The 63,233-nt window shown below is 24.2% G+C and overlaps 6 protein-coding genes across 25 annotated transcripts; 3 read left to right on the top strand and 3 right to left on the bottom strand.

Annotated features, from left to right (window-relative positions):
• The first annotated feature begins 2,571 nt into the window (after positions 1 to 2,571).
• Positions 2,572 to 6,399, top strand: LOC122714023 (band 4.1-like protein 5). Of its 2 annotated transcripts, XM_043934988.1 has the most exons (7): positions 2,572 to 3,036; positions 3,296 to 3,443; positions 3,581 to 3,757; positions 3,854 to 4,555; positions 4,684 to 5,114; positions 5,545 to 5,967; positions 6,170 to 6,399. In XM_043934988.1, the coding sequence occupies exons 1-7, from the start codon at positions 2,872 to 2,874 to the stop codon at positions 6,296 to 6,298; spliced, it is 2,175 nt and encodes a 724-aa protein (XP_043790923.1). In that variant the 5' UTR covers positions 2,572 to 2,871; the 3' UTR covers positions 6,299 to 6,399. The 2 variants fall into 2 exon arrangements, with proteins under 2 accessions (XP_043790923.1, XP_043790924.1); XM_043934989.1 differs by lacking the exon at positions 5,545 to 5,967.
• Positions 6,400 to 9,028: 2,629 nt separating this feature from the next.
• On the bottom strand, positions 9,029 to 46,273 carry LOC122714024 (kinase D-interacting substrate of 220 kDa). Of its 16 annotated transcripts, none has more exons than XM_043934992.1 (23): positions 46,116 to 46,273; positions 45,705 to 45,774; positions 20,492 to 22,414; positions 17,728 to 17,859; positions 17,272 to 17,370; positions 17,069 to 17,167; positions 16,670 to 16,867; positions 16,411 to 16,509; positions 15,952 to 16,248; positions 15,424 to 15,799; positions 15,122 to 15,286; positions 14,804 to 15,011; positions 14,307 to 14,729; positions 13,990 to 14,212; positions 13,732 to 13,911; positions 13,193 to 13,652; positions 12,950 to 13,115; positions 12,398 to 12,875; positions 12,124 to 12,297; positions 11,902 to 12,049; positions 11,672 to 11,793; positions 11,305 to 11,419; positions 9,029 to 9,977 (listed from the first exon to the last, which is right to left on the bottom strand). In XM_043934992.1, exons 3-23 carry the CDS (start codon positions 22,364 to 22,366, stop codon positions 9,214 to 9,216), a joined length of 6,801 nt encoding a protein of 2,266 aa, XP_043790927.1. In that variant the 5' UTR covers positions 22,367 to 22,414; positions 45,705 to 45,774; positions 46,116 to 46,273; the 3' UTR covers positions 9,029 to 9,213. The 16 variants fall into 16 exon arrangements, with proteins under 16 accessions (XP_043790927.1, XP_043790936.1, XP_043790925.1 ...); XM_043935001.1 differs by lacking the exons at positions 20,492 to 22,414; positions 45,705 to 45,774; positions 46,116 to 46,273 and adding exons at positions 28,830 to 30,578; positions 30,822 to 31,094; positions 34,677 to 35,062; XM_043934990.1 differs by lacking the exons at positions 45,705 to 45,774; positions 46,116 to 46,273 and adding exons at positions 23,778 to 24,118; positions 28,830 to 28,927 and having other exon boundaries at positions 20,492 to 23,709.
• A 790-nt stretch (positions 46,274 to 47,063) lies between these two features.
• LOC122714030 (tRNA (guanine-N(7)-)-methyltransferase) lies at positions 47,064 to 48,951 on the top strand. 2 transcript variants are annotated; one of them, XM_043935015.1, is made up of 7 exons: positions 47,064 to 47,113; positions 47,703 to 47,834; positions 47,928 to 48,067; positions 48,142 to 48,326; positions 48,402 to 48,515; positions 48,598 to 48,699; positions 48,761 to 48,951. In XM_043935015.1, exons 2-7 carry the CDS (start codon positions 47,749 to 47,751, stop codon positions 48,890 to 48,892), a joined length of 759 nt encoding a protein of 252 aa, XP_043790950.1. In that variant the 5' UTR covers positions 47,064 to 47,113; positions 47,703 to 47,748; the 3' UTR covers positions 48,893 to 48,951. The 2 variants fall into 2 exon arrangements, with proteins under 2 accessions (XP_043790950.1, XP_043790948.1); XM_043935013.1 differs by lacking the exon at positions 47,064 to 47,113 and having other exon boundaries at positions 47,641 to 47,834.
• LOC122714026 (cilia- and flagella-associated protein 65-like) lies at positions 48,938 to 54,837 on the bottom strand. 2 transcript variants are annotated; one of them, XM_043935008.1, is made up of 19 exons: positions 54,739 to 54,837; positions 54,256 to 54,475; positions 53,694 to 53,956; positions 53,322 to 53,604; positions 53,060 to 53,248; positions 52,714 to 52,918; positions 52,386 to 52,631; positions 52,072 to 52,303; positions 51,633 to 51,989; positions 51,471 to 51,559; positions 51,120 to 51,390; positions 50,816 to 51,031; positions 50,516 to 50,704; positions 50,210 to 50,463; positions 49,888 to 50,140; positions 49,590 to 49,816; positions 49,319 to 49,487; positions 49,107 to 49,245; positions 48,938 to 49,031 (listed from the first exon to the last, which is right to left on the bottom strand). In XM_043935008.1, exons 1-19 carry the CDS (start codon positions 54,820 to 54,822, stop codon positions 48,952 to 48,954), a joined length of 3,966 nt encoding a protein of 1,321 aa, XP_043790943.1. In that variant the 5' UTR covers positions 54,823 to 54,837; the 3' UTR covers positions 48,938 to 48,951. The 2 variants fall into 2 exon arrangements, with proteins under 2 accessions (XP_043790943.1, XP_043790944.1); XM_043935009.1 differs by having other exon boundaries at positions 53,204 to 53,248.
• A 313-nt stretch (positions 54,838 to 55,150) lies between these two features.
• LOC122714029 lies at positions 55,151 to 57,023 on the top strand. Its single transcript, XM_043935012.1, has 4 exons — positions 55,151 to 55,284; positions 55,357 to 55,586; positions 55,769 to 56,018; positions 56,099 to 57,023. The coding sequence occupies exons 1-4, from the start codon at positions 55,182 to 55,184 to the stop codon at positions 56,554 to 56,556; spliced, it is 1,041 nt and encodes a 346-aa protein (XP_043790947.1). The 5' UTR covers positions 55,151 to 55,181; the 3' UTR covers positions 56,557 to 57,023.
• A 38-nt stretch (positions 57,024 to 57,061) lies between these two features.
• LOC122714028 (acylamino-acid-releasing enzyme-like) lies at positions 57,062 to 61,245 on the bottom strand. 2 transcript variants are annotated; one of them, XM_043935010.1, is made up of 15 exons: positions 61,155 to 61,245; positions 60,649 to 60,709; positions 60,353 to 60,570; positions 60,109 to 60,272; positions 59,864 to 60,012; positions 59,514 to 59,778; positions 59,259 to 59,407; positions 58,991 to 59,159; positions 58,654 to 58,905; positions 58,456 to 58,593; positions 58,171 to 58,391; positions 57,982 to 58,061; positions 57,869 to 57,901; positions 57,533 to 57,754; positions 57,062 to 57,240 (listed from the first exon to the last, which is right to left on the bottom strand). In XM_043935010.1, the coding sequence occupies exons 2-15, from the start codon at positions 60,661 to 60,663 to the stop codon at positions 57,120 to 57,122; spliced, it is 2,196 nt and encodes a 731-aa protein (XP_043790945.1). In that variant the 5' UTR covers positions 60,664 to 60,709; positions 61,155 to 61,245; the 3' UTR covers positions 57,062 to 57,119. The 2 variants fall into 2 exon arrangements, with proteins under 2 accessions (XP_043790945.1, XP_043790946.1); XM_043935011.1 differs by lacking the exons at positions 57,869 to 57,901; positions 61,155 to 61,245 and having other exon boundaries at positions 60,649 to 60,807.
• Positions 61,246 to 63,233: the final 1,988 nt, after the last annotated feature.

Genomic DNA, 63,233 nt, shown 5'->3' with positions numbered 1-63,233 from the left:
TAAATAAATTCATAAAAAGTGAAAAAATAGAGAAAAATAGAGAAAAATAGGAGGATTCAAAAAATTTTAATGACAACAAATATTGGTTCTATTAATACATTGCGCACGGTTACAAATTTCCTTAAAGTGGTATTATGTTAATCAAGAGGAATTTAATTGAAAAAAAAAATTATATATTCCAAATTATATTTTTCTTCTTCTTTTTATCTAGCATTTGTTTAAGAAAATACTACTTTGAATTTTATAAAATAATTCTTATGAAATTTATGAATTTAAACTATTAATTTAGAATAATTTATGTTATTTATTTATTATTTATTATTAAAATCTGGATTATAGAAATTATAGATTATATAAAATATATCTGAAACATAAAAAAGATAATTAGTGTAGTTCTTAACTTGGCATCAATTCCCAAAACTAATTTTTCTAATATAATTCAATAATACAATTCAATAATACAATAATTCAATAATACAATTTTTTTAATTTAATATTTGTTATACAATCTTCAAATATATTTTTAATTAATTAATACAATATAAAAACTGATATCAATTATCAGGTCTCAATGTGCAGGTGATTATATCTGTAACAAAAAATAAAATTTATATATTTAAAATTTTATTAATTATATTTAAAATTACAAATTTAAAATTTATATGACATTATAAAATAATGAATTTATATATAAATCAATAAATAAATAAAAATATAAATTAAGAAATAAATGGAAATAAAAATGTAAATTAATAAAATAGTATAAATAATATAATGATAAATTAATCATCAATAAATAAATGAAACATAAGTATAATATAAATTAATAAATAAGTATACGAATAATTAAAGAAATAAATAAATTAAGAAATAAATGTTTAAAAAAATAAATATATAAATAAACAATAAATAAATATTAATTAAAAAATAAATTAAATAATAAGTATAATAGTATATATATATATGTATACTATATCTATAATATATTTATAGTAATATTAAATGTTAATGTAAAATAAATTTTGTTAAATAACAATAAATATTAAAAAAAATTTATTCTTTACATTATAAATAAAAATTTAATCAAAATGTTATAACATCTTCTTCCCGCTTAAGTTCATCGACAAATGATCGCTCTCGCGCGACCTGTTTTATATTTATAGAAGAAGGATTACGAAGTTCGGCGAAAGTATACGTACTTTGCCGATTGTTATAAATCGATCTATCGAAGTATTAATTTTCGATCTATATAATGTTAAAATATTTTAAGCCATTTTATGTACAAAATAATCTCAAAAAGATATATAATGATCAATATCAATTTTTATAATTAATTTATGAATTTAATAATTTATTATGATATTATAATATGTAATATATATAATATATAATAATCAATATATTTTTATGAACTAAAATTTACAGTATTATTTTTCGATTTAAAGTATTATATTTGTATAATATTGTTATAATATTATAATATTTTATATGGCATTTTATAAAAAAAATCATTATTAAAATTTATGTTTTAGAAATTTTTTAAAATTTAGTTTTAAGTTTTAATCTATTTATTACATATCATTTTTTGAAATTGATTGACCAAAATATTTAAATGATTTCTCATTTTTGCTTTTTATATGAAATGAAAATTGAATTTAATGCACATTTAAGAAGTATGAAATATTAAATTAAAAATAGAATATACAATTAAAATTGGAATAATGAAAATTGAATAAAAAGTAACATTTACATTTTAAAAATAAATTAGACATTCATATAAAATAATATTAACTTACTTAATATTGATGTAGCAACAATTTCTCATTTTTTCATAATAATAATAAAGTATATGACACTCGCAAATAAGACGCGCGAAACTACGAATATATGTATTTAAAGCACTTTTAAACAATAATACATAATATACATATTCAAAAATAAAGGAAATTAATATTGGCGAATAAAATATATATTTTAAATATGATATTTGTTCACAATTTTAAATTACACACGAATAAAATATAATCTTAACATGTCTAAAAACTTCAACAGTCAAACCAGAACTAATTTATAAAAGATGGCTAATAATAATTATATTTTAAACGAATATTTTAAAATATGAAAAATTTTAATATTATAATTTTTAATATTGTATTAATATATTTGATTAATTTTATAACTCGATGTATTATAACAATTTCTAATTTCTAATATTATAATTTTACACATTTATTAGTTTTATAAAAAATTTTAGCACTGATAATTTATCGTTAATTATTTTAAGAACACTTTTCTGTGGTAGAAGATATAATTATTAATTCAATTTATAAATTTTCACCTTAATTAATAATTTTCTAAATATAACAATATATTTTTATCTTTTTATAATTTTTTGTATTTTATATATGATTTATGATTTTTTTCGATATTTGTATATTTCAAAATATTCAACACAAAATTCTCTAAGATAGTAGATCTATTTTATATCTTGTCTATGGTTTGAGTATTCTCAAAATTGAGACTAGCGCCATCTGATTAGCGATAAAAAATATATCCGTAGCTTTACTGTAACCGAGAGATGTGTATCTTCTCCGGATTCTTTGAATTTCGCGATTACGCGCGAATTATTATGTCTAGTCAATAAATATAAATGTAACTTAAAATTTTTTTTGTAATATTATTTTTAATATGTGCATTTAACTATCATTTTTTTTCTGATCGTTTTGATATATCATACTTGTGTTTCGTGTACAAGTGGGCGTATTAACCGACGCAACGTATTATGAAAAAGCATATATCTATGTAAAACAAGGAATGTAGCATTTTGGGTCAATATATTGTTATTGCTTACCAGCAAATTTATTCTGACTTATGTCAAATAAAATGTTAAGATTTCTATCGCGACGCAGGGCTCGTAGTGTTAGTGGACAGACTACGTCCTCCCAAATTAAAAATCAGCGATTGCTAAGTAATAAAAATGTTGTTCAATGTAGAGTTGTTTTACTTGATGGCACAGATTTACCTATAGAATTATCAGTAAGTAAAATAATTTATTAAAAAATAATAAATTTTTATCGTTTATAATTCTAAAAAATAAATTTTTGGAAAATGTCATCATAATAGAATTAATATTATTAAATATTAATTTCTTGTCGTTAGAATATATATAGTTAATATAAATAAAAAAAAGGAAAATAATATTTTTCTAACTTTTTTTTATATATAGATATATATTTTTTATATATAGATTTTTTTTATAAATTTTGATATTTTTATAAACATTTTTGTGTTACAGAAAAAAGCATTGGCTAGTGATTTATATGAACAAGTATTTTACAGTTTAGATTTAATAGAAAAAGATTATTTTGGATTACAATATACAGATAGTAATAACGTTCAACATTGGCTAGATCCTACAAAACCAATAAAAAAACAAGTAAAAAGTATGTTTTTTGCATATTTTTGCAATACTTATATAGTTTTTCTTTTTTATTTATTGACAAATATATCATTTTTAAAATTTTTTATTAAAACCTTTTATATTTGTTTTTTTAATATTAATAAGCAATATTTTATATAGTTGGACCACCATATACTTTACGGCTTAAAGTAAAGTTTTATTCATCAGAACCTAATACTTTACGAGAAGAACTAACAAGATATCAGTTCTTCTTACAACTTAAACAAGATGTCTTGGAAGGAAAACTTCATTGTCCTCATCAAGTTGCTGTACAGTTGGCTGCTTTAGCTCTTCAATGTATGTATTAAAAAAAAAAAATAGAAAAGAAAAAAATGAGTAAATTAAAAAAAAATTTATATTTTAATATTTTTTAAAATTGGTATATATTTTTAGCTGAACTTGGTGATTATGATCCTACCATACATAGTGCAGCTACAGTATCAGAATTTAGATTTGTACCAGGTCAAACAGAGCAAATGGAACTTGAAATATTAGAAGAATATACTAAATGTTCTGGTCTTAGTCCAGCACAGGCTGAATCAGCTTATCTCAGTAAAGCAAAATGGTTAGATATGTATGGTGTAGATATGCATACTGTTCTTGGTAAAGATGCATGTGAATATTCTTTGGGTTTAACGCCGACCGGAATTCTAGTTTTTGAAGGAACACAAAAAATAGGATTATTTTTTTGGCCAAAAATTGGTCGATTAGATTTTAAAAAAAAGAAATTAACATTAGTTGTAGTAGAAGAAGATGATGAAGGAAGAGGAGAACAAGAACATACATTTGTGTTTAGGCTTGTTAATGAAAAGGCTTGTAAACATTTATGGAAATGTGCTGTAGAACATCATGCTTTCTTTCGATTACGTGCACCTGTTAAAGGTGCTAGTGGACGTCAAAACTTCTTTCGTATGGGTTCGCGTTTTCGTTATAGTGGTAAGACAGAATTTCAAACTACTCAACTGAATCGAGCACGTAGAACAGTACAGTTTGAAAGACGACCAAGTCAAAGATACGCACGCCGTCAAAGTCATGTTTTAAGAGAACGTCAGCGTCAACAAGTGGAGCAACCACAATCAGCTCCAGTGATTACTAGTATGCATAAAGATATTTTAATTCTGTTAACGAATATTCAAATAAAAATTCAATAATTAAAAATTCAGAATAATTATATAAATAGAAATTTTTTCCAAATAAATTTTTCTTTTTTGTTTTTTTTTTAGACGAAGAAGAATCTTTGCAGCGTCAATCAAGTCAATGTAGTACAAAGTCTTCAGATTCTAGCGTACATCCTACACCTTCGCCTTTAGTAGATTCTTTATTGAAATCTCTGGCCAAAGACCAACAACCTTTAGAACCTAGAAATCAAACAATTGCTAATACAGAAAAAGAATCAGAACCAGTGAAAACGAGTTTAATTATCGAAAATATAAGTAATCAAACATCATTAGTACCAAATAATCAAGTTGGTGGTACCTCTTCACTGCCTCCACGTACACCTATTCCTCCAGAATCATTAAAATGCAATATATTAAAAGCAAAGTCTTTAGAACAAGGGAAAAATTCAAATTTAGTTTCAATTACGTCCATGGATACACCTACAGTTATTAATAAAAACAACCAGCATTCTGATGCAGCAACAATCGTATCGGTGGTAAGAAAATTAAACTTTTATAATATCATTAATGTATAAAATATATAAGTAATAAATTTCAAATATATTTATTATAGTAGAAAGTTGAAAGTCCTTTTCAATTTTTAGAATGCTATTCATTAATTAAATTATTTTGCATTATAAACATTTTTTAAACAAATAAATTATTGAAATTAAAAGATTGTATTTGCGATTTAAATTAGGATTATGTAGCAATAAAATGTAAATGTCATTGACAAATATCTAAAATAGATAAAATCTGAAAAATTCGTACATACGAAATATTTTTACTTATATTTTTATTGTCATGTTGCGTTTTTTAGATATATTTTGTATTATTACATAAATAATTTTTTTATTACTTTTGTTTGTTTTATTGCTTTTAAGCTTAGATATGATTGTTTGCTTTTTCGCGTTATTTCTTATATAGGGAGGAGATAAACTGACACTTTCAGTAAGCGGAACTACAATGATAAATCCATCTGCTGACGACAATGTGACTGTAACACACTTTTCTCTAGATAGCTGGGGACAAATTGAACAAAAAACAACACAACTGAATCCTAAAATTTCAAATCAATCTCAAAATCCATTCAATCCATTTACTAGCGATAATAACAACGAAATTACTAATATCTCTGAAAACACAGAAGAAGATATAAAAACAGAAGAAGAAAAAAAAACAAATACAAACCCGTTTATTGATTCAAATCCATTTTTGGGTTTGCTTAATCCTTTTAAAGAAATACAACCTATGGTTGAAAAGAAAGCTGAAGCGGAAATAGAAAAAAATGGAGCGAGAGTCGTGAAAACTGAAGAGATACAAACTACTACTACGACTCTTACTCATAAGGTGTGGCTCAATCTTAAATGCTTGATAATTAGTAATTGTAACAGTTTTTAGTTTGTTTCATTTAAAAATGCTTTAGCTTAAGCAAATTGTATGCAAATATGTGCTTGTTTTTTTTAAATGTTTTTATATTTTTATATTTTTAATTAAAATTTTATGCATAAAAAATTTAAAGTAGATAAATGATATTTTTTTTGTGTTTCAGGATGATAATTTGGCAGTTTCTGATATAAGTCCTTGGTTAGTAGCCGATCCACAAACAACGACAACAGATCAAACTCCAATTAAACATACTGTAATCACGAGGAAGACTGTAATTACAACGCAACTTTAAAATATTAATTCATCAATGAAAAATACAAAAAAAATAATATTTTATAGAATAATATTTTTAAAACAGAAGAACAAATATTTATCAAATTTTGTCTTCCTCAAGATATATATATATACTGATATACTTTTTGTGCCTATTGGAATATAATATTGCCTAAATAGACAATATAAAATAATTTGAAATAACATATCAATGGGACCAGTTCGTATTTGTATTTTTTGCAAATTATAAATAATTTACATTCATGTAAGTATTTTATTTGATTTTAATTCTTAATTTAAAAAAATATATGAATAAATCATATGAATTCTTTGAGAAATCAAAACAAAAATATAAATTGTATAAATGTAATTTCTAATTAGAAAATTAAATTATTGCTTTCTTGATATCTTTTTTTTATAATAAGATATATTTTCAAATTATAAAAAATTTTTATAAATATATAAAATATATCATTTGGTTATTATGTTAATACTCTTTAATATCATAAAAATCCTTAAAATTATGCATAGTTTTTTTTTTTTTTTACTAAGTACAATATGTTAAAAATTTGATAAAAAATTTTATTCTGTATTTTATCTATGTCACTAATTTTATTTTAATATAATATCAATTTATGCCATGCAAATTATTTGTGTGTTCTATATTTATTATTTTATAATTTTTATAAAGAATTAACTGATTTTGCATCATTACATAAATAAGAACACACATTATACATATATTAAAAAATAAATAATATATGGTGCTCTTACTATTATTAAATTGATTTATTTTTCAATTTTTACGTTTTTCAAGTTTCTTATCGCTAATTATATATTATGTATAATTAGAAAAACCTTATATATTGCTTCGAATTTGCAAATAAATTCCTGGTGCCTAGATAGATGATAGTTTAATTAAAAGTATTTATATAATATTTAAATAATACTTTATACTTGCCATAGTGCCTTTGATGACAATGAAAAACAAATATCACTATTGAAATTTATGCTCATTCCTATCGATTTATATTTTATTTATCGTAAAACATTTTATTGAAAATAACTTTATCCACAAAGATATTTACATTATAGATATAATCATTTCATAAAAGATAATTTTTTTTATCGATTTTTATTTATAAAAAATTAGGCGGGACCAATGATATATTGCACCTTTCATAGAAAAAATTTACAATTTATATTAATATGTTTATACTTACGATATCTAATTTTTTATCATATTATGTAAACATACCGCCAAAATGTTTTCTTTTTTATAGTTTTTATTATTGTTTATGTAGTTTTTAATATTTGTAATTAACATATCAGTATTTTATAAAAAAATATGTTTTTTAAGTATGTAATACAATGAACTAAAAATATTTTATTTTGAGAAAATACTGTGAGAATTTTTTTCAGACAAAAAAAACAATCTATGACTAGATTGATAAAAAATATTGTTTCATATTTAGAAATCTGATTAAATTATTGTATTACAAAATTTGTTCTATGTAATGCATTTAAAAGACACGAAATATGTTTCTCATAAATTATAAAAATAGAACTCATTTCGACGACTTACAAAAGGCTGTTAAAGTACTTATTGTATTCCATATATGAGCATTTATGATAGAATAAGGCGCTGTTCGATGTTTTATGTATTTAAATATACTATATTTAATAGTAATAAGCAGAGTACACATAATATTATTATTTGAAAATCTAATATATATGTTACTTATGTTTTACAATGCTATTATCAACTGATACCCTAATGTATTCCGTCCTAAAGTATTATTATTTATATATATATATATATATATATATATATACATACATACATTGTTATATACATATGTATAATTTTTCGCTTTGTAATAAAAAAGATATTATTAAAAAATTATATTGTAGATTTGTCAAAGATATATTTAATTCATGTTTTATATATTTTATGAACTAGGCATTTAATTATTAAAAATACTGTAAAAATGATAGTGCTGTCTTCATAAGTTTATAAGCTTTAAAATAAAAATTTATAGCATAACTAAATACTACTACAAAATTATAAAAAAAAATTCAATAAAAATTTATATATTTAAATAATAAAAATTAACATATAAATTATTCTTCAATAATATAATTCCATTTCTCAAATTCAACAATAATAAATATTTTCTAATTTCAAAATTTCTATAACTTTATATTAAACGCGCGCAACAATAAGAGCAGTACAAAAGAGAAAATTTGCTACTAACACAGATTATTATAAAATATCTTGTAGAATTTATAATATCAATCATTACATAAATCAAGAATATGTATTTACTCATAATATTGTCATATATTTGACAATTAATATTTAAAATTAGTATCGGGCGATATCAGACAAATAGGATAATAAATATGATATTTTTTTATATTTACAATATGTTATATTTATATATGTAAAATACTAAATGTTTATTTATCTGTATTTAATTTCATTTTTATGAATTGATTTGAATTAATTTTTCAAAATATATTTATAATAAAATAAAAAACATTTTCTGGTTTATCAGTTTCTTTTTAATAAATTAATAGGCTGGGGTTAAATGCATTAAAATTATTATGAAGGAATGTTACGATGCGATGATTAAACATATCTTTTATAAAACTTAAATAAATATGTTGCATAAAAGGCATTGTTTATCAGCATTGTCATTGTTCTTTCTAATGCATAACTTGATAATGCATGAACATCTTTAAATACTTCATCTAAAAAATTCAACATCTTTTATTTGTTATATACAAAGTGAAATTCTGAATTGCTTGACTACCTTTCAAAATATATATCACAAACGATTTAAGTACGACTTGACTGAACGTTTTTTTTTTCTATTATATATTAATGTATGTCATCGAGACTTATTAACAATTATATAGCAGAAGATATCAAACAGGTGTTTCTGGATTGCCCCATTCTTCGACATTTTGACGTGATAAAAATTGCATATGCGAAGACTCACGTATCATTAAACTAACTGTATCAGAATAATCAACAATATCAATAGATCGTTCTCCATCACGAGGTAAACTTTTATTAGAAGAAATAGAACTACTGTTTTCCTCACTACAGTCATGTCTAAATACACTATCGGATTGTGAATGAGTTGGAGTAGATAATTCGGAAACTAACGGCGTAGATTCATCTTCGCTTTCTCCTGGAGCAGGTGAAACAGGTAATGTTCCCATAAGACGATCTTTCAATTTGCTTAATTTTTCCAAGCTGGAATTTGGAACAGGGACTGATAAAACTATTTCATCATTTAATGTTGACGTTGAGCGTCGTTTCTTGATAGGTGTAGAGATAGTCGATTTCATGGGCATATTATTAACTACATAATTTTCGTCTGTTGATTTAGATCTGAAAGCAGGTCTGGGAGAAGGTGGAGGTGATACGAAAAGCGATGCAGGTCTACTACTAGTGGAATTGCCTCCACTTTTTTTTAAATCTTTACGTCCAAATGAACAAGCTGATCTAGTACTAAGTTGAGATGTAATACTACGTTGTGAATTTGTACGTTGAAGATGAACTGTTGATTCAAATGAACTGTCATCTGACGTTTCGGGCTCATCATTGACTGGCACCCAATGCAGAAGTGGATTAGATTGAAGGATCACATAATCTGTATCTTGAGGAGCCGTTGAGATGGATCCTAAAACAAATCTTTCTGTTATCCAATTTTTCATTTATATCATTCGAGATGAATTAAATATAAACGTTAATTTATTAAAAGTGATTAATAAAATGTTAAATACTGTAAAAGGATACCTAAATAAAACACGATTAAATATTAAATTCATGTTTTTAATAAAATGATTTAATTTGTAATACTGTTGTAGTAATAAAAATATAAAATGAAAGCATATATATCCAATAAGCTTATAGATCTAGTTTAAGAAAGATAATATCACTTAAATTTTCAATAAAATTTTATTGTCATTCGCATTCATAATTATTCAACAATTAGTTAGGATAATTGTACATACAGTACAAAAGAATACACAAAGAAAAATATCAGCAATTTACTTTAGTATATAAAATGTTTTCATATAGAAACTTATCTTTCTAAATATACAAGATCTATTAGCATAAACATCCCGAAAAGAGAAATATATTCATTTGACAATGATGGTAACAATTAATTATCACAGCCTGTTTTACAAATGTTTGTTAAAAAAATACAGTATTTTTAGTATTATGAATCTACAATTAAGAATACAATAACCAATTGAGTATTAGCATCAAATTATTTAAGATAAGAATACGAAGATATTCTATAATTTTAGGAATACAAAAAACACAGTTTTTTTCTTCGCTATATCATTAATATTTTAAATTACTACATGAAAATGTGTATGATATTTTTCTATATCTATGATAACGCACACATTCAAACCATTATAACAGTATTAAGTATTACAATGAAAATTTTTTTTTTTTTCTCTTTATAAGAAACATTCATTTTATATTTTTTGTCAATAGTAACGATCCAGTCTTTCATAACGTGTTGGCACATTTTCAAGAGTATGACACATGTGGAGGTTCATTAGGATGAAGGTAGTAATATTCCCTTAATCTCTACCACATATATTGTACTTAAAAAATATATATATATATATATATATATAAATAAATTAAATTTTTATTGACTGCCTGTTATATGTAGATACACCTATCTATTAATAATACTGGTACGATTTTTCCGATATACGAATTTGTGTAATAAGAAACATTTAAACAATTATATTGTCTGGAGAATTGTAAATGATGGATTTTATAGAATCATTTTTGAATGCGACGTGGTCATATTGATGCTAAAAACGCATGATACACGCATGATTAAATTATACAACTATATTCGATCTAAATTCATTAAAAATTTGTACTATATTCTAGTACGGTGTCACGCTTTTGGTCTGGCTGCGGTGGTTCTTGAACTATAACCAGAGGCAGTGAAAGTGGTAGGGAAGAGGGCTCACCTGAGAGTGAGTCTGATGGTACTACTGCAGAAGATGGTACATCTAATACATCTTCGCACGCTTCTTCATTTAAAGTTTGCAGAGCTCCACAAATCATCTGTTCCTCTAAAGTTACCTAAAAATAAGTTATTTATTTATTTTCTGTTGTATTTAATAGTTTTATAAATTTTTAAATTATTTATTTTTTTTATTATCAATTATTCATATCTTTTTCCAGAAAAAAGTAATACAAAATATTAAATTGCGCTTACCTGATACTAAAACCGAGCACGATTGTAATGAGAATTATACTTAATTAATTAATTAATTGTTAGAATATTTTTATTACATTTTTATTATTTTATTGTCACGTTTTAGGAAAGCTTACTTGTTTTTCCATAATTGATTGCTTAGTTTGATCTCGTCTAGGAGGACCATCGGTTCTTGAAGTTCCCTTATCTTTTTCAACATGAGTTGGCACGCGTATCGAAGTACTTTGCAAAGTATGATCTATATTTAAACAATAATGTGAAACAATGGTGTTTAAATATGTTTATATAATATATTTAATTTTATAATCTAATAATCTACTATAATTTGCTTAAATTATTTTTGTACCTTTTCGTGGAATTTGTTCTGTTCCTACAGTGAATCGAACACTTCGCGGACCTTCTTCATGTGTGCTAAATGATGAAATTTCTAATTCTCTAAGAGATACAATTACCATACGAAATAATTCCCAATCTCCGAAAGCCATTTTAAGAACCTGTAAATAAAAAATTATTATTAATCTATTCTATCTATTACTTATATTTTTTATTTCACAAAAATAAAATTTACCTTTTTCAATTCTTGTAATTCACAATGTAATAAAACTCTACCATTAATGTTATTTTCTTTAATAACTTGTTTGTACTGCGGTGCTTGATTAGGATTTATATTCTCGATCCTATCAATAAGATCGCAAATTCCGTTTACTGTTAAAGAGGAAAGTCTTATCTCCAAAATCTCGGACTAAAAAATAAAAAAAGAAATTATATATTGCATATATTATATAGCAATATTATTATATATTGTAATAATAATAATGTGAGCTAATAATCGCATTTTATACCGGTAAGCTTGAAGTTGCAGAAAGTGGTTTAATTACTGGTTCCATAGAAGATATTTGCACCCATGGTGATATCTGCCAGTCGAATGATGGTTGCATACATGGTTGTATCCATGATGATGTTGATGGCACTGGTCCTATTTGTCCTTGTATACTTGGTGTTTTAATAGATTTCATTGTGCGACTTGCTAAACCATTTCTATTTGCATTCCACAGTTCATGACTATTACTATGTAAAGTCCAAGGACTATATTGTTTATATGGACCATGTCCTGTTTCTTCTTCCATACTTTGTTGTTCCTCTTTTATTTTTTTCTTAATATAAGGATCGAGATTTATTGTGAATGGTAAGAATATTTTCATATCACTAACAAGTAAACTGGAACGATGAAATGTCAAAAAAATGTCCAATTTACGTTCATCCCTATCCATTTCTAATAAAGGTTGAACTTCTTTAAGTACCGGAATTTGGGGTCGTATTCTAATGATTTAAATAGAAATGTTTTATATAAATCACTAGATAAAAATAATTATTTTGAAAAGAAAAAAACATACTTATCATAAAGATTTTTTAACGACATGGAATCATCTAAACTATCTTCATACATATCATAATGAAGAATCAACCAAGACGTTCTAAATGGCCATTGTTCAGTAATATTGATCCAACTAGCTAAATGATACCAGTTGAAATCAATTTGGAATGCTTTTAATAATCTCCCTAAGAACAGACATAATATAGTAAAAATAAACAGAACATACAGGAATGAATATCTCTGATATTAATTATCTTCTTACCAGTGACATAAACAACGTTCATTAATCTTCTCATACTGCGGGGATTAACGTCGCTAAAATAATCGTCAGTGAGAAGCATTTTATTAAGATCCTGAGCTCCGCCTAATCGATTTAAATTGCTACCAATACTACTAGCGACTGATTCGCTTAATCGCAATTTTCTACTTCCTTTTCTACTTTGTGGTTTCAATTTTTCATTGCTATTCATTATAGCAGATTCTGTGCTAAGTCTTCTATTAGAAACAGAATGATGCATCGTACTAGTTGCAGTATAATTAACGCTTTCTTCGGCTTCGGTCCATGTAGTTTTTCTACTATGTTGGGCAGTTTGTTGAGCAACTTTTACTTTTCGCAAACCACTATTTTGCAAATAAAATGGAAGATGAACCATATTACGTAAATAATCATGCCCTCCAATATTAGATTCTGTGAATAATCTTCTACTATTGATTTCTACTGCCTGAATGAAAAAAATAAAAATTTTATTATTTAAAAATCTTTTATATACCACATTTCATAAAAAAATAATATTACAATACCTTAGCAATAATATGTGGATCAATTGCTAATATAACAACAAATGGATAACCATTATCACTGAATAATGCTTGTATAGCATCTAAAACTAATAACACTTTATCTTGTTCACAACTATCCAAACCATCCACAATTATTACTAATCTGCTTTGTTGGGCCATAAAACTATCTAGACATTTAACCTGTTTTATTTTTTATAAAAATTTTATTAAGTATAAAAAATAATATGATAAAAAATATTACTCTATAATATGTTATACCATATCTGTCATTAAATTGACTTCGCTTCTTAGTGTTTGTATAAAACCTTCACTTTTTAAAGTCTCTAATTTAGAAATGCTGCGTTGTAGATGCCGTCTTTGAGAGAAAACTAATGCTTGTAATGTTCGACTCCATGTATATAAGTTTGCTATTATACTAATAGCTAATATTAAGGCAACAGTTATCATAATTATATGTGCCGTAACTCTTTCTATTGTTGGTCTATTGTATTAAAAATTAGAAAAAAATAAATAAATAATAATAATTTTAATTAATTTGCTTTTTTTAAAAAAATCACATTTTATTTTATACTCACTCACTGCTAGAAATATCGATGAGGTAGACCGTAAGTACAGAGATACCAACAAGTAAACTGCAAAAGCAGAATTCAAATATAACTATGTATGGCAAACAACAAAGATGTCTCCATTTCCACGTTGTTCTTGACTTATCTGGTTTTGGTCTGAATGCTCTGTACAGTCGCGTAGATAAAGAACCAAAATCATTTTCGATGGAGTCATAAAGAGATCCTACCATTTGTACTACTGCATTCTCTCCGGCAGCAGTCGTACCGACTCGAGTCTGATCAGTGAAATAGAATTTTATTGGTTGAACAGTAACACCATCGTGAACTTGACCACCAGGAGGATGGCAAAAAATTACTTGTAACAGTAATTTCAATGAATTTAATTTTGTAGTTAGAGCTACTGTAAAACTGTATGGCCAATACCAATCATATCTACGATTGAAATATTTAAAAATTAAACTTTGAAAAACTATATAAAATATAGGTTTTTAAATTTATAATCTTACCTTTTATTAGCATACCAAACAAGTATCAAAAAAATATACGTAATAAAAATAAGATTTATACCGCAGGCAAGACCAACAACCCATGATTGAAGAGTAAGACCTATGGTAATACCCACTAATAAAGATACGTGAGTTACTACAATAAAGAGTAAGAAAGAAAATTGAAATACAGGATCTATCCATTGACGCGCAAAATTTTTCATTTCCTCTGAAAAATTATTATCAATATATGAATTTTATAATTTTATAAAATGTAATTTTATATTTTAAAATGTAAAATAATCGCTCGCAATGTCTTATGAATCATAGCAAATTTACCTCTCAACTTATTTAACAGAAATGATTTCCCCGAACCCCATTTTGCATAAAGACCAACTGTTATAGGCGTCGATAATGATGGTTCGCTAAGGATATCCGCTAATGCACTACTGTACAAATCGTAACCAAGCATATTTTCATTATCCTCATTAGTATTAAGACGTCCTAAAATAAACATATCGCTATTAATATTTTACTTTATAAAAAAAATAAATATTTCAACATTAATATACTTATTCTATTACATAATTTACTATATTTACACCACAATATAACTTAATAATTAATTAATTGCAACTTACGTGCACCAAATATTTGTCCAAGAATTGTCTTTGGATGATTAATGTCGATATTGTAAGGAGTCTCTCCTTGCCTATTTGGACGGTAAAGTAGTTGACTATTTTTCGGATTTCTCAATAATATTTCGACAATGGCTTTCGATCTTGCTCGCATAGCTATGTGTAATACTGTATCACCCTTTTTATCCGTGGCTGATACTTTAGCTTTTTTATCTAATAATAATTGTACAATCTCAGCATTTCGTGATCTAACTGCGCGTAATAACGGAGTATCACCGTCTTTTGTCGCAATTTCTAAATCTGGATTAGCATTTAATAACAACTTCAATATTTGTATATTTCCTTTCTCTACTGCTATATAAGTTGCTGTTTTTTTATCCTAAAATATTTATGAAATTTAAATAGTTATTCTGATATGTCGATGATCGGTTATTAAAAATAAACATTTAAATAACTTTACACACATTTAAATAATTTCTATTCATATAAAAATTGGACAGATTAATTATTTTTAAATAAATATGTCTTTACCTTGCCGGCGATATCAACATCAGCATATTTTTTTAAAAGAGATTCAACCACCCCTCTATGACCGCCTTTTACAGCATGAATTAAGTTTGTATCACCAGCCCTATCTTGAATATTTACATAAGCACCAGCATTTAAAAGTGCATTTGCTATTTCGTGATGCCCTTCTCGACATGCTATTGCCAAGGCCGTACAACCATCTTTATCTAGCGCATTCACATTTGGCTTATGTTCCAAGAGAAGTAATACTACATCCACATGATTTCCAAGAGTGGCCACAAGAAGAGCTGTCCACGAATACTATGTACAAAATTTTATTAATTATCTAATTCAAACTAAATTTAAAATTCATTGTTCATGATTATTTTATTAAAATTAAAACTTTACAATTAAAAATAATTGATCAATTTAATTTTTATTCATCACTTAATTCATACACGAATATTAAAATTGAAGACATACCATGCCAGCAGTATCTACATTAGCACCAGATTTTAAAAGTGTATCTACAATTTCTACGTGTCCTTTACGTGACGCCCATACCAACGCCGTAGTACCATACTAAAAATTGACAAGTAGCATTTATGTAAGTGTTACTTCGATAAGAAATACATAAATAAAATATTATAATCCATAAAATATCGATTTTCTTCTATTTTTAATTATTTATTTTTATAAAGTACATCGTATATGAACTTGAAAAAAAGTAAAAATAAATTACCTTGTCACCAACATTGACTTTAGCACCATGAGCAATGAGATCCTTAACAATATCAGGGTAACCCCTCCCTGCGGCCCATAACAACGAAGATATATGAAAATTTCCGTGTGCATTGACGTCAGCCCCTCGTGTTAGCAACATTGTCACCGTCGACGATTTACCCTTGTAGGTCGCCCACATAAGTGCTGTCCATCCTCCCTAAAAATAAAATATTTTCCATATTTACTGTTTGCACGATTTTCTTTCTATTATTATTATTATTATCAATAATTTTATTCATTTAACTAAGTGAATCTTTATCTAATTTTAAACCATGAAATTATTCAAAATATAATAAAAAAAATATAATTAAATTTTTTTATCATAAAAGAAAAGAAAAAAAGATTAAAAAATCTCTACCATGTCTCTGTGTTCCAAATCAGCACCATGCTCGAGTAACTCAAGACACACATCCGTGTGTCCTTCTTTGGCAGCACAAAGTAATGCCGTCCAATTATCCTAAAAAAAAAAATTAAATTGATTTATAAATTTAGATTTATAAAAATAATTGAATGAAAAAAATGTTCAAGAATTTCATAGATGATATAATACACGATACTAACCCCGTCCTCCATATTGACATCCGCTCCATGATTGATAAGCTCTCGCACAAAATGTATTTTCCCCTTAGTTGCTGCAAGGATGAGGGCTGTGCTACCATTCTATTATAAGAACAATAATGAACTATCTAGAGTCTGATCATTGGAAATTCAATTCAATAATTATGTAATCTATAATCAATATAAATCTATTAAGATTATGGATTATAAATTTACAGATGTAAAAATTCTACTACGCCTGATAGAGATTAGAAAAAGAGAATAAAGATATTAAGAAAATGGTTCAGTTTATTTATATAAAAAATAAAAAATTTTTTTATACATCATCTTAATGCAAAGATATAGAAATAGATACAGATTCAGAAATGAAACAAGTAATTTATCATATGGAATAAAAAAGAGAAATTGAAGAAAAATAATTTAATCCGAATTGAAATGATTATTTTAATAATATTTTACCTCGTCTCGGTCATCGATCTGCACTCTTTTATTCTCGAGGAAATTTTGAAGACCAGCGAGATTATCATCTGTGATATAGCTGGCAAGAGATCGGTAGCAGAGCGATACCATCGAGTCAGTCCGATGTAAGGTCTGTGAAAAATAGTATTAGCTTATTAAAAATGGATTTACAACAGATGAGTAAAAATTGAAGAATTGTTCATGTTTGTATTCTCTAATTGGAAGCTGATGCAAAACGAATTAATTACTGTGTGAGTAGAGGCATAATTTGCAAAAATTATATCTTAATCGAAAAATAAATCAGATCAAATGAGGAATAAATCACATTAAATTTTATTTATATTGGATATTTTTTTAATTAAATGATTAAATTATTGTTCTTATTCTAAATATATTAAAAATTTAAGATATATTTAGAGTTTTATAATAATTTGCTTTTAAAACTAAAATAAAATAAAATAAAATATGTATATACAAGCAATTTGTTGTTGCCATAAAATTAAAAGTTAAATTAATAAGTCGTACAATATTTTTAACATTGAAAACAAACAAAAATCTGTAAAAAAAACAAACAAACAAATAAACAAAAATAATAAAAAGAGATGAATAAATTTATAATATTAATTATTAAAATTTATAATAATCAAAGATTTATTAAAAATAATATTTTAGTATTTTTAAATATTTCAATACTTTTTAATTTATATTATTATATCGATTTTTTATAATAAAAAAAAACGTGTTAGAAAAACAATTGAAAAATTATCAAATATTTAAGATGATTTTTATTTAGAACAAAAATTATAAAAAATTTCATTGCTCGATTAATGGAACTACATGAATAGTGACTGCAAATAATTTTCACGGTTTCTGGGTGAGGCAAAGTATACGTAAAGCTTATACATATTTCAAGGGAACACAATGGAATATGGGTCAACGATAAAAACTGAATCAGAAATAGCAGAAACGTTAATTGAAAGAAAAATATAAAAAAAGAGAATAAGATACAAAAGGTAATTTGGATATTGTTATAATATTTTTATGCAACGATTTTTTATAAAACCTTTCAACCGTAAAATTTTTATTCTTTTTTCGAAGATTAAAATAAGATTTTAAAGATAATTGATTGAATAATATACAAGATTTTAAGATATAAGTATCAATTCATTGAAATATTTATTCAATGATTAATATTTCAAAAAATGAAATATGCAAATTGTTCTTTTTTTTTTTATGCATACAATAAACACTTTCTATCTATCTATTCTATTATAAATCAAACTTGAAGCTTTGTAATAAGGCTTTTAATAAGGCTGTTAATATTTGCTATTGAAAAGAATTAATACTTCAAGCTTTAAGGTAAATTTGATATACCAATATATAATCTTTCGTTAAAATTTAAGAAGCAACGTGTATAAAATAGCTTTACATATTAAATAAGTCAGAATATAACTAAATATTAGATTTAATGTTAATGTACTTTGATAAAATGTACACACACATAAATTTTCATTCACATTCACAATCTTAATCAATCCATGCGAATCAAATCTCAATCGTTGAAATACACACTGGATCCACCTGATAAAATATATTGAAGTATTTTTTACATTGAATGCACGATGTAAAAAATAATTTATTTATGGATAAATACAATATCGTTGCAAATAGAAACTGATAAGATGAGAGACCAGCGAAATTCTATTAGACAAGTTATCTCGTAATGCCATCCAATCAAATATTTTTATTAATCAACATTGCAAAAAATGAATGAATAATATTTTTATCTACAATGTAAATTTTACACGAAAGAATTTACTTAATCGTTTAAAAAAATATGATCATAATTAATTTATAACTATAATAGATATAATTTACTTATTATCTAAAAGTTTATTATTAAATTTTACACCTTGTTTTATCTAAATTGGCTAATAAATTAAAAGAATGAAGATAAATAATGAAACGTTATCATCGTATAAATGGTGAAACTGAATTTCGTAAGTAAAAATAATATCTCGTATAATTGAATGGAGATTTTACGATTTCACTGTCTTTAATCTCGCATTTATAATTTTAAAGAAATTCTGATTAAAATGATAATACGTCAATGGAAATCAATTTTTGAATATAATCAATTAACAAAGAAAAAATAAAACGATCGAATGCAAAAAATTAAATAAGAAATAAGATGTCTGATACGATTAAACGTGACATGTTTGTTGAATCTTCTATATTTAAATATTTATAAGAAATATCTAAACGTCAGTTATTTAAAAAATGGAAGATAAGAATCCCGAACGAAAACATGATCATCGTAATCTCTATTTTAGACAAACATTGATCAAATCTATCCTTTAATCCATCTTTTAAAGCATCCGTGTCATATTTACGTTTCCCTTAAAATCGTTGGAAATCTTTTTTTTTTTTTTTTTTTTTGCAATGGATTCCTTCTAAATGAACGATCGAGCTGTACGTTGATTTTCGTGCAAATGAGACAGCATTTTTTAAATGTAAAACACGTTAATATTTCAGGTTTCCAGATATAGATTGTATCTTTTATTTATTATGATTATTATTATTATTTAAGAAGTTTGATATCTCATATCAAAATTCAATTTTAATCAAAAAACAATCGACATCGGAAACCTCGAAACAAACACGAAAAAAGCCTGCGATCACTCGATAAATAATCTCGTCGTTAATCAAAGCTGCTTCTTCCCATCTCAAAGGAACAAACACTCGTCAAATACCGCTAACTAACCATCTGCGAGTGTCTTCGAATCCCAAAGTTGAACTTCCGGCCGGATTCGGTGCCATCGGTGGCCGTCGCGGTGAACGTAAACGTGGGTACATGAAAATGCGGAAACACGTGGTGATGATGGTGATGATGATGATGATGATGCGAATAATGATGGCTAACATCCTCCTTCGAGGCCGACCAGCTACTAGTCACTGCTTGTACAGGTATATGAATCTTTAGAAACGGTAATTTCAACCTGATACCGCTTTTTCCGGATACGTGGTCGTCAATATTCGTAGAGACGTTCGATACTTCTTTCTCATCCGAGATAGGCAACAAACAGTTTGGAATACCTTGAGACGCGCTGACCAAACTTGGAGCCAAACTCGAGCAGATAGCTGCACTGGCGATACTTGATCGTCTGATGGGATTAACGCTCGTCCCCGACAACACGTCCTGATAATTGGGCGATTTAGGTACACTTTTTGAATTTAGATCGATATTCATTATAGGCAAAGTCGATCTTCTTTGAGCTACGTTTGACTGATTCGCTTCCTCTGAATTTTTAACGCTTAACATTCTTTGATTATTGGTTGTAGATTCTTTCGTATTGGACGAATGTTGGTCCTCTTCTTGATGGTTTTTTCCAGAAATCTCGTCTAGACTGGATGAACGTGTGGACATGATTTTGTAATATCGTCTGAGTAGAAGTGGAGAGACTCGAGGGATGGATGGATAGGCGAGTTCTTCGATCTTCGAAGATTTGGATGCATCTTTGGAATTTAGATCAACGTTGAACGTAAACGATGATTCTGTGTTTCTCGTTTCCGATTTATTCGTGACGATATCTTTCGTCTCGAGCGAATTTTCTCCAGTTTCCAGACTCGACGAGTGTGGTGGAAACGTGGGCATGAATTTGTAACATCGTCTGACTAAAAGCGGAGAGACTTCGGAAGAAACAATTGGATGGTCAAGTGCGGAGGTTTCTTGGATCTCTGGTGTAGTTATTATCGATTGTTTTCTCTCGCTCGATCGAGAAAACGCTTTCTTAGAATATTGTAACATCTTCTCGTTTGTGCTCTGAGTTCTCTTGCGTTCAACGGGGGAATTCATGCTCGATAATCTCGTTTCATACGTGGAAAGAGATCCATGACGTTTAATGGTGGACCCGCTATTGGAAATTTCAACGAAAGGAAGGAAGCTGGTGGTCGAGATTGAACCGTGATCCAATTTGTTGATCGAATTTGCATTCTCGTAGGAGCATCCTTCGATGGAATACTTGATCGTCGAATAAATTGGGCCAAAGTTTCCCTTTTGTTCAAAACTGGTCGAAGGTGGAGAGATCTCGTTGCTGGAACCAAAGATTCCACGATTCTCGTTCGAAACTTCCGTGGAGGTGATCGAAGATCGTGTTTCGCTTTCCAAACTGTCACTTTGCATCTTCTCCAATTGTTTCCTGCTTCTCCCAGAATCGTCAGAAAAATTTTCATCCACCAGCTCATCCATTTTCCTCCTCTTCTGATCATCGTTTCGATTCTCTGAACTACCGGATTCGATCGATGTTCTGAATTGACAGTCGCTTATTCTCTGCAGGTGCCTCTCACGTTCGTTCCAATCGTCCTCGACGTTCTTGTTCAAGATTTTATCGGGTAATGATTGATCATTGATCGAAAACGAAGATTCTTCCTGATCGAATGAAAAATTTTTTATTTCAGATTCTTGTCCACCGATCGTTACGTTGGAATCCGTTTCTATCGTGATGGAAATTTTTCTGTCCATCTCTCTGACTGTTTGATCCTCCGCTTCTTTGTTCTCTTCATCGTCCTCCTCCTCCTCGATACTGATTCGAAAATGATGCGTCGTGATCTTAACACGATCATCTTTGGTCTTCCGCATGGCATTCTTTTCTCGATGTGCTCCAACGAAAATCCGAGATAAAGATTACTATGCAAAAATACGTGGAAAATGTACGCTTGAAATATTCTTTAAAAAAGGAAATGTAGAAATGGAATATCAATATTTTCAATGGAATATGGCCATCTGTTCAAATATTAGAATCTCGTGTCTTTGACCTGTAATTCTTTTATCGAATAACTTTGATAAAAAAAAATTTGTGATTACTTTTTGAAAAATTATGGCACATAGTGTCAGGATGAAATTGAATTTACAATGTGTTTGATGATAAATATATACGAAATTAAAATGATCGATATATCACGTTCCAAGAATTTTTTTTATTTCGTGTTTATTCATTAATAAAACTCTGTAAAAATTTATGTTATTTGTTTAAAGACAATATTTAAAAATAACAATTTTAACAATTCGTATTGTGAAAGATGAGTCACGAGTTCTAATAACATCTTACTTTATCGATTAATTTATCTAACTAAGGAAGTATCGTAAGATCTTAGATCAATAGAGAGAGATCGTAAAATAAGTCTTTATTTCAAGGAATAGATTTTACCATTGAGAAATTATCAAAAGTTATAATGTTAATACAAACGATAAGAATCATTCAAATTTTTTATAAGAAGAATATTTAAAAAGAGAAAATCCATAGGTGAAAATACTTTAATTGATCAAAGGAAATCATAAAATCCAAAATATAATAAAATATCATCCATCCTATTCATTTTAAACACCTATACTTGGAAATATATGATAAGATATTCTCCATCTCATAAAATTTAAACCACATTCAATATCATAAAATACAAACTGTTCAGAATTCAGAAAATATGATTAGCTATTCTTCAACTTTAAATCACATTCATTCATAAAATTCAAAATATAATAAAATATTTGCCATCCCATCAATCTTAAACCACATTCAATTCCATAATCAAAAAGATAAAAATATTCTCCATCATATGAATTGTAAAATATATCCATATTATGAACTTTAAATCACCATTATTCAGTACCATAAATTTTACAAAATCCAAGTTTTATATAATATTCTCCAACAGCCTTAAACAAAAAGAAAGCATAATATAATCTATCTGTTTTACATCTTGTGAACTTTAAAGCCACAATCAATACTTTACAAAGGATAGATTCTCAATCAAACCTCTACATAATCAACGCCACAGATATTCTATTGTACATCTATTCTAGATGTTCTTTCTATAAAATATCATCTATCTCTTTCTTATTACATCAAACCAACGAATCCTACTAGAGCCGAAATTACGACAAAACATCTTCCATTGACTACTATAAATACTGTGTACTGTGGACTAAAATATAAACCCTTAAAATCCAAAATTATATTTCCTTCATCGACATTATTCAATATATTCAATACCGTAAAAGACGGACCCTCGACAACGTGGTGAGCCTTAGCATCTTTTCCAAATTTCTGGTCGTCATCTCTTTCCCCCTTTTTTTCCAATCCTCCTTTTGTTCCTTCGTCACCTCCTCGGAACGAGCGCACCTCTACTTATGGCTTCTTGAAAACGCACGAGATCCACTGGGAAACGCGTGCGATCCGCGACACCAACAGATCGGTTAAGAGCATCGTCTGGCATATCGTGCGACATTTATATATCCGACGTAGGATCTTTAAAGTCGTGTACACAAGTCGTGTGGAATCGCGTGTATTAACAACGTGCTCTCTCGTCTCCAGTCGTCATTCACGTCGGTACACTATTGTTTGCGGAAAACCATTTGATTAACCCTGCTACGTATAACTAAACGTAGTGCGGATGCAATTTTAATTAGTTAATTATTAAATCGTCTATGAGTTTGTATAAATTTTTATTTTGCATTAATGTGAAACGCGCCCCATTCTTTTCGATGGAAAGAATGAAAATTTTTGAATGGCCGACATTATGAATTTTTACAGTTTTTGAAATATTTCTTTTGATTATTATTGAAGATTATTTATTTTGTATATAATGTGCAATTATTGTCAAATATTTTGCAGAAAATGTTGTAATGAACAAAGTAAGTGATAATAATTCGATCTGAATAATAATGTCGTGATGAGCTTTTTGTTTTGGAATGATAATAAAATTATTAATAATTGTGTAAATTTCATGGAATTATTTATGGAATAATATTAAATGATTAAATAGTAAATATATTTCTTTGCATTGGTAAAATTATCATTATTATTATATACATAAATTCTAGAAATCAAAATAATTATATTATTTATCTTAAATTACTATAATAATTTAATAAATAAGCTTCAATTGATTTTTTTACATATCAACTTTCATGCTTTGTTTCGTCTTTTAGAATCGATTCTCCAAAGATATCACAAATATAATTAACATTCATATGATATCTTTAGTGTTAATCTTTTTAATTACTTATGAGTATGAATTTTTTTTATGCAGAAACAAATCTTTATGAACCTGATTAAAGAAATGGAACTTGAATAAAAATTTGTTTTGTTTCATTTTTAAAACATAATATAGTTTCGAATATTTTGTACATTTTTACAAACTTTTTATTACTTTTTTTTTTTTGTTTCTAAAAATATTCAATTCTCAATAATCCATATCATTTAATACAAAAATAAATTCGAAGAATTTCGAAACGAGGAAATTCGCGAGAGTATTATTCATTGATTCACGCGTTACAAGGACAAAAATATCGTAAAGGGGGGAGATTGAAAATCGAACGACACAAAAGGCAGACGGTCGTCGGATTCGATAGAGGAACGATCGTTATATAGGTGCCGAGAACACGGAGAATCGTATTGTGTGACGTAATCGAATAAATTGATTTAGTCGTTTAAGACTGACTATCGTAAATTTCATTTGATTACGCTATAATACTAGCTGATAGAGGAAATCTTCCTAATCGAGGGATTTTTCTTATTCTTGGTATCGATATTTCGTGTAATTTGATTTTTAATCGAATAAAAAATTTTATCTTCTTTTATCCTAGAAAAGAAAAATGCAAAAAAATAAATTTTTATTTTAGAATTTTATTTTTTAGTTAGAAAAAAATTTTTATGAGTAAAAATTAAAATGAATTTTTAAAAGTGAACATTTTCGATATTTCTTATCTTTAATTTTGTTTGAATTGATTATTTATATTCGATAAAAAATTGTATATATAATAATTTATATAATATATTATATTATATATTATATTTATATTAATAATATGAAAAGAAAAAAATAAGAAATTTTCATTATTTTATAAAGAATTTTTTGATGAATTCATATAGAAATAATTCTAATATCCTTCAATTTCAAGACTTAATTATTTACAGCTGTATTTAGAACACGAAAATATAAGTTTTATAAACGGTTCTTCATTTTCTTATCTCTATTTTTCTATCATAAAAGCTTCATTAACATTTGTTGTTAATTGACACCAGAAAGAAGTTGATTGCAATTTTTTTTCTTATGCAGGTTTTTTTTTATTTCTTCTCTCAAATTTAATCTTTTAAAAAGATCGGTTAATTTTGAAGTGCATAATGACATTTCACGAAATACTACTAATTGTCTGATATAATAGATGCGTCACACTTACGACACAATGTGTTCGTATTACAAAGGAACATAAAGTATCCAGAGAATAAACGATCTATCCATAGAAATAAATTATTTTCCTTTTTATTATCTTCGCACACTGTAATTCAAACATTTCAGTGTTATTCATAATTGTTTTGTCTTTTATATTTAGAGTGTTATCATGTTTAAGTACTTTAGAAATTGTGCTATATAATCAAGAAATAATTTATTCGATTTTCGTGATATTTAGTCTGAAATTCATATGTTTCATATAATAATATTGTAATTATTTGGTGATAAAATTTTTTCTCCAAATAAAAGAAAAAAAAAATCCGGAAAAATTGCGAAGAATTTATAGAGAAAATAAGATATATTCTTTTAATTATTTTATGATATATATAAATTTTTATTTTATTTTTCTATTTCATAAAAATAATGCATTAAAATATTCTAATTTATGTTATATAATAACAGATTAGAATTCTTCAAGAAAAAGAATGAACGAATTTATTATTTTTTTTGAATCGAAGAATGGAACAAAAGTAAAAATATAATTTGCAATAAATTTAAAAAAAATACGAGCCATTTGTTATTTTTTAATGCGCAAACATTGTGCGCATTGAAATAAAGATACTCCATTGTTAAGAATGCAATATTGGATGGTAAATTTGTCAAACAGAGATTTCTTTCATTCGTTTGCATTCCACGATAAGTGCAGTCTAATCATGCAATTGTTGTGCATAGTCTTTTGATGTTCTTTAATCGTGACAGCAATGTAACAATTTAAGAAAAAATTTTATCGATTAATCTTTAAATCATTAACAATAACAGTTCTTTTTTTAATCGAAATTCAAATTTTCTATCCAATAATTTTCAAAAATTTTGAAGTTCTGTCATTTTCTTTCATCATTTTTTCTTTTTATATTAAATTTATTTGTATTATATATTATCATTATATATAATATAATATATATAATATCATAAATTCAAATTTTTAGAATTTTTAGAACATTGTAATTACCAATAAAAATAAAAAAGTTCTTGGAAGTTCTTTTCATATTTATAATGATTTAAAAAATACGATATACGATAATCAATTTCAAAAATGCAATTATGTCGACTAAAATAAAATCACGAATGCAAACGTTAACAACTAAGGAGAATAACCTTCATAGAAACTTTCAGTTAGAAAAATACTTTTACTCTATAGAACTAGGCGAAGAGACTGCGCGTCCTTGCACTACTCACAGCACTTGGGCCAATTAAAGCACTCAACAAACTAATCAATTGTACAATATGTCGTTTGTTAGATCTTATAAAAAGAAATATGTAACTGCGCTTGGAAAACGAGACATTTTAATTCCTACGTTCTATGATGCGATTTTATCTATTTAATTTTTACAATTTTTAGAAATCTTGCTTTCTCTTCTGAATAACTTTTGATAACTTTCACAGATAATTATATTTTTCACATTTTAATTTTTCTAGATATCTCGATCAAAAGATTATCCTTTAAAAAAATTATATTATTTATGGAAATTTACAGCGTTAGTATGATAGCAGGTATATTTGATTTTTGCATTTAGCAGATAAAGATCTAGAATCAATTATTTATTCACGTTATCTCCATGAATTGACTATTGTAAATTGATCAGGAAGGCGGCAAAAAGTCGCGGAGAAGAGCAAATATTGGAACGTCACAACTGGTGAGTAATAAAGATCAGTATCTGGTTTCATTTATTGAAATAATGGAACATACAGTTGCGACCATTAAAAAATGTAAAAATATATCATATCATATGTCATATTTTTACATATATATATGTACATATATTTTATGTATTTATGTCATTACACATTCAATTATAAAATTTTGATCCGTGAAAATAATTGGAAAAGATCATATTATAATAATGAATAAAAGAGAAGGAAGTCGAAAAAAATTGAAAAAAGAATTTAAAAAAAAGAAAAAAAAAATAAAAAATCTTAAAACACTAATTCAATCAATTTAACTTCATGTACGTGCAATTAATCGTTTTAAATTTCACAAACGAATAAATCGTGTTAATTGAATCCAAACGCGATTCAAGGTATACGGGAAACGTTTAAAGACACTGTTGCATCTATCATTCTTCATTCGAGACACGTCGAAAAATGTTGGCACGTTGTCCAGGCAAACTGACAAAACGACACTAAATCGTTTTCGTTTAATTCAATTCAAAATCTTGCCCCCGGTTTCCTCATATTTATGAAGTAAATATAATATTCAACTTATAGCTTGGATATATATATACATATATATAAATACAAACGAATCGTAAAGAATATAAAATATTACATCATCTTAGAATTGGCTCACCTATGGAAAATCTTCGAAATCCTCTAGCTTAGAATTCGTTGAAATTTATTTATTCGAAATAAAAACTCGATTTAATTTTAGATCGTCATTTTCAATCCACAATTTCAGAAATTTAATTTTCACATTTAAGAAAATACTGCGATATCATTAAAATAATTTATATGGAAAAAGAATAAAACATAAAAATTTAATTTTTATTGAAGGAGAAAAAATTATTATATATCACTATAGTACATACTTGGCTATAAATCAAGAATGAACTCCATGAATTCCAAAATATTAAGATTCCAATTATTGAAAAAATATTATAAAACTTTCTGAATAATATTTTTCAGTATCAAATTTTTTAAAAATGTATTCTTATAACATTTAATTAACATTCAATACATTCATTATAAATAATTTTTTTTAAATAAAAAAAAAAGAAGAAATATTATAAATATTATAATCGTCTTCTTTTGTCAAGTAAATAATTATTCACCGATTGATTAAACATATTTTATCGGTATTATTTTTTCTGTACCTGTTTGCTTCTGTTCCAGATCGATTGTATCACCTGTTGATAAGAAGAAAATGATCCATAACTTCGTGCCAATCCCTGTGGAACCAAGGATGAGAAAGACGTGGCATTTTCTCGATTAGAATTCAATAAATTGCTCCTCTCATTCGCGTATTCCATAGAAAGCAGGTCAATGTCAGGAAATATTCTCATATTCTAGTAATGATAATTATAATTGACACCAGAAGTCGATAAAGTCATCGTTAAAACACTAGATCTTCTTTCATCAATCTCTTTTTACTCAATGCAGCCTCTTTTCATTTCACTTCAAATTTTATGCAATTCTTTTATATATGTATATATATATATAAATTCATTGTCTTTTATGATCGAGCAATTCAATAGATTTCACAATATTTTTGTAGAAGCTTAAAATATTTTTCAACAATATTTATTATTAATTCATTTGTATCAAAACATTTCTCTTTTCCAAGTTTTTCATTCAAATCGATAAAAGTTAATAATCTTTCACGTGACGTTTAAATCACGTGCAATCTTTCACGTTTACGAAACAATTCGCACGATTTATAAATTACACAATCATAATTTATTTCTCGTTAGTACAATTTATCACGTCATCCAGCGAAGTAATGATTCTCGAAACTGTATATCTATATTATATATTGTTTCGAAATAGAAATTAAATTTCATTCAATGTAAAATTATATTTATATTATAACTTTAAAAATTATATTTAATTTTAACAAACCATATTAACAATAAATAAATCATTAATAAAAATAAAGATATTTTATTCCTTATCACTTCTTGGAAAATCCAAATGAAAATGTTACAAATTTCAATGATGAGAATTTTCATCACATTTGTACACAAATAATCATCACTTTTATTTGTCAATAATAAAATTTCAAAAATGTTTTTGTTAAAAATTTTGTTCAATTATATTCAGATTATTTAGTTTAGATAGAAAGAAGTTTCAATCTTTACTACGTTTTATTTAAGAATGACACAATTTCGGACAGTTTGACACGATATTATCAAGACAACTCTGAGAAATGTATCTAGAAACAACATCCAAGAAAACTTCTAAATGAGTAAACGTTGCTTACCCTCACCATTTCGTTCTTCATATCTATGGAAAAACGTTCGAGAACAAAATAGAATAAAAAATGAAGATATAAAACGAATCGAATCCTCGAGGGGAGATGTTTTCTTATTGCAATTACTTGAAAATAATTTAGTATTTCCTATTAATTTATAGATATTGGATTGCGCAATTATCTTGGAAAAGATAAAATTTCAATGTTTCTTTACGTTTCTAACGATTCGTATATGTTCTCCTCTTTTTTTTTTTTTTTTTGCCTTATTGCATTATATTTTTATTTTCTATATTTCATATAAAATGATTGATATTACTTCTTGGATAAATTGAATTCTAAATATCGAGAATTACAGATTAAAATAAAATTATTTTCTTTCGCTTATTGTTGATATAAGTTTCTTTCTTCCCATGAAAAATCTTTCGTCTTTCAATAAAAATCAATATTGAATCTTCGTGAAGATTGGATGTTAAACATAGAAAACAATATTTTCATTAATATTCATTCATTGCTGATACAAATTTTCTTTTTCCTATAAAAAATTTCCTTGTATTTTCTATGAAAATCGATGTTGTTTCATGGAAATAGAGTATCGATTACAATTCTCCTTGAAAACAATACAAAATTTCTCCTCTTAGATAAATTATACGTTCTGGAAAATATAGTATTACTTTACTCTCATCGCTCTGCGACAAGTTAATTAATCATAATTTTAAAATAACCGGAATAATCAATACACGATATCCAAGCACACACTCCAATTCCATACGATATGCAAGTCAACAAGCTTTAAACGCAACATTTTTGTCATGCATCGTTGGCGTATCGCACATTCGTGTATCATATTCGTGTTACATTTGACTTATATAGATTTTCTCTGAGAAATCAAGCGTACATGAACCGTTGGATCGTTGCCTCGTGTTTCCTCTTTACACGAACTTAATGAAATTACCGATGTTCCTCGTTGAAAAATCAAAGTTAAACACAAGTAACATACTCTTTCGACACGCGAATTACTTGCGATCAATCACTCGTTCTTCAAATTATTACTCTTTATAATCAATTACAATTTCTTTCGATCGATCACTGGCCATTCAATTTCGTTCTCCATTAAGAATAACAATATTTCATACCTTGTCCACACTGTCCGGTACTTATCGTTCTGTTGCTGCACATATAAACACGTAATATAAAGAATTATTGATCTTATCTTATCAATCAACGTGTTGTACAATCGAATGTTATTTCGTAACATGAAGCAAATCGTGAGATATAATATTTTTTCTAATATGGATGATCTTAATTAATTAAAAAAAAAAAAAAATCTTCCATTCGTAGAGGAGTACAATGTCCGAATCTTTTTCCATCTTGAAGCTAGATATCGTATAATGATATTTGTCAAAAGGGAACATTAAATAATGTCACATTAAATAACATTGTCTTCTTCTTGGTTCTCTTCGGATGAAATATAATATTGAAGATATTATTACTTGTTTTATAACAAAAATTGTTGCGATTATGCGACAAAAATAAAAGATTTCGCCATCATAAAGATAAAATCGAACGAATAAAGGTTTTTAAATATCACTTTGCTTTGAATTCTGTGCCTTTTTTATATTTTGTAATACGCACTTTGTGCACATTTTTAAATTTTCCATAAATGCGCATAAAAACGGTTTAGTTACAACCAAAAATTTCAGAAAATATATTGATAAAAAATTTTTGGCAGAAATGTATTCATATCGAAAGCGTACTTTAAAAACGAATCACATCAATATCGGTGAATAAATAAATATTTATTGAAATAGATAAAAGTTTCGAGAATTTTTTCATCAAAATGTATGCGTGAGAATTGTTATCGCGAAATTGCAACGCATGAAATTGAAATAAAAAATCGCAATGGTTTTTGCAATAAAAATAACATATACGCCGTTGGAAAATTTACACATAGAGAATAGTTTAAACACTGGTATATGAATAGACCGGATGTTTATGCGAAACAAAATTTATAAGATTTGCTCTATGCCTCAGATATCATTTTATGCTTCTTCGAATATTCGAATGCATTCAACAGAGTTTTTTTACATTTAAATTTTTCATAAATATATAAATATCCGCACTCTACGAATTGTAATTTTATTAGATACGATTTAAAAATATTGTGTATCGCGTTCGATTGCTTACTGGGAAATAAATTAAAAAATCAAAGCCAATCGAATAGATAATTATCGTTATCTTATAATTTGATAATATCGTGATAAAATGTTTTTAATTGATATACTATCGATGAAAAAATATATTCATGTAAAATCTAACGAAAGAAAAAGATCAAAATAATATGATTTTGATCGTGAAAATTAATTTTCGATATATTTTTATAATCACAGATTTTTAATATTGTATTTTAAATAATTTTTTTTTTCGTGGATAAAATGTGCAAATTTGTAAATAATTTAATTCCTATTTTTATGATTGGAATTGATATATAAGAATTGAACAAATTTTTCTTTAATCAGGTTATTCAATTTTTTTTGCATTCTATATACCATAAAGATATTAATTAAAACCAAAGTGATGGATGATTTGATAGAAAATAAACTAATTACAATTATTATATACAATATAATATACGTGAAATATTTGTGATTGAATTTTTTGTTTCAACTTTAATATTTTTTATGTCTATATGTGAAAAATTATTAATAAAAAAATTAATATTTTCTAGATTTGTATGTATTCATTAATCTAATTTAGAATTAGAAATTTTTAAAAAAATTGCTAATTTATAAACTTAATAAGTAGTCATATAATAATCATAATAATAAATTATGAACAATAAATAGAAATCAAATTAATCAAAATATATATTATAATTCAGCCTGGCACCCAATAACATTCACACTGAGAGATATCACGTAAAAGCATTTTTGGCATCATATTGCTATGCAATGACTACTATCATGATTCATAATGATTGTATTGGCGATATCACAAATATAACGATTAATTTGATTTGATTGAATAGTAATGAATCTGAGGAAATGATTAATTAACAAAGAGTTAAAGAATTTCTATGTAAATTTTTCAAAAATGATTAATAAATAAAAGGTCAATTGCAGATCTAAAAGTTATTTATATATTTTAAAAAGATTAAGTTCAAACATATATGTATAAAGTAAATTTTTAAAATTTATTATATGTTAAATTATTTTTCTTTATTAATTGGATATATAAAATAAATCAAAAAATTAAAAGGATAAAAACAGAATTCGCTACTAAACACATCAATTCAATCATTAACATATCATCTCATTCGGATAATAATATGATAGAAAGAACAATCACACAAAAATCAAACCAAATATTCAACGAGATTATAATTGACAAATAATATCACTATGAAATATAATATCTTTCTAATACTTTCCTAAAAATTCATCTATATCAAATCTAAAATGAAGAAATCAAACCTGCAACTGCAATTTACGAATGTTTACCAGCTTATACATATTTCTCATCTCTGTGTGAATTTGTTAAAAATTTGTTAAAAATAAATAAAGAAATATCTAAAAAAAAACCCAAAACCAAACTTTCGATAATCGAATTAAACTTCAAATGATTATAATTTACAAATTGAACCAACTATAATATAAAATAAGACAATGTAGCTTACGTCAGAAACACGGACTATCAATCAAATCGAATAATTTAAGCTACGAAACTAGCTTAATACATTCACTGATGATCAGAATTTGATTACCTAATTTACCAATGAATGAATCTCTTTCTTATTTCAAAACTTTATATATACACATTATAATGATGATATTTGAATGATTTAAAAGCTTTCAAATTTAATATACTCTATTAAAAGAATTATATGTAATATAATTTTACATTAATTATTCAGAATATTTTCTCAAAATTTCACTTCTATTTAATGTACAAGTAACATTTAATATATTTATATCTTTAACATTAAACTTTCATTTTTGAATTCATAATATATGGATATTCAAAACATTTTACATTAATTATTCAAAAGTAATTTCTATTCTTAATAATTTTACTAATATTTAAAATATTCTATAATTCATTAGATGTTATTTGATATTATTTATTTTCAGAGACTTTTCAAAATTCACTACACTTCACAAACTCATAATACTATTGTATTTTCAACATCTTTAATTTTAAATTCACAAAATTTGAGTATATAAATTCTTAAAACACAACTTTACATTAATTATCCAAAAACTTTTTCTCAAAATTTCACTAATATTTGAAATATTTATAATAACTTATTTTCATATATTATTTTCAAACGTTTCTTAAAATTTATTGCACTATTTTCTAAGCTTTTTCAAAATTCATTCATAACGTATAATATCTTTATACCTTCAATATCTTCAATTTCAAATTCACAAAGTTTAACATATGAATACCTAAAACACAATTACATTAATTGTCAATACAAAAATGCTTTTCTCAAAATCCATTGATATTTAAGGCACCATTAATTAATATTTAAAATTTCTATAACATCCCTATAAAATCCCTAAATCCCTATCCCTCATTTTTATACATTATTCTCAGAAGTTTCCTTAAAATTCATTACACAATTATTTTCCAAGCCTTTTCAAAATTCATTCACAACAACGTTTAACTTCTCAACATCTTCAATTTAGAATTCACAATGTTTGATATTCGAATAATACTCTACCACACACGAGTATCATAAAAGTACTACCGAATCAGATCCTGTGCGCAATGATCGAAAAGATTCGTGGATTCGTGATATGTCAATGAAGATAGAGGACATCGTCTATTCCTCGATTTATTCGTCGATCAACGATCACGTCGTATCCCTTCTGGCAGTCGTGCAAACACCCTCTTTCGTGACACTGAGGGATGTTCAAGCTTGTCACAACGAGGTTTCTTTCTGGCACACACGGATTTCGCCGTCTCCGTATGAACGGAGACGGATAAATCACTGTCGCACCCAGTGTTCGTGCATTGGCACGTACCATCGAAGGTAAACGAAAATAGTCGTGCCCCTCTATCATGAATATATCTAAACTTGGATTTAGAGAAGGCGAAGATGCTGAATCGTTTCGCGCGATATATCGTTGAGGAAGATATATACTCAGGTTGTTATTAAATTGATTAAAAAATTTTTCTCGTTTCTTCAACGAACAACAGTTTTCCGGAATAATGAATCGAAGTGGATCATAGTTACACATTTCAATGATGCTTTGTAAAATTTTATATGCTTTACGTAAATAAAAACCAAAATACTATTTTATTTTTCCAAAATGACTTTAACTTATTTGAACTTACTTGAAATAATAAATAATAATCTGTAATCCAATTAATTTGTAATATTGTCAATTTTTAAATAAAAGGGACGCTTAACTTACTGGAGCTGGAGTATAATGATGAAATGAGTGAAAATGAAAAATAAATCACGTTATACATTTCTTGCACCAAGAAACCGCGTATAAAAATAACAGATAGAACTTTTGGAACATCTAATAAATTCTTGGAAGTTGGCATTTAAATTCGATCCAAGGATTATCTTCATTGGACAGGTTTGAGTAATTGAGGTGAGTTTGGAGATATGAGACACAGATTTGTAATTAAAAACGGGTTTCTCTGTCTAATAATCTATTTTTGACTGGTTATTTGAGATGATCAGGATTACTTACGTGTAACATGTGAAATGAAATCACGTAGAGATATTTTATTGGTGAAGAATAAACGATCAAATGTGACTGAGTTTTATTGTAATGCTATAGAAATTATTCCATTTATATAAATCGATCTAAGAGAACGTGGGGATGAATATCTGTGAATGAATATCTATGAATAAGTTTTTATTCAAACTACAGACTTTTCTTAAAAATAAACAGAATAAAAATATTGTGTATTAACTTCAAACATCTCTCGATACGATTTGCAAGACATTTCCTTGAAACATAAATCCTTGCACAAAGGCTTATTGTAAAAATCACAATATTCTAGGTTAGAAAATATCCGCAGTATCGAGTATTGATCGAATTCTACTCTACTTGTCAAGCACGATATAACACAAATGTATCATTCTTTGTATGGAAATCCAAGTTTAGTCTCTCAATTATTGGAATAACATGTTGGACACATCCTGTTTACAACTATTGAATATCCATTTAATGATACACAGGAAATTTAAACGGATGCGTATCAATCTAGAAATCGAAGATACAATAAGATGTAACCCAAATCAAATTTATTCTAATTTTCCAATCTTTTGTAATTTTTAATATCTAATTGTATAGACATTTCAATTTTATCGATTAATGATTTCCAACTGGCCGTATATTAAACTAATCGGATGTATCTCAACTCGAATCAAATTTTATTGAAAACTTTTAAAGCTTGCAATAAAATTCGATTTAAATTAAAAAGAAACTTCGAACGATGAATAAAGATGAATGAAAACGAGAACAAAAGATTCTCGCGAATTCAGCGATTTAATTAAACACATACAGCGGAAGTGGCGAAGAATTATCGAGTATATGAAAGAAGAAGGCAAAGCGGCCAAATGTATTTCTGACCGCAACGCTTGCGCGCAAAAAAATCTCAGGATGGCTCGCTTTATAACGATGAAGTGACTATTTCAAGAGATATCACACTGTATGGGATGTAGTAAATTGAATTTGGAACAATTTTTCATATTAATTTCATTTATAAAAATCGTAAAATATTAGAGATAAATTAAACTTGAAATTAAACAAGATCACATTCAATTAAATTTTTCAATTAAAAAAATTTTAAATTTAAAATTTCCATTTAGAATCCTTGTTACCTAAAAAAAGAAAGAATTTAGGAGAATTATTTTAACAAGAAAAAAGAATAGATCTCATTTTCTTTGACCTCGTTTTACCATAAATATGTATTTTAAAAATAATTTATTCCAAGTATTTGAAGAATATACTTTAAATCTGAAAGTTTCTTTCAAGTTTCATTACCTCATGAAAATGGCTCTTCAATAAAGTGAATTGAATCCCTCGATACTCTCCATGGCTCGAAATCTGTCTCGATTTCTTACTCGTCGTTGAATCGGTTGAACTTTTCCGACTTTTCAATCGAAAATGTGACATTTTCACTTTTCTTCACACGAACATTTCGAAATAAATCCCCGCTATCGATCGATCAATCATTGAATAAATCCTTTCCTGATAGCTTAAAAATTATCATTCTTTCGTAAACCGCTTGAAGTTGAGATATCCATGATAATGAAAGCACTTTTAACAAACTGCACAATTTTTTACATTTAACTTGGCATTAACACGTTCGCTGCTGATAGGAATTTTTTTATCACATTTTATAAGCTATTTATATGTTATAAATATTCTGTTGTAAATATACAGTAAAAATATAAAATATCGATTACGAATAGATTACAACATGTTAATTCATTGTTCCAACATTTAAATTTTATCACTTTTTTAAATATCTTATCTTTTTAATATCTCGTTAATAAGTATTAAAAATATCATGTTTTCAGATTTACATTTATACATCATGTTTAAACGCGTAAAAGCAAAATTCGACCAAATAAAATTAATTTGCTTTCAATTCAATCAATTTTTTAATTTTTTTTTAAATTTAAAAAAAAAATGTCTGGTCAAGAAACAATGTAATTAATAGATTATTCAAACGTTTATTGGATAACAGTTTACGAATGAATAATTATTAAATCGAGTGACTTATAAATTTCTTCTTTTCTTGAAACGTTATGTAAAAAACTGAATATGTAATTAATACTTTGACAAATAATCATAAGGTTTCAAATGAACAATCCAATATTGCTTCTTGTCATATCTCAAATCAAATCAAGATTCTTTAATCTTATTAAAGTCAAGAAAGACGAATTAACTTGTCAATTACCAATATTTTTTGATAATTCTCTTTGAAAAATTCTTTGTTTTTTAATGCATCGTTATATTTATATTAAAAACGTACATTTTATTTTATTTATATTAATAATAATAATCCATCAAATAAAATTATTATTAATCTCAAATTGTCTCATTTATTAATCATCACAAGTTCAAATTAATTAAAAAATTACTTTTATCTTCAAATATCTATTGCAAATATTTATCGAAATGACATATATATAGCAATATTAAATAAACCAACAGTTTTTATAAGATACTCCCAGAGAAACACACATGTAAATGAGTAATTATTATAAATTAATTTAAAAAAATACATGATATCTATCATTTTATTTATTTATAATAAATCTCTTCTCTTCAAATTTGAACACTATCCAAATATAGATATTTAATATCATATCCCAGAAGCAATAAAAAGAATTATTTAAAGAAATCCATGCTAAACAAAAAGAAACAGCTAGAATAAACTAATGCGAAACTGTGTTCGAGAGGAAATCAATGGGTCAGCTGTTCAACGAACGAATACTAAACTTTCACTGAAATATCTTTTGTGCAAGAAAAGAAAGTTCAATCAATGCATAAGGTTACAATAATCCAATCTATCATCGTCCAATTTTATTCTTATCTCACGATTATATCACTCTTTTTTGAGAATGTTTGATAAAAAGAAGATAAACCTAAGTATGTATTTTTTTTTATTGTTTCAAGGTAATATCTATTTTGATTGATTTTTCTTTCTAATAATTTTTCGATCGAATTTTATTCATAATTTATTTTGCAATTCTTATTTTTTGTAATATTTGCAAATATAATAGTTTTTGCTTGATTTTTAAATACTTAATCTATTTCTCAATTAATATATGATTAATATATAATATATTTATATATTTATATATTTATATATGTGGAAAATAATTTCTTGATTGATTTTCACATTTCTTCCTAAAAAGATTATACAATCTTATAATCCTGTAATTAAAAAAAAAAATCCTGTAAATTAAAAAGAAGATAAAAAGAATAATGAATTAACCAAAGAAAGAATTAGAATTAAATAAAGAAGAATTAAATTTAAACAAAATTTAAATACAACTTTTTCTATACAAATTATTGATTCAAAAGTCCTTTGAAATATCACTTAATGAGAAAATACATAAAATCTTGTCTTCATATATTGATCGATACTCACCTACGTGTTCTCTATTTTTATAAGTGCGAAACTTTCCAACAATTTATCATTAAATAATGTGGCATTTAAAAATATTGTAAAAAAAAAGTAAAACAAAAAAATATTGTTCGCTATCACTTCTAAATAATTATATCTCTTTCAAACTAGAATATATTACGATTGGAGCCAAGGTAACGCATTCTGTGAAAATGTATTAATAGCTAATCTGATAATTTTCTAATAACTCGAAGCAAGTTCCAAGGATAATTATCTGCACTTAGTGTTCCACGACTTCGAATTCGATTATCGACCAATTCAATAACATTGATCATAAGTATTATGAAACTTCTTTTCAAATGAATAATCTGTATAAATTTAATAGATTTAGTAGATTTATAGGAAAATGAATGGTCAATTAAAATATATATTATATATTTAATAATATCATGATAATTTTAAATAAAAAATATTTCAATATTATTTTAAAACATAATATACCTTTTAAAATAATTTTTTTTATTATTTATATCCAATATCCAATCATATCCTTTATCAGAAATAATTGCAAAATAATATCAGATATTTTTTTATAATAATGTTGTTCTTTTTAAATTTAATTTATTTATTTTTTTCACAATTTCTGTCTATTCTCTTCTTTTGAAAAAATTTTTGTCATGTTTTTTATTCTATATACGTATTATAAATAGAAAAATTTCAAATGTAAATATCAATAGATTATTTATTCATCTAAATATTTATCAAATTATAAATAAGCGCATATAAGCGCAAATAAGCGGCATTTTCGCCATCTTAATGCCAAAAGTTATGAAACAAAGTTTCTTAGATGATCATTAAAAATGATATTTTCTCTTTCTATATATATAATAATTTTTATTATTTTCCACAGATTTTATCAATTATCAATTATGAAATCTTTTTTATCCTTTTTATAATTCTATCTTTTATTCTTTTATCCTTTTTTTTTTGTAAATTTTTTCCTATAGAAAAATAATTAATGATTACAAGATTACAATGATTTAAACCTGAATCATGATGATATTCGCACATATATTGAATTATTCAACAATTGAATAGATATTAATATCTAGTAGAGGCAAAAAAAATCTTCAATTAAATTATTAATAATCCTTTGAAAAAATCTTTTGGAAAATCACGTCTGAAACTTATTGTAAATAAAAAAAGATCACTCACGTCTCATATTATATAATTAATCATTTATATTCATAATCATTTCACTATATGTAAATTTTTAAAAAATTGCATGACAAATTATAAAATTTTATGGTATAACTAGATTATTAATAAAAATAAAACGATATACCAAAAAACAAAGAATTTTCTATAAAAATATTATCAAAATATTATCAATATGAATAATTAATTTTTCCCAATTAAAAATTGAAACGCAATATCAATTTAATTATTCTTATAAATGATGCATAATATCAATCTTATGACACATGTAACTTATAATTAGATATAATCACTAAAAATAATTTTCACATAATCACCAAAATATACAGATTAAAAAAATAAACCGGAATTAAATCCATATAATAAAAAAATTACATAAAAACACATTTTCATGCACGCATTAAAACGTATAATACAACATGAAATACAACAATTCAAAACCACTTTTACAATTCAAATAATTGATTAAAAATTTACATGAAAATTCCATGTTTTTTAAAGAATCAGTACTGAAAAATGATCAAGAAAATGCAATCACAGAAAATGTGTAAATGTATGTTTTGAGGAGCAGAGCAAACACGCTACTCGATCGGACTAACATCCTTCGTATACTGAGACGCGAGAACAATTAACCACGATACCTGACTCATGTGGGCGATCCACGTGGATGGATCATCCTCTACTATCGTTCACTGGCTAGAAAACAACGAGTGGGATGGCAGAATCGTGATTTATACACTCGTCTAAAATTGAAATAGATTCTCTTTTGACGATGCACAATAATCATCCTTATCGTTTGTTCATTTGTTAAAGGGTAATCTTCCTGGATTAACTGCTAACTGAACTAACGTCATCATCATCTACACTTTAATGGATCTTTAGGAAACCTAAGGTCAGATAAAATTTATGTATAACAACATTTACATAGTATACAGACATAAATTGATTTTAGAATATAATTTAATTAGAAAATTAGATCAATTGATTTTTTCAATTGATTTTTAACTTTTTCAATTTTATGAAAGTTCCTATAATGCATTCATTTGGATTATGAATAAAGTAACGCTCAGTTATTGATGTTATTTGCAATAATTGTATAATATAGTAAATATAGTAATAAAATATATTTATATGATTAATTTTTCTAATGCATGATTTGAATTTATAATTTGCAGATTCCATTAAGAAATAATAAATTATTGATTTTATTAATTTGTATATATATGTATATATATATTAATTTATATGTATAATTTGTAAATATACATATTTTGATAAAATGCGTTTTATTATAAATTATTTTTATTTCATTAAAATGAATTTATAAATAATAATGCTTATAAAAATGTTATATAAATAATAACATATATGATAAAATTCCATTGTAATTTCTCTATTGTAAATATTATATATATTTAATTAAATCTATGATAAATTTCTTTGAGCAAAAATATATATATGATAATATATGTGAATATGATCTGTTATTATGTAAGAATAAATTAAATAAATTATCTCATAAAAAGATTGAAATTTTATTTCTATAATATATAATAAAATTTCTAAAATTTCAAATGATAAAAAAAATAGCACAGTTATACTATATAATTATACAAAAAAATTTTTAAAATAATGTATAATAAATGTTTATGTCAAATATTATAAATTTATTTTTTATTTAAAAATTTTTTATGTTAAAATTTATGAATTAATTCAATAAAGTAATATTATAATTATTTAAATTTTAACTTTTGTACAAAATTTTTTTTTATATATATATTACATATATAATAAATAATAATAATATATATTTAAATAAAATATATATATATATATATATTTTTATATATGATTTATTTCTTCATGTGAAATTTTTTTTTATTTATTTATTTATTAATATATGAAATATCTATTATATATGAAATATGTATGAAATATTTGTAATAAAATAAATAATAAAATATAATATACAATTCAATAACATTCCATGCTAAATATAGTCAAAGAAAATTTTAAGATTTAACATTTAGCATTTAATATATCTAATATTTATGAAACATATTTCTTTTCTAGAAAAATAAATTTATAATATTTTTGGTAATACGAAGCAATTGTTTTACAAAAGATTTGATAGAAAACGATTCAATAGAGTCGCTCTATTTACTTCTTAATGATAATAGAAAATAAAAAGAACATTAGAAAAATAGAAATAGAGAAAAAATGCTTTTGAATCTATGGAAAAAGAAATATTGAATTATCTTTTAATATCTTATCTGAGTTATCTTTTCGTGAATTATTAATAACCAATATTTATTAATATTATTTTAAAAAAATAAAAATAAAATATTTAAAAATTTGTATAAACGAATAAAATTTTTCAAATTACTAAATGATACATCTAATTAAACATAATCTAAAAGTTTTAATTTTCGATTTTTTTTAATAGTCAGATATTTTTTATAATGAAATAGAAATTTATAATTTTTGATATAATCAAAATACATTATTATATACATCATAGAAAATAATAAAATATAAATATAAAATATAAAATATCAGAAGAACATTTAATTGTTAAGAAAATTTTTCCATAATAGAATATTACATTTTTCCAAGTTTGTACTTTATCAATGAAAAAAAAGATAAAGATAACGATACTTAAAAACAAAATTTATCTTATGAAATAATTATCTGCAAATCTTTATTTATCAATTCAAAGATGCTTTCAGAATTTTTTATTCCATTAGGCATTAATTTTTATTTTTTTAAATGATTTCTATAAATCTTTATTTCTAATATATCACAATTTGACATGTTTCCATAAATTATTTCTTTTGCACACATTTTTGTAGTAATTTAACATCAAAAACTTAAATAAAAAATTTTTTTTCGATGTATACATATTTCTTAATTATTTGTATAACTTATGTAATTACAATTTTTTCCATAAAAATTGAATTACCTTTTTCAAAAATATTCGATATTTCGAAGATGCTGCAAAAAGTTTAATATTCTCAGAATTTTTCTTTTCAATATAAATTCTTTTTAATATTTAATACTTAATATTTTTTACATTTCACATTTCAAACTATTTTCTTCATTCAAGAATTATAAAAAATTTATATTCATTTTAAACTGCGAAAGTTAAAAAATAAAAAGAAATTAAAGTAAAGTAAAAAAAGTTTAACATAATTCAAAAAATTATATTTATATATTATTTATACATACTAGATACATATCTATATTAACTAAAATTTTTCATATTTTAAAGTCATTAAAATGTATTCCTAACCTAATAAATTTTTAATTAACTTATATTCAAAACTTATTATTTATTTATTATATTACCTTTTTATTAAACTATTTATTATTTAATTCACATTATCATTTATTTGCATTTAATATATTTCAGTGATTTATCAAATCGAAAAAATGAACAAGATTATGATAGATCTCTATAAATTTAATGCGAATCTCGGTCACACTGACGATAACAAATCATATCATTTACTTGGTCATCGTTTCAAATACATAAATATAAATACTAAATGGAACAGAGAGAATTTTCAGATAAAAACAGATGAATCAAAATTGTATATATTACGATATTCGATGCCAAGTACGATTCCACTTTCGCATTCTTCAAGATTTTATGAATTGACAAAATATAAAACACAAAAGATCGATCCATGAACCAATAATATATGTATTCTGAACTATTTTTTCTAAGAAACTTCCAAATATTAATAATATTCGTGCAAATTTTATAAACGAACATAAAATATTTTAAGTAATAATAATTAATCAGTTATCATTCTTTTTAAGCTGTTATATAAAAAAATTAAATTAGATTAGATTATATTTAATTTGATAATTCATTGAAATGTAATATTTTGTATCAAATCGACAATTCTATTTTATAAATCTGAATTAAATAATATAAATATATAAATGGATACAAATTATTCATTATTTTTTTTCATTTCAATATTCTTCATTCTTTATTTTACACATAAAAAATTATCGTTTACATGTAATTATATAAATATATAAATATATATTTATATATTATTTATTATATATATTATTATTTATTATATTTATTTATTTATATAAATATAAAAATTTTTAGAGATGGTGCACAATCATTCTATTATAAAAAAGAAGAATTTTACTTTAGTAGTTTAGTATTTTAATAGTAAGTTATATTTTACAATTATTATACTATTCAAGTTTATGTTCAATAATTTGTACGTAATGTTAATTTAATATTATTTTAGTTATTTTATCGCCCAATGAATTTCAAAAATTATTTACCCAGCTAGAATCTGCCTCGAATGTCAACCACATTCGTGGATCTGGTAGCCATGCGTTCATTTTGTTTAATAACACAAGTTAAAAAGCATTTAACACACTAATTACTTAGTACCTGCCACTCATATATTTACGACGGCGTCTATTTCAAATAATGAAAGTATCATTTCATTGCCGAGACGTATTATGTTCGGTTATGTATATGTATATAGAAGAAAGCAAGCTAATTCGATTCCACTTGCTAATAAGAAACCTAATCTCCTCATTGGAAATAAGTAATGGGTGTTTCCATTAAGTCTGCTTTTGTGCCAACGATTTCGTTGTTTCATGAACATAAATGTACAATTCAAGGGCATTATGTATATTCTTGATTTTGTGTTTTCTATGATTAATCCATAGAATTAATTTATGGGATTTTTTAGAAAAAATTGAATACTAGATTTGTCGATATATCCAAAAAAAGATTAATTATTTGTGAGTATAAATATGACTTATTATATAAAATGAAAAATAATAAAATTTATTATTTTTTTCGAAATAAATAGATAAATTAAAAATATTTGAAACAAAGCTTTCATAAATTTAAATTTCATATATAATTATTATAATTCATATAAATTTTCATTCATTATTTAATATAATATATTTTTTTTTAATGAATTTAATCTTTATATTCTTTTTAAGATTATATGAGAAATGTCGAAATAAAAAATAAATTATTCCACTTAACTTCAATTTCTATATATTATTAATTTATTTAAGAAATAAAATTGCTACGAAATTATAACTTTATCAAATTTTTGTCTAATAATTTAAATGATTAGCTATCAGTAATTTTTTTCATGTTATTACGATTTTTATAATATGCATAACAAATTTTTCCTTCAATTTAAATATTTTTATTTAAAACAATATACGATTTCATCAATTTCTTATAAAAAAAATTATTTAAAAAAAAGTTATACAAATTAAAAGCATCAGTCACTGATATTCACATATCAATAACTTCGCATATTAGTTTTAAATAAAAAAAAAAGACAGTAATAACATGAAATATTACATTACACTCATTAGTACTATACACATTATAAATATTATACGTTATAAATATTAAATAATTTTAATTTATTAAACTTACCAATTAAACAAAAGATAGATTTTCTCGGATATCCGTCGTCATGTATGATTGAAAACCGTAGTTATTCAATCTAAAAAAAAAAAATTACAAAAATATATCGATAAAACTAAATTTGAAATAAAAAAATTAATTTTTCAAAAAGAATACGCATTTTTAAATAATGATATATAATAAAAATCTGTTTTATTATAAATAATGTGATAAAAGAAAAATAAAAACATTTTTATTTAAATCTTATTAAATGCATGAAGAAAGTAAATACGTATTCTTAATTATCAAATTCAATATAAATGTACATCAAATAAAAAAACTACAATTTTTTTTTTTTTTTTAATAGTAAATCTTTTCAAAGCGATCTTCGGTTATTCGGAAATAATGAATAGCTTTTTATCGAGAGTATTCTAACCTCACCTGAGAGAACGCGATAACTTCTAAGCCGAATTCTGTTTCTCAATAACATGGATTACATAGATATAATTTAGAAACATGATTCTCGACTAAATCGTAAATCACATTGCGTCAATTACACGATTTGAGAAAATCACCCAATCACACGATAAAATCGTAACACCAAATGTATTTCGTCTTTTTTCATTCAATGTTCATAGCATCACCACCAGACGGTGCTACGAACATTGAACAGCTGATTTCTTATGCACGTGCGCCATACTTCTGTCAGGCATTTATATAGAACTATATAATGTAAATTAATTTTAAAATTCTTTAATTTAACTTCGCAAATAAAAATCAATAAAATAAATCAAAATAAAAAAAATTATGAAAAAAAGATTAATTATAAAAAGATTATGAAAAAAAAAATTTTTTAATGAAAATGAAAAAAATTATATATTAAGAATTTTAATATTTAAATATTTTTAACTTAAATTCACTATGAGAATTATTACAGAATTATATTTACACATGCAAAAATATATTTAATAGTGAAATAAATTATAAATAAATAATATTAATTAAAAAATATAATTTTTTTCAAACTTAATTGCAATATTTTAAAGCAAATAAACATTAATGAGATATATATATCTCCTTTTTTAATGTTTGCTTTTCTCATTAAAAAATCTATTTTATATTCCATTATTCTATTTGAAAGTTATAGAAACAAAAACTTAATTATAAAATAATGTTAGTAATTCATGTATTTTTTTTTTGCAATCTTTACATCCTATATATATCTTGTCTAATATTTCTATTAGTATTTTATATTCTTATTATCCTATGTATCCAAAATAAATTATGAAATAAAATTAGTGACATTTCTTATCCTAGTTAATACTATATTTAATATTAGCTTTTTATTAATGATCTTCACACCCATTTTACTCTTCTTTCTTTCTTGTTTAATATTGTTTAGTATCAAAAACATTAGAAGCAGAATTCTAAAATAATTAGTAATTCACATTTTCCGTCTTTATCTGTAGCAAATAATAAAACATCTATTATGAAAAATTTAAAATTTACATATAAGAATTAATAAAAATAAATCTTTTTGTTTTATTTTTTTTTTATTTTTTATATTTTTTTTTATTTGTTATATTTTTGTTTTATTTATTGAATCAATAATTCATATTTATATATTCGCCATAATATTTAGTAAATTAATTTATAATCTTAAAATAAATTAACTCATTCAAGTCATTGGAGAAAAGATGATAACTTTTAACATTATAAAAAATGATTAATATATAATAAATAGAAAAAAATAAATCTTTTAATGATCTTATTAATGATTTTGATAAAAAACTGAATAGTTTTATATATAATATTTAATTTGTCTAAAATTAATTTAATCTATATCTTTATACAGAACAAATTATATATAATTATATGTAATTTTTATAATAAATAATTTCTATTTCTCTTAATAAATAGTTATTTTATATCTATATTGTGTTAAAAAAAACAATATGCAACATATCTTAATCAATATTATTTGATATTTCATCGTTCTATTTTTTTATAATGGTTATTATTCTTTAGGTTATGTTATTCGTGCATTACCCACGTGGATTATTTTTTGACAACTATGTCAGATCCACTACCATTACCACAAAAAAAATATTATAGACAACGTGCACATTCGAATCCTATAGCAGACCACTGCTTAGAATAGTATGTAATTATTTTCTATAAAGAAATATATATATTAAAATAAACATAATTCTATATAAATATCTTTCATTCTTTTCTTAAATGTAATTTCAGTCCTATTAAACCTGATTTAATGAATTGGAATTCATTATATCCATTTTATTTTCCATTTAACAAAGAATCTAAAGAAGATAATGATGCAAAGAAATGTGTTGAATTTGTAGATATTGGTTGTGGCTATGGAGGATTATTAGGTATAAAAATATTTTTTATTTTTTATTATATTCTATTTCATTATCTCTTATCAATAAAATATTTATTTATTTAGTTACATTATCACCAATGTTTCCTGATAATTTAATTCTTGGTATGGAGATTAGAGTAAAAGTTTCTGATTATGTTATGGATCGTATAGCTGCATTAAGATCACAATATCCTGGACAATATCAAAATATTGCATGTTTGAGAACTAATGCAATGAAGTATTTACCAAATTACTTTCAAAAAGGCCAGGTATAATAAAAATATAGTTATGTTTTTAAATCTATAATATTGATTATATTTTTAATTATTAATATATTTTTATAGTTGAAAAAGATGTTTTTCTTATATCCAGATCCACATTTTAAAAAATCTAAACATAAATGGAGAATTATAAATAAGACACTCTTGGCAGAATATGCTTATGTATTAGCTGAAGACGTAATGTTTTATATAATATTATTTAAATATTTTTATTTTTTTTTTTTACATCAATAAATAATTATATAAATATCATTTTAAGGCCACTGTATACACAGTGACAGATGTTAAAGATTTACATGAATGGATAGTAAAACATTTTCAAGAACACCCATTATTTGATAATATTTCTAAAGAAGAATTGGTAAGTCTATGTTTTAAAGAGAATAAAATTTATAATTATGTTGAAAATTATTTTTTTAAAGGATCAAGATCCCATTATTGAGAAATTATATGAAAGTACAGAAGAAGGTCAAAAAGTAACAAGAAATAAAGGAGATAAGTTTTTAGCCATCTTTAAACGTATTCCAGATCCATTTGAAAAAAAAATTAGTTGATGTCAAATATATTATAAATGTCATATACTTGTAAATAAATGAAAATTTTTATAATCATATTAGATTTTATTAGTATTTGCAAAAGATATTCTATATCCTGGTTTCATATGTTGTATATCTTCATCTTCATCATCTTCATCTAATAAAAAATTACATATTATTTAAACATACATTATCTTAGTTATAACTCAAAAAATTGAAATTAATAAACTACCTTCTCTAAATTCAAATTTAAGATCTGTTCTTTTTTGTTTAGGTAACATTTTGAAATAGTTTCGATGCCGAACATCTTCATCAGGGATTAAATGATTAACATTTAAAGTGAATTCTTCATGAATTATATCAAATGACATCTATGAAATAATAATCGTCATTTATTTTTTGATAAAAAATTGATATATAAATAAAATTTATTTTTTTCTTTACTCGTTCTAGTATTGCTTCTATAATTTTTAATGGTGGTGATATATATGATCTTCGTGCTAATCTTTTTCGCTTTGAAATATCCATTGTGAATTGAGTATAATACAAATTTCTTACAGGGATTAAATTATTTTCAATTATTTTTATAAATCTTTTAGTATTAACAATATCCCTGAAAATTATTAATTTATTATATAGACTTATTATAAAAAAAAGTTATTTTTAATAATTAATAATAATTAATTATAAAAATAATGCAAAAAAAAATTGTTACCATAATAAATTTTCCAAAATAAGTGTTATTATATAGAGCTCTTTTTCATTTATAACATTATTATAATTTTTATTATCATCAAAATGAATTACACTTAAAGGAGTAGCTTTTAGTTCTCTTAATAATTTAACTTTTATATTTTCATCTTCCACAGAATATGTACAACAACGTACACTTAATGTTTTATAGTATTTACTTGGTTCATCAAGTATTTCAATCCATGGTTTCTATATAAAACATAATAATTATTTATAATAGAATTTATTATAAATAATATTTATTTTAACTAATTACTTACTGGTACATAAATGCCTTTTTCTGTAATAGTGAATTGTTCTTTTAATTCTTGACTTAAAATATTATGTTTAATGATGCTTCTTTGGTATTCTCGTCTTTTACTAGCGTTAAAAAACATACATGGTATATGAAAATCGATTCGACCAGGATATCCTGAAGTTTCAATTCTAACTCTAAAACTTTGTACCGAACTTGGCTGCAATATACCTTTCCGAGGAAATATATCGACGCTCAATAGTCCTGGTATTTTTTGGCTATAGATATTTAAAAATTTAAAGAAAAATGAAAAGAAATTTTAGAAAATCTAAAAATTTAAAAAGTACCATTTCCATTTATAACCAAGTGCATCAAAATCTAAATTGTTATATATTAAAAGCATTCTAGTAACACTATTATGCATAGGTATGTTCCATAAGTTCATGGAATCAACACTAAAATATATAGGAAATAGTGGAGTTTTACAAGCACAAAAAGCTGGTATTCTTCTCCAAATACTAACTAATTTAAAATCAAAAATTGATTGTCCTTGTAATGTCAATTCTTCTGTTTTATCACCCATAATTATTGGAAATATTATCTAAAAATATATTAATAATTTTTAAATTATCTAATTATTTAATTTATATTACCTTATATTCACCAAACATTCTTGGTTGAAACTTAAATATAAGAGGTATAGCTGTTCCACTTTTTATGATACCATCTTGTGATAAACATGAAAAAATTTCACATTGATACTTCTCATTTAATTTATGAATATTATTAGTATCTACGGAATATGGTAAATCCTTATTCGTAATATTAAATATCCACTGTGCCTAAAATAGTATATATCAATATATACTAATCTTTATTTAAAATATTATTAATTTAAATTATTTGATTAAATTTTAATTTAAAATATTATTGAAAGATATATGAAATTATACCCTATAAAAAGGCTGTTTATTTCCAAAATAAACTTTTCCAAAATTTATTGATGGAGTACTTAAGAAATTACTTTGTGAATCATGTTCTGCTAAACAATCAATGGTCACTTTAAAAATAATATGACGATCATGTCCAATATTTAGATCCCAAGACATAATTGTTTTTCCAACTAATATGTAATGAATATTCATACCAATCACAGTTTCTTCTTCTGGCTGCAAAATCAATCAATATTTTTTCTGAATCTATATTCAATTTAAGAGAATATCTTTTTAAATACTTTACAAATTAAAAAAATCATACTTTTAACATCTTCGATTTTATATATATATCACAAATATTTTTATGAATACAGTCAATTTCTATTCGCCGAGGCAAATAACCAATTGTTTTTATAATAGGTTTACAAGAACATTGTTTGATTTTTTTCATCTTTAGAGAAATAGGCAATGTTGAAGGATTAATTATTACCCATTTTAATAAAAGAGTTCCTTTATTTAGAGTCATTGGTAAAAGGTTGATATTTACAGTTTCTGTTTCTCCTGGTAGTAAATCTATTAGAATTTCATTTAATCTAAAAACAAGACAAATAAATAATCATATAATTTAATCAGTCATATAATCGATTAAAAAAAAGTCAATCAAAAAAAATACTTGTTTATTTGTAATCGATTCCATAAAAATTGTTTACTAATGTGTATTGAATAGTCTTGATTATATCCAAAGGCACATAAATTGTCTACCTAATGTATGTATTATATATATAAATATTGCAATTTTTAATCATTTCTATGATTGAATAAATTTTAATTTTACTTTTATTGTGGGCAAAATACACATGCAAGATACACTGCAAATATCTATTGGATTGTATCTATTTACTAATATATCTGAACAAAAATTAATTCTTATTACATATTGAATTATAAATTCATAATATACTGCTGCGTGTGGAGTAATAGAAACTAGAATTTTTTTAGTTGATCCTGCAAATATAGTCTCTGATAAAGGATGTAATTTAACGTCTTTTTTAATATCTCCAAGTTCCCAATTACGATGAGTACAAATCAATGTATAATAAATATCTACTAAACTAGGATTAACAAGATCAAAAGACAATGTCTTAGTATTGTTATATTCTAACTCATCAAAATTTAATTTATTTGGATGTGCCTAAAATTTGAAATTATAAAAATGTCAATAATTTCATATTAATTTCGTATCGATTTTTAAAGTTATTTTATATAATTTTTACTTCTAATAATCCCATTTCACTACTTCCACGAATACGTAGATTTACAAAACTTTTTGACCCAATAGAAGCTCCATTTTTTATAACAATCAAAAGGCATTGTATTTCGAAATCATAATCTTTATTTATTTCATTTGGAGCAAACAAACATTCTTGATACAATGTATCATTTGCATCAATTTTTCCATGAATAAATTGTACCTTAAATTCAGATGGTAAATTATAAAATTCATATCTGTAAATAAATATGTGAAATTATTATTATTATTTATTTAAAGATACTTTTATAGATTTTTTTAAATAAAAATATTAATTACTTTATTTCATGACGAGTAACATTTCTCATTCCAAGTTGTAAAAATTGTTGGCAACCTGGCAAAACTGATGGAAAACTTAATAAATTATTATTATTAAAAACAAGATTTGCATACTCTGCATATCCTTTAAAATCTATATAATTTTCATTTTTTGTATTCCCATTAAAATATATTGACCATCTTTCTATATAAATTTGTTCATTTTTAGGTTTAGATGTCATTTCAACAATAATTATTTGATAATCTCTGTAATTAATTTAGTAATTAATAATCTCTAATTAAAATTAAATTTATTTAATAAATATATTAAATAAATTATTTGTCATACTGATAAATTACACCAAGCATTGGTTTTACAATGAAATGACTTGCTGATGGTGAAACAAATTGAAACATAAGAGGTAAATGACCAAATTTTTTAATCAGGAAAGTGGTATAAACTGGATATGGTGGTACACTTGGTGGCATTATTACTGTTTGAGGAATTTCATATTGTGGAATCCACCCACTTGATGTAATAGGAAAAGAATGACCTAAAACATACTTAAAGTTTTAAATATTTCATTGTAATTCATTATTATTTGAAACATTTCTAATTCATATTCAATTTTCAATATAAATAAAAAATCTTAAACTCTAGCATAAAATATTTTTATTATAATATAATATCAAACCTATTACTGTCATTGATAAAACAAATGGGAAAGTAAAAAGCTTCTCTTGTTCCAAGAAAATAGAACAAATAATCTCTCTTCCAAAAAGATTATTTTTTATATTAGGATTAAATGTAAGTTCAAATAAAGCAGATTGATTCTTACGAAGTATCATTTCAGAAGGCGTTACATAAAAAATTCCATCAGTATCTATATAAGAAATAAATTAAAAAGTCAATGAACAAATTTAATTATGTATATAAATTCTTTCTTCCAGACATACCTTTTTCCCAGATAATTAATAAATTTGAATGGATATGATTTGTGAGACATATTGAGTGAGGTATTCTCTGAATAATATTTTCTACATCAACATCTACTTGACCAAAATTGAAATAATGCTTTGATAAAGATGCAGGAGGCAGATATTTTAATGTATCAGTAGTATCTCTCATATATCCTTTAAAGCCATCTTTTTCCATCCAAGGATAAGGAATAGATTTTATAGTTTCTTTTTTAATAAATACTGAGTAACAATAACCATATAATTCTATAATAATTGGTTCCTATATTATAATCAAATTTATATATAAATGAATAAAAGAATAATTTTCTCCTAGATATTATAAATTTTGATTAAGTTTTTTTTATTTACTTGATATAAAATTAAAATAATCAAATAATATGTATATCTTCCTTCTTTTGGCGGTATAAATGTAATCGTAACATATTTGTAAGAATAAGCATTAATAACACCATATCTTGTGTCTAATTGAAAAATCCTATGTTTTTCGTCTATATTAAACATGAAAGTCGCTGCAACTTTAGAATCATTCGATAATTTAATTCGTTTTTTAACCTTAGAATTTTTATTTGTATTCATAAAGATTCTTTTTGTTGAAGAAATTACTTTAGGACCTTAAAATATGAAATATATAAAATTAGAAAAAATCAAAATAATATAATTTAATTTAATATAATTAATTTAATATAATTAATAATATAATTTAATTCTAAGGTTAAAATTTAATTTAAAAGAAAATCAAAATATTAAATGAAATATTAAATTAAAATATAAAATTAATTTTTTTGTGTATAATTAATTTAATTTAAAAATTAAATTCAAAACTTGCGCTAAATATAAACGTAAAATTTATATTATTAAATATTTAGATACTTTTTATATATTAAAATTTTAATAGATAAGATAAAGATACCAATACTAGATCCATAGGTAATAATTTTCATGTATGCTCCATTGTTATCTATGATTATAAAATAATCAACATTTCTAGAAGATACGACTAAAGGCCGATAATAAATTTCACATAAGAATTTTTCATCAGGACCTAAAGTCCAAGTATAAGAATGTAAATGAAATACATGATCCAAAGGATTTGTAATCGGATCTCTTTGAACCTGATATAATTGTTCTTTCTGCAATAATCATATAAATTAATAAAATTTCTCAAAAATAAAATATGTCAAAAATGCAATTTTTTTTTGAAAAAACTATTAATAAAGTAATAAAATAAAAAAATGCTTAAAAAAATTTGTAAAAAATTTTATATTTAAAAATAAAGGGATTATAAAATTTATTTTTTTTAATGTATAATTAATATACATAATATTATAATATATATAATATAACATCTTGAGATATATATAATTATACAATTAATTATATTAAGTATATTTACATAAGATTCATTCCATATCTCTATTGTCTTTGTTGCCGTTTTACCAATTTCCACATTTCCATAATCAATCTTCATAACTTTCATTTTGTTTTCAAAACTTCAAGAATTTTATTTATTCTTTTTATAATTATATTTTTACAGAAATGTATATATTTTCATTTAACATATATCTTGTCGAGATTATCGATTTCAATCTCGATCTCTCGTATCTTAGTTTACTTGGGATATATTCGTTTTGTTTTGATACGCAAGGAATGACATATTCGAATTGCATAGATGGTGAATTAAATCTAATCGATTCTTTGAAAACGTTTTACAATAATTCTTATAATTCTCTTTTTCTTACTCATATTCTCTAAGAAATTAGCCATAGACATCATCGACTGGTAATCGATGGTGACGTTATCCATATTCTTTATGGCTTTTTGACAGTTGTTATAAAAATGGCTCAATGGAATATTTTATATTTTCTTTGCTTATTATTATTTTTTATGAACAATTGCATGAATTATAGTTCGTGCGCGTATTCCAATCACTATATTGAATGTGAGATTTTTTGAAAAAATACAATAGATTTTTTTCTAAAAATGATATTTAATGTATAATTTTTTCTTGTAGACGATTTGAATATGGAAAAATTGTGTCATATATTTACTAAAATGTCAACTATTGATATGAAAATTGATGCAGTGATAGTCCGAGCAAAACACATGTTGGATCGATGGAATGTTCATACTAATTTTCATTGCAAGTTCAAACTTGTAACAGCTAAAGGATATGGATTATTTGGAGTCATTCAAAAAATGTCTTTTAGACAAAATGAAACACAATGTATAGATTATGTACAAGTAAATATTAACTTAATTATGTTTAATAAATATTAGAATTCTATTAAAGTCATAAATTATATTAATTCTATTAAAGTCATTAATATTATATTAATAATAAAATGATTAAATATATAATATATAATTAATATTTAATAATAATAATAATAATAAATACAGTAATTTTTAAAAATCTATTTTAGTTTAAACGAAAAGATGATCATCGGACAGAGAAGTTTTGTGGTTTTCTTGATCGCAGTAAAATAAAATATTATGAAGCTCCTGAACCAGAAAGCAGAATGCATTTATCTGAATCATTAACAAGAATTTATGCTGAATATGATCCAAGTAATAAAAAATCTGCAGAATTAGAAACTGAAATATTCATTTCAAAAAAAAAATTAGAAGAGGGAGAATTTCTTACTCTTAATATTGCTTATACTTCTTTTACAAGTAAGTTTATTTAATGTTAATAATTTTTCACAAATATTAAAATAAATTATATTTCTAATCTAATATATTTAATATTATAGATTGTAGTAATATAGATTCAGATAAATACACACCAATTGGTCTCAATACTTGTATGTTGAATGATTTTTTTTGTGATGGAATATACAATTGTGTACCAGGTATTTGCTCTGATGAGGATAAATGCCCAAGTAGTATGAATGAAATTATTAGCACTGGTACTGGCACAAAAGTAACAGTAGGTGCAGTGACTACTTTGATTTTATGCTTTATCATATTTGTTATGTGTTTATGGATATGTAAAAGATCACAAAAATTATGTTGGTCTATGGATTGTGCTGATCCAAATGTATGTTCGAGACCAGCGCCATTATCACGCGATACCGAACGATCTGTAAATCCACCAGTTCCCACGGCACCAATGTTAGAAATCGCAGTCTCTTCAGCAGTTGCTGATAAAGATTTACCACCTAGTTACGACTCATTATTTCCAGAACAAACTAATTCTGTTAGATCATAATTTTTGAACATAAGTTCTTATGTGTAACTAATACATATTGACAGCATATTATCTAATGTTTTAATTAGATGTTGCTGTACATAATACAGTCTTCAAATATATGGTATGAATGAGTGCCTTTCTGAATGAATTAAATATAGTTACATAAACAAGTACTCGAAGAAAAATCAATTTTTTTTTAGCATTTTATATCAATTTTTTGATCAATATTATATATATTAACGTTTATAACTGAACATTTTTATATTTTATGTTACACAATTCTAAAAAAAGTATACGTAATTATAAAAAAACTATACTGAAATATAAATATAAGATTAATAATGTGTAAAATATAATGGCCATTACGAAATGCCAATTATTCAACAACAAAAAGTTATTTTAGGACAATATTTTGTTTATAGCTTGTAAGTGTCTTTTAATATTGTAAAAATACAGTATTTAATAAATTTAATATTTATACAAAATTGCTTTTTAATTATATTATATATAAAAAAATTATTAATTATTTATTAATTTATATTTAATTATAAAATTTAATTATAAAATTGATATAATTTTCATTACTGTGAATCTGTATTACATGTTGAGATATATTCATGTAACCATAAACAAGCATTGATAATATTATCAATTTCAGCAGTTCCTGATGCCAATGGATGATTATCTTCATAAAGAAGCATCCTGTAATATAATTAATTGCAAAACAATGTAAGCAACTTAGCAAAACTTTTAAATTACAGAAATATAGTAATGTTTTCCAAAATTATATATATAAAATAATAATAATATATTAAATAATAATAAAATTCAAAACTAAGAAATTAGTATAACTTGAAGTAAAAAAATCATAGATTTGTCAATAATTACAAGTAATTATTAACAAAATGAAGATACAAATATTATATTATCTTACAATTTAGTCTGAAAAACATTATACAATATGATTTGCACTTGATTTATTTTAACTACTTACTTGGTTTTAACATTATTTGCCTTAAGACGTTGGTACCATAATTTTCCTTGAGATGGAGGTACACGTAAGTCATTTGAACCAATACATAATAAGGTAGGAGCTTTTACTTTGTCAACATGAATAATCGGAGAACATTTAAACATCTTCACAAACATTTCAACTCGATCTGATTCTGAGATTGGTATGTTTTCATCAAAAGAATAATTAATTTCAGCAGCACACCTGAAATAAAATGCTTTATGAAATTTATAATTAAAATAATATTAGATTCAATCTTTCTATCATCAGGTTTTTTTTTTTGTTAAACTTTATTGTGCTTAATTTTATTAAGCTTACTTAATTCTTTCTTCCTTATTCAGAGTATTGCGACTGCAATATAAATGAAATAATTCCAAAAGAAATTCAATTAAAAAAACATGAAAATATATAAAAATATATTAATGTTTTACCAATCTGGAATATCTGATATAGTGAACATAGCAGCAATATCAATTACAGGATTTCTTGCAACAACAGCTTTATATAAATTCTATAAGAATAAGTTGTTATTAATTATTATATTAATTTTACAAATTAGATAAAAATATAGTTATTCAATTCAATATTTGATAAAAATACCAAGCAATTTATGAACATACTGGATATTGACCACTTAAATGAGCGACTAAGAATCCACCATGTGAACCACCACAAAGTCCTATTTTATCTGGATTTAACCACGAATATTTTTGTAAAGCTTCGTTTGTAGCAGTTACACAATCTTTTACATCAATATTTCCAACTTTTCCTTGAAGATATTCAACGTTTTTTGAACCCATTCCGGTAGAACCACGATAATTAACTTGTATTATTGCAAAACCTTAAATAAATAATTTTTGCATTATGATAATTCAAATATTAATCATCGTAAAACGAATATTTACCTGATAAAACAAACAAAAAATAATCAAGTATAAATGAATTTGCATAGTTAGAATGAGGTCCACCATGTATTACAATTATTAAAGGTACAGATTTATCACTTCCATTTTTTGGTCCAAAATAAATAAAGTTAAAATGTTCTACAAAATCATTAAAAAATATTTACTTTGTATTTTTTATTATTAAAATAAATTACTTACTTATTTCTTCGTCATTATCGTAATCATATTCGGAAGCTTCGTACATTAAATTTTCAGATCCAGGAATCATTGTGGAAATAGAAATTTTATTTCTTTTAATAAAACCATTGTTAATTTCTGAATCAAATCTTCCTACTGTAAGATAAGGTGGTTCCAAGAGAGAAGTTTCCAAAAACACAATAATATTATTTTTTACATCCAAAATATTAAGACTACTTTTATCATTTTGAATCTCTGTTATTATTTTTGTTTCTATAAATTATGTTTTTGTTATATTACAATCTTATTTTAAGGAGAAAAAAATTTAATAAATATTAAATATATTTTGTTTTTTTACTTGTATGAATAATATAAGATCGTGTATTATTTTGTTGAGGTGTACTCAAAAATACATATTCTGAATCATTACTCCAACATCGATTTGGTAAACGACCATACAAACCATAAAACTTATCAGCATTTTGAATAGATATACTTGATTCTACAATATCTATAAGTATTTTAACCTAAATAAAAGATAACAATACAAATTTAAAAATAGCATTAAATTATATACATATACATAATTATATACAATTATTATACATATTTTAATATATAAATACCTTCAAATTTTCAGAATTGAATTCAAGATGCATAAGTCTGTGAGCATTATGGTGTGCACCACCTGCTTCTCTTTCCAACCAAATTAGATATTTTCTATCAGGGCTAAACCTAGGACTATGGACAGCACATCCATCATTTGAAAGATTTTCTAAAAGATTAATATAATATTATATTATTATATAAATTAATATAAATATATATTTATTATTAAAATATATAATTTATAAACTAAAAAATAATTAAGTATTTCTTACTGTATTCTCCATTTTTCAATAAAAATATCCAAGAAAGTCTATTAGTACAGGCAATGAGACCTAAATGTCTTGGTTCATGTTTCCATGCTACACCAATTATACTTTCACTATCTTCAGCCCATAATACTTGAGCAGGTGATAATTCATCTGGTATACCTGAGAGAACTGAAATTGTGTCTGTTGTTGTATCAAGGACAGCAACAATTGGACGGTATTTACCTACCAATTGTTCTCCCCAATGAGGTTTGTAAATATATTCATTACCCTATATTAAATATTTTATTAACAAAATTTTAATTATATATTCTAAATTTTAATTATATATTATAAAAAAAAATAAAATAATTTACCACTGTTATTTCTCTTTCTTCTTTTTTATCTTTATCTTCTTTATTACATGGTTTTTGTTTATAAAATGGTTCAGATTTTGGTAGTTTTTTTTCAGCAATGTATAATATTTTTGTTTTATCTGGAGACCATTGAAAAGAAGCAAATTGAGCTAAAACAGAAAGAACAAAATTTTTTAATTCTTATTAATTAAATTATATATATATAAATAAATTATATATATATATAATTAAGAATTAATAATTACAATCTGTGTATACATCTCCATGCACATCCAATGCTGCTAAATCATAATTTTTTATAAGTTTTTGTTTATCCCAAATTTCAATAAATTGTTTTGTAGTATTCTCAATTGTAGTTTGTCTTAATATAGCTTTATATTGTTGATCTTCAGTATAATCAGATAAAAGCCTTTAATATAAATTTTTTTTTTTAAATGTACATTATAAAAATATAATAAATTTTATTTCTATAATATATATATATCATACTCTGTGGTAATATCAATAGGAAAACATTCAGATTGTATTTGTAATTCTGAATCTAAAATATAATCCTGACAAAATTTTTGATTTGTTTTCCTTTCCAAATTTCTTTGAGACCATGCACTTAAAATTGATATTCTATTTTCACTTAATTCAAAAATTTTTGCACCATTTAGAGATGGATATTGTGCTAATGTTTTATACAAATTAACAATTTGTTTAACCTAAAAATATTTCTTTTTAATTTTATAAAAGCATTTTTTATAAAAAAAATTGATTTAATATTTTTAAATTTTATATACCTGACTTGATGCCATTATATGGAGATATTTATTCCACAATATATCAAAGTCTATTAGCAATCTGTACAAAATATGCTACATGAAGGCTTTTAAATATTGATAAGAATCAGATGATAACAAATGTAAATAATTTAATGTGAAAAATTTGTATCAATGTTTAATATTACGTTTTAATTACTGATAAATGATAATTTTTAAGTAAAAATATGTTAATAATTCATATCTTTTGAGACAGATAAAAATTGTTTTAAAATTATTTAAATTATTTTATATTTTATATAAAATTTATATAAAGAATATTATTTATTAATAAAATAAATGGTAGCAAATAATTAGAACTTTTCATATGTAATATTAAGAACTACATGTGCACGTAGTAATAAATAAAATCGTATAACGGATAGATAAAAACATGTAATAAATTCAATCTGTGTAATTTTTAGTATATAAATATTTTTACATTTATACTACAAATGTATTATATTCATATATATACATATACATACTATTTTTATATGCTTTCCCACTTCTGTCAATTTCTTACTTTGAAACATTCATGTATTTCTCAATATAATTAAATTAGACAAATTTACGTATTCGTAGTGTCATCTCGCGTTAGGACACTGGAAGTTCAGACTTATTAGTAGGAACATAGAATATACAAGAAGGTATTCGTGACGTCACAAACAAAGAAAGTTCTGTGTGAGAAAAACAGAGAGATCACGTGCCACTAATTTTACTTATACGGCTCCTATTATTTCTCATTTCGAAGACATTATATTAAAAATTAATTAATTACTATTTTTCTATTAATAATTTTTTCATTTTTAAACTCACATTTTAAAATTAGAACCTTAAACAATTTTTTTATATAAATTTTCTTATATAAATTTTAGAAATTCTTTTCAATTAATTATTTATGATCATTCAATTAATTATAATGATCATCATAGAATATATTTCAATTATAAATTCTTGATCTATGATCGAGTAATAAACAAACAATTTATTCATTTAAATAACGATAAAATTATAAATAAAAATTACATGGAAATGTAGATGAGAAAACAATGTTTGAAATACATATATTTGCATGTAGAAATAAATCTTATAATAATATAAAATTAATGACGAAGCTACATAAAAATCCATCACATGTTACGTTAGTTTAATCGTTGACAAATAATTAAATGAAAAAAATTTCTCAAGAATAGAATTTAACATTATAATATATAAATAATGAATAAAGCAAAAAAAGAGAATATAATATAAAAGTTAATTATCATAAAGTAAAAAAAATTGAAACATTGGAGAGGAATTTAACCTCAAAATTAAAAAAAAGTCTGAAAGAAATGGAATATAAAAAAAGGATTTAATATAAATATTATCTGAATTAAAGGAAACATTTAAACAAAAAAATTAAATTTTCTTTTTTACGTATGTTTTTTCTAACTCAAGAATTTAACACTCATGTTAAATTCTTTCTTTGTTGTTTTTTGGATTTAGATTTTTTTTTAAATATTGATAATTTTTCCATACGGCAATTTTTGCAATTTTTAAAAATATTTTTTTTATTCTTTTTGTATATTAGGATGTTCAATTCTTCTGTTATATCCTGCAGCTTTATTAGATTTAGTTAATTGTTATATTAAATTTCTTTTTTATGTTTTTTTTTTTTTCTCTTTCAACATTATCAACAACGTTATTGTTGTTAAATTCTTTTTTAATGTTTTAATTCTTTTAAATTTTTTAATTTTGAGATAAAATTCTTCAGCTTCAATCTTTTTTTATCAACTTTATAGTAGTTAATTTTTTTATGTTGCATTTTTTTATGTGTGCATTCTCTTCTTATGTTTGCATATTTGCATGTTTGCATATTCATTCATTTATTTATTCATTATTTTTATATTACAACATATAAACTCATTTATATGTTGCAACATAACAATTAACTAAATCTTATTACAATGCTGCAATATATAAGAATAGAATTTAATATTTTAATACATAAATAATGAATAAAACATAAAAAGAGAATATAATATAAAAGTTAATTATCATAAAGTAAAAAAAATTGAAACATTGGAGAGGAATTTAATTAATTTAACCTCAAAGTTAAAAAAAGTCTAAAAGAAATGGAATATAAAGAAAAGGATTTAATATAATTATTATCTAAATTAAAGGAAACATTTAAACAAAACAATTAAATTTTCTTTTTTACATATATTTTTTTCTAACTCAAGAATTTAATACTCATGTTAAATTTTTTCTTTGTTGTTTTTTGGATTTAGATTTTTTTTTAAACTTTGATATTAATTTCTTCTCCTATGTTTCATTCTTTTTTTATTTTAGTATTATAGTAGTTGTGTCATATTCTTTTTTAATTTTTTCATTATTTATTATTTATGTTCTATATTGTTAAATTTTTTTTTATGTATACATATATATATATATATATATATATATTCTTTCAATTAAATTAATTTATGTGTCAAATTTTATTTATATTCTTTACATTTTTTTTAGACTTATTTAACTTTAAAGTTATTCTTCTTTTATATTTTAATTCTGTTCAGATTTTGTTC

This window comes from Apis laboriosa, unplaced genomic scaffold (assembly GCF_014066325.1).
Source record: "Apis laboriosa isolate Shangri-la unplaced genomic scaffold, ASM1406632v1 scaffold2727_cov153, whole genome shotgun sequence".
NCBI classification, from domain to species: domain Eukaryota; kingdom Metazoa; phylum Arthropoda; class Insecta; order Hymenoptera; family Apidae; genus Apis; species Apis laboriosa.
This window is presented reverse-complemented; position numbering and strand designations above follow the sequence as displayed.

Bases quoted from the DNA above. Each gene is read 5' to 3' on its own strand.
- LOC122714028 (XM_043935010.1), bottom strand. The intron at 59,160-59,258 runs GTATTTATATAT...TCTTTTATTTAG, and splicing joins TCAATTCTGAAAATTTGAAG to GTTAAAATACTTATAGATAT. The intron at 57,902-57,981 runs GTAAAACATTAA...TTTATATTGCAG, and splicing joins ATATCAGATATTCCAGATTG to TCGCAATACTCTGAATAAGG.
- LOC122714030 (XM_043935015.1), top strand. From the start codon at position 47,749: ATGTCAGATCCACTACCATTACCACAAAAAAAATATTATAGACAACGT. The intron at 48,068-48,141 runs GTATAAAAATAT...TTATTTATTTAG, and splicing joins TGGCTATGGAGGATTATTAG to TTACATTATCACCAATGTTT. The intron at 48,327-48,401 runs GTATAATAAAAA...ATATTTTTATAG, and splicing joins ATTACTTTCAAAAAGGCCAG to TTGAAAAAGATGTTTTTCTT.
- LOC122714023 (XM_043934988.1), top strand. From the start codon at position 2,872: ATGTCAAATAAAATGTTAAGATTTCTATCGCGACGCAGGGCTCGTAGT. The intron at 4,556-4,683 runs GTATGCATAAAG...TTTTTTTTTTAG, and splicing joins ATCAGCTCCAGTGATTACTA to ACGAAGAAGAATCTTTGCAG. The intron at 5,115-5,544 runs GTAAGAAAATTA...TTTCTTATATAG, and splicing joins CAGCAACAATCGTATCGGTG to GGAGGAGATAAACTGACACT.
- LOC122714026 (XM_043935008.1), bottom strand. From the start codon at position 54,822: ATGAAAGTTATGAAGATTGATTATGGAAATGTGGAAATTGGTAAAACG. The intron at 51,990-52,071 runs GTAAAAATTATA...TTCAAATTTTAG, and splicing joins GTGAAATGGGATTATTAGAA to GCACATCCAAATAAATTAAA. The intron at 51,391-51,470 runs GTATTTTTTTTG...TCTTGTTTTTAG, and splicing joins AATCGATTACAAATAAACAA to ATTAAATGAAATTCTAATAG.
- LOC122714029 (XM_043935012.1), top strand. From the start codon at position 55,182: ATGGCTCAATGGAATATTTTATATTTTCTTTGCTTATTATTATTTTTT. The intron at 55,285-55,356 runs GTGAGATTTTTT...TTTTTCTTGTAG, and splicing joins TTCCAATCACTATATTGAAT to ACGATTTGAATATGGAAAAA. The intron at 55,587-55,768 runs GTAAATATTAAC...AATCTATTTTAG, and splicing joins AATGTATAGATTATGTACAA to TTTAAACGAAAAGATGATCA.
- LOC122714024 (XM_043934992.1), bottom strand. From the start codon at position 22,366: ATGCGGAAGACCAAAGATGATCGTGTTAAGATCACGACGCATCATTTT. The intron at 17,371-17,727 runs GTAAAATATTAT...TTCTTATAATAG, and splicing joins AGATCGATGACCGAGACGAG to AATGGTAGCACAGCCCTCAT. The intron at 16,249-16,410 runs GTATGTCTTCAA...TTTTGTACATAG, and splicing joins ATGTAGATACTGCTGGCATG to TATTCGTGGACAGCTCTTCT.